The following is a 52,790-nucleotide window of genomic DNA, read 5'->3' as shown; positions in this document are numbered from 1 at the left end:
GCGTCAGCGTGTGCTATGGCCACGGCTGCGGTAATGCTCTTTGCATGCTCGATGAGGCGCTCCTCCTCCTCCCGCAGGAACTCGATGTAGCGCGCAAGGTCGCTGACGCACGTGCGGGCCTCCACCTCCACCTCCCTCCTTCGGGCGGCAGTGGCGGAGCGCGTGATGATCCTGGCGATCGACGGTGGGCTAGAGGCCACGGCGGCCAACGATGGGGTGGCGGCCATGACCACCACCTCCCGCCTTCGGGCCGTAGTGGCGGAGCGGGTGATGGCCCTGGCTTTCGACAGTGGTGTGGCGGCAACGGCGGCCGGCAACAGCTGCCGACGGGCAGCAGCGGCAGAGCGTGTGGTGGGTGTTCTACACACACCCAATAGAGACGCCACGCACACTACACTACATCGGGGACTGCTCCACCGCCGCGGTGTAGCCTCCCAGCTAGAGCTATCCTCTGATGACGGCAGAGTGGCTAAGCGACGATGATAGACCAGTGCCATTGGCGATTGTGGGAGAAGCACACGAGATAAGCTACAGGGAGGGAGGGGAAAATGCGATGCAGGACTCACCGGCCGTGTGGGTTTTTATAGCAGGCCAGTAAGCATTGGGATTTTGGGGGATTTCACCGAGTCGGGCAGGAAGCTTGCGTGGGAACCTACGAGGTTGCATGGGAATGGGCTCACCGATGATTCATTGGCGCCACCGTTTGGCCAAAAGAATGCCCCCGCGCACTACGCAAACTTGCGTTGTAAGCCGTCTACGGCAGCAGGGTGACAAGATGTGCGAGAGGAGGACGAAAGGACACGTACACATACTGTTAATACAAAAAAACGTTTGTGATTTAATTACCTACTATACCCCGTCCTGGTTTATAAGTAGGATTTAACTAATAAAATACGAATGCATGTCGCCAAAGATTATATCATTGGAGTCGTATTTGAATATAGTTTCCAGCTATACAATTTTTGTAACACGCATTAACACTTTTTTGGTTAAATTTAAGGTTATATACCAGCAATTGTTTGCCCGCAACACTCCATCACAAACAGCTCGGATGGGTCAACTGTATGCCATGTATCGTACACGCAACTCTAATCTGATTCGTGCTTGATGTCTCCGACATCGCTCGCACAATTTGTTTTATTTGCCACGTATCACTGTGCGGGCCTCTGCTCGCGTCCCTCGGCAAGCTCTGCTCGCTGTTAGGCTCCGCAGCGCACTGTGCTCGCCGTTAGGCGCCGCGGCGCGCTCTGCTCGCATCCGTTGAGGCGCTCTACTCACGTTCGTCGGTAGGCCCGTCTTGTGGACAAATTTTCCTTGCGCGTTCAACTACTATACACACACACACACATACATACATACATATGGTTGCTCATCATTGAGGCGACCGTGGAGCATTTTGCTCGCGTCCCTCCGCGCGCCTCTGCCAGCAGTTGGGCGTGCGCACGATTACGTTGGGGGCCCCATATGCATAAGGTTGCGCCGGGCGTGTTGCCATGTGATGCAGTTACATGCGGCACGATGGAGTTACGCACTGCAAATTAGAACTGCCATCAGGGTCTGCCAATATTCCTGGTCGTCTGGCTTCCCCTTTTATTCCCGCGGCCATTATAACCTTAGTCTCTTCAACCTTTCGACCGTGCCCCACAATAGAACAAGCACACCCACGACGACACATAGAGAGGGGATGTCCAGTGGCGCTCCAATGGAGTTCGGCGAGCATAGAGTGGAGACCCACGCGAGGGAGACAGATCTCTCGGTGGTGTACACCATCGACCCGGCCGTGGTGGACGACTACATCCATAGCGTTGAGTAGTTGCTTGCTCGAGACAAGTAGAAGGTGGTCGACATCAACCTCTAGTACACCACCGGTCGTCCTGGCATAGATCAGAAGGTTGCCATCGCCCAGTTGTGCATGGGCTATCATGACCTCATCTACCACTACTGCATGGCCACAGAGCCTTGATACGTCTCCATCGTATCTACTTTTCCAAACACTTTTCCCTTGTTTTGGACTCTAACTTGCATGATTTGAATGGAACTAACCCGGGCTGACGTTGTTTTCCGCAGAATTGACATGGTGTTATTTTTGTGCAGAATAAAAGTTCCCGGAATGACCTAAAAATGGATAGAGAATTATTTTGGAATATATAAAAAATACTGGAAGGAAGATCCATGTCAGGGGGGGCTACACCTGTCCACGAAGGTGGGGGCGCTCCCTACCCCCCTGGGCGCGCCCCCTGCCTCATGGGCCCCCTGACGCTCCACCGACCTCAACCCTGACTCCATATATTCACTTTCGGGGATAAAAACCAGGGAGAAGAATTCATCGCGTTTTACGATATGGAGCCGCCGCCAAGCCCTAAACTCTCTCGGGAGGGCTGATCTGGAGTCCGTTCGGGGCTCCGGAGAGGGGAATCCGTTGCCATCGTCATCATCAACCATCCTCCATCACCAATTTCATGATGCTCACCACCGCGCGTGAGTAATTCCATCGTAGGCTTGTTGGACGGTGATGGGTTGGATGAGATTTATCATGTAATCGAGTTAGTTTTGTTAGGGTTTGATCTCTAGTATCCACTATGTTCTGGGATTGATGTTGCTATGAATTTGCTATGCTTAATGCTTGTCACTAGGGCCTGAGTGCCATGATTTTAGATCTGAACCTATTATGTTTTCATCAATATATGAGAGTTCTTGATCCTATCTTGCAAGTCTATAGTCACCTACTATGCGTTATGATCCGGCAACCCCGAAGTGACAATAATCGGGACCACTCCCGGTGATGACCGTAGTTTGAGGAGTTCATGTATTCACTATGTGTTAATGCTTTGGTCCGGTACTCTATTAAAAGGAGGCCTTAATATCCCTTAGTTTCTGCTAGGACCCCGCTACCACGGGAGGGTAGGATAAAAGATGTCATGCAAGTTCTTTCCATAAGCACGTATGAATATATTCGGAATACATGCCTACATTACATTGATGAATTGGAGCTAGTTCTGTGTCACCATAGGTTATGACTGTTACATGATCGATCGCATCCGGCATAATTCTCTATCACCGATCGATTGCCTATGAGCTTTCCATATATTGTTCTCCGCTTATTTACTTTTCCGTTGCTATTGTTATCATCACTACAAAACACCAAAATATTACTTTTGCTACTGTTACCTTTTACTACCGTTGCCACTACGATCATATTACTTTGCTACTAAATACTTTGTTGCAGATATTAAGTTTCCAGGTGTGGTTGAATTGACAACTCAGCTGCTAATACTTGAGAATATTCTTTGGCACCCCTTGTGTCGAATCAATAAATTTGGGTTGAATACTCTACCCTCGAAAACTGTTGCGATCCCCTATACTTGTGGGTTATCAAGACTATTTTCTGGCGCTGTTGCTGGGGAGCATAGCTCTATTCTTTGAGTCACATGGGATTTATATCTGCTTATCATTATGAAGAACTTGAAAGATCCAAGAACCAAGATTTATCCCTGAACTACGAGGGGAGGTAAGGAACTGCCATCTAGCTCTGCACTTGATTCACCTTCTGTTTTGAGTAAGCTTGCGACACCTAAACCTGCTTCTGCTATTAATTCTGATATGTCGCATGTTATTGATGATGCTACTTCTGCTATGCATGATACTTATGATGAAACTACTTCTATGCTTGATACTACTGTGGCACTTGGTGAATTTCTTGATGAACAACTTGCTAGGGTTAGAGAAAATGAAATTATTGAAACTAATAATATTGATGAAAGTGATGATGAAGACTCTCCCCCTAGATATGAATTACGTGTTGTGCCTGAGGGTTATGTTATGGATGAAGAAACTGCTAGAGACTTTCTTGCTTGGAATGATAGAAGTGATCTTAAGAAACTATTAGCTAAGCTGAAACAAAAAACTTTGAATGCTAGAATGAAATATGATCATGCTTATGCTACTTCACCTATCTTTGTTACTGATAAGGATTATGATTTCTCTGTCGACCCTGATATAATTACTTTGGTTGAATCTGATCCTTTCTATGGCTATGAATCTGAAACTGTTTTGGCACATCTTAGTAAATTAAATGATATAGCCACCCTGTTCACTAATGATGAGAAAACTCGCTACTATTATATCCTTAAGATATTTCCATTCTCATTAAAGGGTGATACTAAGATATGGTTTAATTCTCTTGATCCTGGTTGTGTGCGTAGTCCACAGGATATGATTTATTACTTCTCTGCTAAATATTTCCCCGCTCATAAGAAACAAGCTGCTTTAAGGGAAATATATAATTTTGTGCATATTGAAGAAAAGAGTCTCCCACAAGCTTGGGGGAGGCTTCTCCAATTACTTAATGCTTTGCCTGATCATCCTCTTAAGAAAAATGAAATACTTGATATCTTTTATAATGTACTAACCGATGCTTCCAGAGACCACCTGGATAGTTGTGCTAGTTGTGTTTTCAGGGAAAGAACACCAGATGAAGCTGAAATTTTATTGAATAATATGTTGACTAATGAAAATAATTGGACACTTCCTGATCCAATTCCTGAACCAACTCTTAAGCCAACTCCGAACAACTCTGGTAATGAACATGAACCTAGTGATAATATTAATGATGATGTTCATGTTGATGCTCAACCTAGCAATGATAATGATGTAGAGATTGAACCTGATGTTGATCTTGACAACCCACAATCAAAGAATCAACATTATGATAAGAGAGACTTTGTTGCTAGGAAGCATGGTAAAGAAAGAGAACCATGGGTTCAAAAACCCATGCCTTTTCCTCCCAAACCATCCAAGAAAAAGGATGATGAGGATTTTGAGCGCTTTGCTGAAATGATTAGACCTATCTTTTTGCGTATGCGATTAACTGATATGCTCAAAATGAATCTTTATTCTAAGTATATGAAGGATATTGTTACTAATAAGAGAAAGATACCGGAAGCTGAAATTTCCACCATGCTTGCTAATTATACTTTTAAGGGTGGAATTCCAAAGAAACTTGGCGATCCAGGAGTACCAACTATACCATGCTCCATTAAAAGAAACTATGTTAAAACTGCTTTATGTGATCTTGGAGCCGGTGTTAGTGTTATGCCTCTATTTATATCGTAGACTTGATTTGAATAAGTTGACACCTACTAAAATATCTTTGCAAATGGCTGACAAATCAACTGCTATACCTGTCGGTATTTGTGAGGATGTGCCTATTGTGGTTGCAAACGTTACTATTTTAACGGGTTTTGTTATTCTTGATATTCCCGAGGACGATAGTATGTCTATTATTCTTGGAAGACCCTTTTTGAATACTGCAAGGGCTATTATTGATTGCACCAAAGGCAATGTCACTTTTCATGTTAATGGCAATGAGCATACAGTACACTTTCCGAGGAAACAACCTCAAGTTCATAGTATAAACTCTATTGGAAAAATTCCATCGATTATTTTTGGAGGTTTTGAATTTCCTCTTCCTACTGTCAAGAAGAATTATGATATCCTTATTGTTGGGGACATGCATATCCCCGTTGAGGTAACCTAGTGTTATTCGAAAATTCTTCGGTTCCATGTTACTCGGAATGAGTTTGTTAACAAGACCTGATCAACCTTGTTAGTGGATTCCTTTTGATGAGCATGAGATGGATGAATTTAGAAAACACAACTCTCTATACCCTCTTTTTACTTTCTATTATGTATATTAAATAAAGCAAAAATAGTAATTTATGTATGTTTTCTGAATTGTCCATGCAATAAAAAATACCCTGAAAATAAAAGTTCTCCAAATGCCATGATATTTAAATATGATTTTTTCTAGAATATTTGAGATATCTGGCACTGAGAACACAGCAGGGGGAGCAAGCACCTAGCCACGAGGGTGGAGGGCGCGCCCCCTGCCTCGTGGGCCCACGGTGGCTCCCCTCCACTTATTCCAGCTACCACACACTCCTTCTTCCTCCCACAAACATGACTAACCAGCTCAAACCCGAGTCCAAGCTCATTTTGCTGCCATTTTCGATCTCCTTGCTCAAAGCTCCATTCACAAAACTGCTTTGGGGGGTTGTTCTTTGGTATGTGACTCCTCCAATGGTCCAATTAGTTTTTGTTCTAGTGCTTTATTCATTGCATATTTTTGCTGGTTAGGTGACCCTGTTCTTGAGCTTGCATGTCAAATTTATATGGTCAAAAGTAGTTTTGATGCATGATATTGCCTCTAGGCACTTGTAGGAGTAGTTGCTATCAATTTTGTTGAGTTTGGTTCACTTTTATTTTGAAGTTACTAAAATTTCAGAATTTTTTTAGAGGAAGAAATATGTTTAGGAAAATGTACCAAGGTGGTCCTTCAAGGAAGCAAGGACCCAGGCTCGCAATACGCGATGCCGATGATGAACCACCGAGGGAAGCTCAGGTGTGGGCTTGTGAATGGCCATCAAAGGACTTTATGGATCGAGCGGGAATCAAGGAAGAATTTAACGCGTATGTGCGTAATGCCGATCTTGAGAGCTTCGAGGCAGATAAGTGCCGCCAATACCACTATCTCACTGATTCCTTTGTGAGGAGGTTTGAATTTTCATCATCACGCAATTCTCAAACTGTCCTATTTGATCTTTATGAAAATTCTTATACTATGGACTTAGAGGATTTTAATATTGGTTGCAAACTTCCATAATGGGGCAGTACTAGTGAGCCTCGCAAATCTGAGTTTAGAGATTTCCTTGCTAGTATAACTATGGGGGAATCTAGAGATATAACACAAGCTACCATAGGGAGCATTCATTTTCCCGCTATACATTATTTTGCTCTCTTCATAGGTAGATGAATTAATGGTAAAGATGAAGCATGTCACATGTGTGTGCCTAATCTTAGCGTTCTCAGAAGTGTTGTTTTAGGAGATAAACAATACAACTTAGGGGCTATCGTTGCACGTAGGTTGCATAATAATCGTATTCATGGTGATTTCTTTGGTGGAATTTATGCAACCCATCTAGCTAATTTTCTTGATATACCCATACGTGGGTATGATATTGAGTTGCCTCCTATTTATTTAGATTATGAGGCCATGGTTCGTCATCAGTTTGTTGAGAGGAATGATCAGTTCCTCCAGTACCGACTAATCTTTGACAGACGACGCACCTATCACGTCGCTCTCCCTACTCCTGCTTTCTTTGACTCTCAGGCAAAAGGGAGATATATTATAACCAGGGATGAGGCGGACGAGTATATGAGGAGGACAGAGACGGCCCGTCTCCAAGCGGCAGCTCATGAGGCAATAGCTGCTGCATCTCAGTATGACCCCAGCTACAACTTTGGATATCTGCCAGGCCAGCCGTGGCCATAGACCAACTTAGGCCAAAAGCCTAAGCTTGGGGGAGTACGTATTTGTCACCGACATTACATTCATGTTCACACACTCATTGCTAGTTGTCAGTGCTCATACTTTTTCACTTTATCATCCATGCTAGTTTATTTTCCTTTTTATGCTTTCTTCTTGTGTGTTTAATAAACCTTAAGAAAAATAAAAAAATTAGTTGTAACTTTTAATTAGTTTACTTTCCATGCTTGTAGTAGTGACTAAAAAGAAAACCCAAAAAGATTTCTCGTTCTTATTTTGCTTGTTGGGAGCTTTCCCGTGTAAATAGTTTTATTTCTTTTCTTGTTCTCTGGGGGTCGAGAGAAGACCATAATTAAAATGTTAAAGTGGCTCTTATATGCATTATCGTTATTCTGACAAAGAGCCCATATTACCTTGTCTTCTCTCTTGAATTGAATGCTTGCAGATTCCAGCTTAGTCCAATGCACGTGCACTTTTATTATTATCCACACTATTCGGTCGTGCAAGTGAAAGGCAATTATGATGATATATGATGGACTGAATTAGATGGGAGAAGCTGGTATGAACTCGACCTCTCTTGTTTTTGTAAATATGATTAGTTCATCATTCCTGATTCAGCCTATTATGAATAAACATGTTTGCAATGACAATTAGAGATTATAGTTGCTTATGCCATGCTTAATTAGCTAGGAGCTTATAATGGTTTACCTTGCGTGCCAACATGCTATTAAAATGGTTGTGATGTGGTATGATAGGGTGGTATCCTCTTTTGAACAATTCGAGTGGCTTGACTTGGCACATGTTCACACATGTAGTTGAAACAAAATCAACATAGCCTCTATGATATTTATGTTCATGGTGCATTATATCCTACTCATGCTTGCATTCGGTGTTGATTAATTTTAATGCATGTTCATGACTGTTGTCGCTCTCTAGCTAGTCGCTTCCCATTCTTTTGCTAGCCTTCACATGTACTAAGTGGGAATACTGCTTGTGCATCCAATTCCATAAACCCCAAAGTTGTTCCATATGAGTCCACCATATCTACCTATATACGGTATCTACCTGCCGTTCCAAGTAAATTTGTATGTGCCAAACTCTAAACCTTCAAATAAACATTCTGTTTTGTATGCTCGAATAGCTCATGTATCAACTAGGGTTGTCCGTATCTTCCATGTTAGGCGGGTTATTCTCAAGAGGAGTGGATTCCGCTCCTCACTCACAAGAAAATGGATGGTCACCGGGATGCCCAGTCCCATGCTTTATGCAAATCAAAAATCAAAATAATTGCAAACAAAACTCCCCTGGGACTGTTGTTAGTAGGAGGCACTCGTTGTTTCGAGCAAGCCATGGATTGATGCTTGTTGGTGGAGGGGAGTATAAACTTTACCATTCTGTTTGGGAACCGCCTATAATGTGTGTAGCATGGAAGATATCGCCATTTCTTGGTTGTTATGTTGACAATGAAAGTATACCGCTCAAAATATTATTCATATCTATTTCAAAACCGAGCTCTCGCACCTGTACAAATCCCTGCTTCCCTCTGCGAAGGGCCTATCTATTTACTTTTATGTTGAGTCATCATCCTCTTATTAAAAAGCACCAGTTGGAGAGCACCACTGTCATTTGCATCCATTACTGTTAGTTTACATTGAGTATGACTTGACTGGATCTCTTTTACCATGAATTGCAATGTCTAGTTAGTCCTTGATCTTTAAAGGTGCTCTGCATTTATGTTTTGCGGTCTCGGGAAGGGCTAGAGAGATACCATCTTCTTATATCATATCATGATTGTTTTGAGAAAGTGTTGTCATCCAAGATTTATTATTATTGCTCGCTAGTTGATTATGCCATTGATATGGGTAAACATGAGACCTAAATGTTATTGTGAATATGGTTAGTTCATAATCTTTGCTGAAAAGTTGAGCGCTCGCTTTACATATTTACAACAACAAGAGCAAACAGAGTTTGTAAAAGTTTTTCTTTATCACTTTCAGTCTATTAACTGAATTGCTTGAGGACAAGCAAAGGTTTAAGCTTGGGGGAGTTGATACGTCTCCGTCGTATCTACTTTTCCAAACACTTTTGCCCTTGTTTTGGACTCTAACTTGCATGATTTGAATGGAACTAACCCGGACTGACGATGTTTTCAACAGAATTGCCATGGTGTTATTTTTGTGCAGAATAAAAGTTCTCAGAATGACCTAAAAATGAACAGAGAATTATTTTGGAATATATAAAAAATACTGGAAGGAAGATCCACGTCAGGGGGGCTCCACCTGTCCACGAAGGTGGTGGTGCGCCCTACCCCCTGGGCGTGCCCCCTGCCTCGTGGGCCCCCTAACGCTCCACTGACCTCAACCCTGACTCCATACATTCACTTTCGGGGATAAAAAACCAGGGAGAAGAATTCATCGCTTTTTACGATACAGAGCCGCTGCCAAGCCCTAAACTCTCTCGGGAGGGCTGATCTGGAGTCCGTTCGGGGCTCCGGAGAGGGGAATCCGTCGCCATCGTCATCATCAACCATCCTCCATCACCAATTTCATGATGCTCACCACCATGCGTGAGTAATTCCATCGTAGGCTTGCTGGACGGTGATGGGTTGGATGAGATTTATCATGTAATTGAGTTAGTTTTGTTAGGGTTTGATCCCTAGTATCCACTATGTTCTGAGATTGATGTTGCTATGAGTTTTCTATGCTTAATGCTTGTCACTAGGGCCTGAGTGCCATGATTTCAGATCTGAACCTATTATGTTTTCATCAATATATGAGAGTTCTTGATCCTATCTTGCAAGTCTATAGTCACCTACTATGTGTTATGATCCGGCAACCCCGAAGTGACAATAATCGGGACCACTCCCGGTGATGACCGTAGTTTGAGGAGTTCATGTATTCACTATGTGCTAATGCTTTGGTCCGGTACTCTATTAAAAGGAGGCCTTAATATCCCTTAGTTTCTGTTAGGACCCCGCTGCCACGGGAGGGTAGGACAAAAGATGTCATGCAAGTTCTTTCCATAAGCATGTATGACTATATTTGGAATACATGCCTACATTACATTGATGAATTGGAGCTAGTTCTGTGTCACCCTAGGTTATGACTGTTACATGATCGATCGCATCCGACATAATTCTCTATCACCGATCCATTGCCTACGAGATTTTCATATATTGTTCTCCGCTTATTTACTTTTCCGTTGCTATTGTTATCATCACTACAAAACACTAAAAATATTACTTTTGCTACCGTTACCTTTTACTATCGTTACCACTACTATCATATTACTTTGCTACTAAATACTTTGCTGCAGATATTAAGTTTCCAGGTGCGGTTGAATTGACAACTCAGCTGCTAATACTTGAGAATATTCTTTGGCTCCCCTTGTGTAGAATCAATAAATTTGGGTTGAATACTCTACCCTTGAAAACTGTTGCGATCCCCTATACTTGTGGTTTATCAAGCCTTGCGACCATTTCAACAGGTTTGTCAACAGTACCGACTACAAGTTTGCCATGGTGGAAACCACCGATGATGTAAACGCGCTCCGTGTTACGGGCTTGGCCTGCAAGAACCTTGTCGAAATCCGTGACCACTACAGGGTCTGGGCAGCACGAAGGACTCCCTAGTTAAACTCGCCTCGGCCATCATCGACCCCTACTATGAAAAGATGAAGCAGGATGCCCAGAGAACAAGTCCCCTATCCTGGCACAGGGCCTGGATGCGGCAACTGGATGAACCTCACCTCAGGTTCGCGGCCAAGAGCGTGTACAAATGCTACGAGATGCACAGGCGGATCGTTGACATGAGGAAGTGCCTCGTTACCAAAATCGACGAGCCCAGATCGAGCCACAAGCAGAGCAAGCGTCACAAGAAGTAGATGATGATCAGATGATCGTTTATGCTAGTTAATCATGCATGTAATATATAGTTTACTTTATTGGTGTGTGGAAATGTCATGTGTGTAGTAGCCACCTATGTAATTATGCATGCAATAGTTTACTTTGGTGTGTGCATGTGTGTGTGTGTGTGTCTATATATATATATACATCTGGGCTATTCTGTTTCTAGTAACAGAATATTATTCTGTTACTCTACTTGAACTGATGGTTTCAAGCGGTTATACTGATGATTTTCATCTCGTCGAACTAATCGTCTTTTCGTCGGAATGGGGCGTGTAATATATCGTTGGAAAGCTCTTGACATCTACATTACAAATATATACTAATTTTTTTACAAAATCATCACAGTTTAAGAGCTGTTTTGAAAAAACCGTTTTTTAACCAAAAACGCGAATCATATTTTGAAATCAGTTTTCAAACGGTTTGTCGGAATTGAGCAAATAAGATGGCGTTGAAAAGCTGGTAAAAATCCGCATCTTCCATATATGTATTGTTTTTTCAAATTATGTACAATGTAAAAGTAATTTGGAAAACAGTGAAATTCTGGGCGAAACGTATTTTGACATTTTTTTGCAAATGGTTTGTCGGATTGACGCAAATGATACGGCGTTGGAAAGCTATGGAAAATGCGCAACTTTTTTATAGAAATGTTTTTCTAATTCCTTATGGTTTAAAAATGAATTTGAATATGGTCAAATTTGATTTTGAACACGTTTTTTTAGTTTGTCGAAATGGGGCAAATAATATACCGTTGGATAGTTATTGAAAATGCGAAACTTAGTCATGTTGAACGTTTTCTCTACTTCGCAACCGTTTAAGAGTAATTTTCAATACGGCATGATGGATCCTGCTGTTTTTCTCGTCTGAAAAACAGAGTAATCGTACTGATATATGTGTATGTTTTGTACTGAGCTATTTTTTGTAGAGTAATTTTGAATGGTTCCCCAAAAGGGTACTTGTACTGATGTTTGCACGGGTTTGTACTAAGCGTTCTTTCACTAACTAGACTTTGCTCTGTTTTTTGGGTAAAAAAAAATTCGTAAGTTTTCAACGGTTTACTGTATCCTATCCCCGAACTTGCATGGTTTTTATTGTTGAACTGAATGTCATTTTTTTGCCAAAAAAATTTTGCGTGTTTCTTTTTTTTTGAAGTCAATGTGTTTGCAACGAATGTTCTAGATTTCTCTTGTTTTGCAACTTGAACTTTTTACCATTTTGAACGTTTACCAACTTGAATTGTCGTGTGTGGATGAGCACTTGAACTTGTAGAATTTAAAATTTTCTGTTTTAATGCTTATTTGTTTTCTTGTCCGAACTTATGGTATCATCATCACTGAACTTGCATGGTTTCTGTAGCTGAATTAAGATCCATGTTGTCTGTGAAAACCAGGAAAATTGCATCTCCTCAATGGGCCATGATGCAGGCATCGGCGCCGGCAATACTTGGGGCACCAGAGAACCTACACTGCTGGATTTGTCGAGAGAGAACTGAGGGCAGCACATCCCATGCCTTTTCTCTGCAGCGCTACACTTGGTTTACCAACTCACACACACAAAATTGATAACAATTTGGCACACGACCCGATAACAAGAGCACACATGAACTGACAAACCAAAGCACACATGAACTGACAAAGAAGTTCAAAAAGAAACTTTTAATAACAACTATATTCATCTTGCCACCCATTCAGTTTTTGCTTAGGTATATTTCACAATAGTTTTGAATGGTTCCAAAAAAGAGTACTTGAACGGATGTTTGTATGGTTTTGTAGTGAATGTTTTCACACACTAGACTTTATTTTGTATTTTCGGTATAATTTTCCTTGTAACTTATCAATGGTATCATCATGCCCGAACTTGCATAGTTTATACCGTTGAACTGAATGATATTTTTAATCAAACAAAAATGTTTTGTGTTTTCTTTTGAACTCAACATTGTTTTGCGACGATATTCTGGACTTCTCTCATTTTACCACTTGAACTTTTACCAATTAAGAATTTCCATGGTTTTTTTGTTTGAGCTTTTTTCCAAACTTATCTAGGACGTCGTGTTCAACTTTATCTGTACTTATATACTAGTAATAATAGAACATTTCCCATACATTTTTGTCCATTCATGGACATCAACCAAAATAGGCAGGAGAGAGAACTATCAAACTGATCATTATTTTCGACCGAACTATTGTGTTCTTCTTTTCCAAGAATTGATCATGTAATACATACTGAACGACCACACATGTATGATATAATGATCTGTAGGGCTTTAAAAGTGTAATGACAGTACATCTATAAAGCTCCGCAAGATCACATGATGCCCCTATCAAATCAAATTTAAAACTATACAGAGGCTAGCCAACTCGCTTGGAGAATGCTCCCTCGACCAGTTCCTTCGCTAGCCGTTGGATCTGGCCATCTAGAGTGTCTGAGCCGTGGGATATTTACCTGCTGTTAAACCCGATTTCACCTCGCAGTTGTTTTTGCCGTCCAATGACTGGTGGGCTCGCGCCGTGTGTTTATTGGCTGGGTTGATCGATCTTGGGTGGAAAAGGCTTTCGCCCAATCCCTGCGTGCGCTCCGCTCCCAATCCTGGTCGCGGGGTTGCTGCGCCAGAGCCCACACCTGCACCAACCCTAGCCGCCACACCTCTCCTTCCTCCCTCGCTCGATAGCGCCGCACCCCCTCCCTCCTTGATGCTCGTCCGGATAGCCGCCGGCCACCACATCCCTTCTCCCCCTTCCTCCTCCTTCCTCCTTCTCGCTGGCACCAACGAGGGGGCCTCCCGCATGGACGGCCGGGTCTTCGAACCGGGGGTAGAGGAGCAGGGGAGGGCCAAGAAGCCGGCGGTGGGGGTGGAGCAGCCAGGAGGGCCAAGAAGCCCGCGGTGGGTGTGGAGCAGCTAGGAGGGCCAAGAAGCCGGTGGTGGGGGTAGAGGAGCAGGGGAGGGCCAAGAAAGGCGGCCGGGAGCACACCACCGTAGGCGTCAAGGGAGCCGTGGACAAGCCGCCAGGAGGAGAAAGCTCCCAGTTTGAGGAGGAGACTACGGCACAGGTGTGTTTCTTCCTATTTTTCTTTCCCCTTTCCTCATCTTTCCATGACGACCTACAAATTTTTTTCAGGTGGTGTTTTGAAATCTAGATTGATTTGGTATTGTATGTGGTGTGGTGTGCCCTTGCCAGGAATATCTAAAGTGTGTCATGACACAATCAATTGTAGAGGTAAATATTACTCTGTCCTGGTTCAAAGAGCATTTAGATTTCATAAATTGATTGCTTATATCATTGTGAGAAGTTGGGAAGCATGATGCTCCATTAGTGGACTGCCGCTTGAGAAGAAGCTTGTCATATGTCTCTTCGAGCCGCGACGGCTAGGGGCCTTCGAAGAACACATGGTTTGACATAGCCATTGAGGAAGTGTGATGTCTACTACACGACCTTCTTCTTGTAGATGTTGTTGGGCCTCCAAGTGCAGAGGTTTGTAGGACAGTAGCAAATTTCCCTCAAGTGGATGACCTAAGGTTTATCAATCCGTAGGAGGCGTAGGATGAAGATGGTCTCTCTCAAGCAACCCTGCAACCAAATAACAAAGAGTCTCTTGTGTCCCCAACACACCCAATACAATGGTAAATTGTATAGGTGCACTAGTTCGGCGAAGAGATGGTGATACAAGTGGTATATGGATAGTAGATAAAGGTATTTGTAATCTGAAATTATAAAAACAGCAAGGTAACTAATGATAAAAGTGAGCGTAAACGGTATTGCAATGCTAGGAAACAAGGCCTAGGTTTCATACTTTTGCTAGTGCAAGTCCTCTCAACAATAATAACATAATTGGATCACATAACTATCCCTCAACATGCAACAAAGAGTCACTCCAAAGTCACTAATAGCGGAGAACAAACGATGAGATTATGGTAGGGTACGAAACCACCTCAAAGTTATTCTTTCCAATCAATCCGTTGGGCTATTCCTATAAATGTCACAAACAGCCCTAGAGTTCGTACTAGAATAACACCTTAAGACACAAATCAACCAAAACCCTAATGTCACCTAGATACTCCAATGTCACCTCAAGTATCCGTGGGTATGATTATACGATATGCATCACACAATCTCAGATTCATCTATTCAACCAACACAAAGGACCTCAAAGAGTGCCCCAAAGTTTCTACCGAAAAGTCAAGACGAAAACATGTGCCAACCCCTATGCATAAGTTCACAAGGTCACACAACTCGCAAGTTGATCACCAAAACATTACATCAAGTGGATCACGTGATATCCCATTGTCACCACAGATATCCATGCAAGACATACATCAAGTGTTCTCAAATTTAAAGACTCAATCCGATAAGATAACTTCAAAGGGGAAACTCAATTCATTACAAGAGAGTAGAGGGGGAAGAAACATCATAGGATCCAAATATAATAGCAAAGCTCGCGATACATCAAGATCGTATCATCTCAAGAACACGAGAGAGAGAGAGAGAGAGATCAAACACATAGCCCCTACCTTCGTGAGCTCCTCCTTCATCTTCTGACGTAGGGTCCAAGTCTATTTGGTAGGTTTCCTTCCAAAAATAACTTCTCCAGTTGATTTCATTCCGTTTTGACTCCGTTTGATTTCCCTTTCTTTAAAACACTGAAATAGGCATAAAACAGCAAATCTGGGCTGGGCCTCTAGTTAATAGGTTAGTCCCAAAAATAATATAAAAGTGGAAAATAAAGCCCAATATTGCCCAAAACAGTAGATAATATAGCATGGAGCAATCAAATATTATAGATACGTTGCAGACGTATCAAGCATCCCAAGCTTAATTCCTGCTCATCCTCGAGTAGGTAAATGATAAAAAAAATTGATGTGGAATGCTAGCTGGCATAATTTCAATGTAATTCTTCTTACTTGTGATATGAATATTTAGATCTGAAAGATTCAAGACAAAAGTCCATATTGACATAAAAATAATAATACTTCAAGCATACTAACTAAGCAATTATGTCTTCTCAAATAACATTGGCCAAGAGAGTTTCATCCTACAAAATCATATAGTTTAGTCATGCTCCATTTTTGTCACACAAGAATGCCTCTCATTCAATGCACAACCCCGATGACAAGCCAAAGCAATTGTTTCATACTTTAGTAATCTCAAACTCATTTATGCAATATGAGCGCGAGCCATGGATATAGCACTATGGGTGAATAGAATTAATGAGGGGGTTATGTGGAGAAGACAAAAAGCAGAAAAGTCTCACATCAACGAGGCTAATCAAATGGCTATGGAGATGCCATTGATTGATGTTAATGCAAGGAGTAGGGATTCCATGCAACGGATGCACTAGAGCTATAATGTATGAAAGCTCAATCAAAAGAAACTAAGTGTGTGGTGCATCCAACTTGCTTGCTCATTGAAGACCTAGGGGCACTTGAAGGAGGCCATTGTTGGAATATAAAACCAAGTTCTATAATGAAAATTTCCCACTAGTATAAAGTGACAAAACAAGAGACCTCTATCATGAAGATCATGGTGCTACTTTATAGCACAAGTGTGGTAAAGGATAGTAGCATTGTCCCTTCTCTCTTTTCTCTCATTTTTTGGGCATTTTCTTTTTTATGGCCTTTCTCTTTTTTTGGGCCTTCTCTTTTTTATGGCTTTCTTTTTTGTTTTTATGGCCTTTCTCTTTTTTATATATATATATTTTGGGACAATGCTCTATTAATGATGATCATCACATTTCTATTTATTTACAACTCAATGATTACAACTCGATACTAGAACAAAATGACTCTATATGAATGCCTCGGCGGTGTACGGGATATGCAATGAATCAAGAGTGACATGTATGAAAGAATTATGAACGGTGGCTTTGCCACAAATACTATGTCAACTACATGATCATGCTAAGCAATATGACAATAATGAATGTGTCATGATGAACGGAATGATGGAAAGTTGCATGGCAATATATCTCGGAATGGCTATGGAAATGCCGTAATAGGTAGGTATGGTGGCTGTTTTGAGGAAGATATAGGGAGGTTTATGTGTGAAAGAGCGTATCATATCACGGGGTTTGGATGCACCGGCGAAGTTTGCGCCAACTCTCAATGTGAGAAAGGGCAATGCACGGTACCGAAGAGGCTAGCAAGGATGGAAGGGTGAGAGTGCGTATAATCCATGGACTCAACATTAGTCATAAAGAACTCACATACTTATTGCAAAAATCTACAAGTCATCAAAAACCTCGGTACTACACGCATGCTCCTAGGGGGATAGATTGGTAGGAAAAGACCATCGCTCGTCCCCGACCGCCACTCATAAGGAGGACAATAAAATAACACCTCATGTTTCAAATTTGTTACACAACGTTTACCATACGTGCATGCTACGGGACTTGCAAACTTCAACACAAGAATTTCTCAAATTCACAACTACTCAACTAGCACGACTCTAAAATTACCATCCTCATATCTCAAAACAATCATCAAGTATCAAACTTCTCTTAGTATTCAATACTCTATATGAAAGTTTTATTATATTTGGATGCCTAGCATATTAGGATTTTAAGCAAATTACCATGCTATTAAGACTCTCAAAATAATCTAAGTGAAGCATGAGAGTTCATCTATTTCTTCAAAATAAAACTACCACCATGCTCTAAAAGATATAAGTGAAGCACTAGAGCAAATGACAAGCTACTCCGAAAGAAATAAGTGAAGATCAATGAGTAGTTGAGTAATTATGCAACTATGTGAAGACTCTCTAACATTTAAGAATTTCAGATCTTGGTATTTTATTCAAACAGCAAGCAAAGCAAAATAAAATGACATTCTAAGAATGGCAAACATCATGTGAAGAAGCAAAATCTTAGGATCAACCGAAACTAACCGATACTTGTTGAAGAAGAAAGGTGGGATGCCAGCCGGGGCATCCCCAAGCTTAGAAGCTTGAGACTTCTTGAAATATTATCTTGGGGTGCCTTGGGAATCCCCAAGCTTGAGCTTTTTTGTCTCCTTAATTCCTCTCATATCACGGTCTCCCTAAATCTCAAAAGCTTCATCCACACAAAACTCAACAAGGACTCGTGAGATAAGTTAGTATAAACCATTGCAAAAACCTTATCATACTCTACTGTAGAAAATCACTAAAATTATTATTCAACATTGCATAATAAATTCCTCTGCATATTTAATAGTCATATCCTCAAATAGAATCTTTAAAGAAGCAAACATATGCAAACAATGCAAACATAACAGCAATCTGCCTAAACAGGATAGTCTGTAAAGAATGCTGCAACATCCATACTTCCCTAGCTCCAAAAATTATTAAATAAAATTACCACTGTAGTAAATTTATCAGATCTTAATATGCAAAAGGTTTCAACATTTTATCACATTCTGACTTTTCTAGGGAATTATTGCAACAGCGGTAAACTTTCTGTTTTCAAACAGCAACATGAAGACTTGTAACATAGGCATAGTAAAGACTATCAATGCCACTTTTATTGAAATAAAAGATGCAAACCATTGTTCTAAATATAATCAAGCAAATCCTAACAAAATAAATTAATGCTCCAAGCAAAACACATATCATGTGGTGAATAAAAATATAGCTCCAAGTAAAGTTACCGATGAACGAAGACGAAAGAGGGGATGCCTTCCGGGGCATACCCAAGCTTAGGCTCTTGGATATCCTTGAATATTACCTTGGGGTGCCTTGGTAATCCCCAAGCTTAGGCTCTTTCCACTCCTTATTCCATAGTCCATCGAATTCTTACCCAAAACTTGAAAACTTCACAACACAAAACTTAACAGAAACTCGTAAGCTCCCGTAGCGAAAGAAAAAAAAACACCACTTCCAGGTACTGTAAAAACATTATTTATTTATATTGGTGTTAAACACTACTGTATTCCAACTTCTCTATGGTTATAAACTATTTTACCTAGCCATAGATTCATCAAAATAAGCAAACAACACACAGAAAACAGAAATCTGTCAAAAACAAGAACACGTAGTCCTGTAGTAATCTGGATCAAACGTATACTTCTGGATCTAATAAAATTCTCAAATAAATTGCTGGACCTGAGTAATTTATCTATTAATCATATTCAAAAAGAATTAACTAAATATCACTCTCCAAATAAAAATGGCAGCAATTCTCGTGAGCGCTAAAGTTTCTGTTTTGGACAGCATGATCAACAAGACTTTCCCCAAGTCTTCCCAAAGGTTCTACTTGGCACAAACACTAATTAAAAGCATAAAACAACATATAAACAGAGGCTAGATGAATTATTTATTACTAAACAGGAGAAAAAAAATCAAGGAATAAAAATAAAATTGGGTTGCCTCCCAACAAGCGCTATTGTTTAACGCCCCTAGCTAGGCACGATGATTTCAATTATGCTCATATAAAAGATAAGAATCGTAACATAAAGAGAGCATCATGAAGAATATGACTAGAACATTTAAGTCTAACCCACTTCCTATGCATAGGGATTTTCTGAGCAAACAACTTATGGAAACAAGAATCAACTTGCATAGGAAGGTAAAACAAGCATAACTTCAAAACTTTAAGCACATAGAGAGGAAACTTGATATTATTGCAATTCCTACAAGCATATGTTCCTCCCTCATAATAATTTTCAGTAGCATAATGAATGAATTCAACAATATAACCAGCACCTAAAGCATTCTTTTCATGATCTACAAGCATAGAATTTTTACTACTCTCCACATAAGCAAATTTCTTCTCAGTCGAATAGTGGGAGTCACAAGAGACTTGAATACTATAAATTGTTTCCACATTAAAAGAGTAATGTTCAGAGAAAGGGTACTCATAATCATGACAAGTTTTATAAATATAATCATCACTACTCTTTATAGCATAAGTTTCATCACAATAATCATCATAAGTAGCAACTTTGTTCTTATCATAACAACTTTGCATATCAAAACTTGGAAGACTAAAAATATCATCATTAATAAACATAGCATCCCCAAGCTTGGGACAAACATTAATTGCAGCAAATATATTCTCAAAAACATCATCTTCATCAAACATAGCATCCCCAAACTTGGGCCTTTTAATATCATAAGCATAATCACTCTCATCATTAATTGTATGAATAGCACCAATAGTATAGCAATTATCATATTCTTCCAAGCAAGTGCCAAAAAGATTTTCAAGATCATAAGAAGTATCATTATCTTCCACAATTATATTTTCATGAGGCACAATAGTAATAGGAGCAGCATTATTTGGAAGAGATATCTTTTTACCTCTCTTCCTTTTTCTTTTCTTCTTCTTCACCACATCATGTGTGGGTTCAATCCTCTTTTTGGAGCTCCTTATTAATGAGATTGGTTGAATAGGAGGCTCTTCCTCATTACCTGATTCATCATAAGAAATAATAGGATGGTATTGGGAAGTCTCTTCCCTTTCATTAGTATTCTCTTCATCTTCTATGTGTTTTCTTTTCTTTATGTAGTTGGCAATATAAGGATTTTCAATACAATTCACTGCACAATACATATAAATTTCCTCTAGATCAAAAAAGAACTCTATCAAGATTAAATTTTGGAATACCCTCAGTTATACGTTTCATTTCTTCATAACCCAAAAGAAGGCTAAGCTCTTTATGATGCTCAAGGGTAATCAAATTATCACAATATTTGGACACGACTTGTTCATGAAACAAATAGCATTGGAGCTTTAAATGAGCATGTTCATTGCAAAGTTCACAAGGGGCGTGAAAAATATTGAATTTTTCAGCACAATCATCAAGACTTTCTTGCAACAATTTAGTTTCTAAGTACTTATGCCTCTTGCAATATCTATCTTCCCTATTTGGTGTGTACTTACAAACCCAATTCACTCCAAAAAATTGACATGTTTATAGGAGACATTTTCATCATAACTAGTGCAATCATCATTAGTGTCATGGATATTTAAAGAATTTGTACTAACAACATTGCAATCATGCTCATCATTCAAATATTTAGTGCCAAACATTATAGATGATTCTTCTTCTAGCATTTGAGCACAATTTTCCTTTCCATCATACTCACGAAAGATATTAAAAAGGTGAAGCGTATGAGACAAACTCAATTCCATTTTTATAGTTTTCTTTTATAAACTAAACTAGTGATAAAACAAGAAACTAAAAGACTCGATTGCAAGATCTAAAGATATACCTTCAAGCGCTAACCTCCCCGGCAACGGCGCCAGAAAAGAGCTTGATGTCTACTACACAACCTTCTTCTTGTAGACGTTGTTGGGCCTCCAAGTGCAGAGGTTTGTAGGACAGTAGCAAATTTCCCTCAAGTGGATGACCTAAGGTTTATCAATCCGTAGGAGGCGTAGGATGAAGATGGTCTCTCTCAAGCAACCCTGCAACCAAATAACAAAGAGTCTCTTGTGTCCCCAACACACCCAATACAATGGTAAATTGTATAGGTGCACTAGTTCGGCGAAGAGATGGTGATACAAGTGGTATATGGATAGTAGATAAAGGTATTTGTAATCTGAAATTATAAAAACAGCAAGGTAACTAATGGATAAAAGTGAGCGTAAACGGTATTGCAATGTTGGAAACAAGGCCTAGGGTTCATACTTTCGCTAGTGCAAGTCCTCTCAACAATAATAACATAATTGGATCACATAACTATCCCTCAACATGCAACAAAGAGTCACTCCAAAGTCACTAATAGCGGAGAACGAACGAAGAGATTATGGTAGGGTACGAAACCACCTCAAAGTTATTCTTTCCAATCAATCCGTTGGGCTATTCCTATAAGTGTCACAAACAGCCCTAGAGTTCGTACTAGAATAACACCTTAAGACACAAATCAACCAAAACCCTAATGTCACCTAGATACTCCAATGTCACCTCAAGTATCCGTGGGTATGATTATACGATATGCATCACACAATCTCAGATTCATCTATTCAACCAACACAAAGGACCTCAAAGAGTGCCCCAAAGTTCTACCGGAGAATCACGACGAAAACGTGTGCCAACCCCTATGCATAGGTTCATGGGCGGAACCCGCAAGTTGATCACCAAAACATACATCAAGTGAATCACGTGATATCCCATTGTCACCACAGATATCCACGACAAGACATACATCAAGTGTTCTCAAATCTTAAAGACTCAATCCGATAAGATAACTTCAAAGGGGAAACTCAATTCATTACAAGAGAGTAGAGGGGGAAGAAACATCATAGGATCCAAATATAATAGCAAAGCTCGCGATACATCAAGATCGTATCATCTCAAGAACACGAGAGAGAGAGAGATCAAACACATAGCTACTGGTACATACCCTCATCCCCGAGGGAGAACTACTCCCTCCTCGTCATGGAGAGCACTAGGATGATGAAGATGGCCACCGGTGAGGGTCCCTCCGGCAGGGTGCCGACAGGGTCGATTGACTTTTGGTGGCTACGGAGGCTTCTGGCGGCGGAACTCCCGATCTATTCTGTTCTGGAAGTTTTAGGTATGTAGGTATATATGGGTGAAAGGAGTACGTCGGTGGACCGAAGGGGGGGCCACGAGGCAGGGGGCGCGCCCCCTACCCTCGTGAGCTCCTCCTTCATCTTCTGACGTAGGGTCCAAGTCTATCCGGTAGGTTTCTTTCCAAAAATAACTTCTCTAGTTGATTTCGTTCCGTTTCAACTCCGTTTGATATTCCCATTCTTCGAAACACTGAAATAGGCATAAAACAGCAAATCTGGGCTGGGCCTCCGGTTAATAGGTTAGTCCCAAAAATAATATAAAAGTGGAAAATAAAGCCCAATATTGCCCAAAACAGTAGATAATATAGCATGGAGCAATCAAAAATTATAGATACGTTGGAGACGTATCAAAGTGTAGGGTAATACTCTTATATGCAATATGGTAATTCTACGTGTGATGATGTTTCTCTGTGTTTTGGTATGATAAATCTTTGTCGGAGTAAATAGCCATGGGTAGCCTAGCTGGCTTCCCCTGGCAGTTCTGCAAAAACCACGAGCCAACCCGGCTCTCAAGAATCCAAGACATAGGGCCGCCTTCCCCTAGCCGGCTGCCATCTAGGCCGGCTTTCGGAAGGTGGTCCAACTTTAACCCTCATGAGAGGGCCGACTCCAAGACGCCGGCGTGAGAAGGCCGACTCCTTCGAGCCGGCTCCCCGTAAAGCAGTCAAGACCGTACCCACAAAGTTTGCACCCACCTAACGGTGGTACGAGGGCGTGGCTACAGAAGAGCCTGCCACCCTCGAATCCCGGGGCACGCCTGGCACAGTGCGCCGTACGGGGTAGGCATGACCCGTCCGGCGCAGCACTGTTGCCATGTTGACCCTGGCCTCACCCACGACGGGCCGCCAGCGCGACCCACAGGCGGTGGGCCCCTTTGCGCAGAGAGACGGCCGAAGGCGGCCACGCTTCCAACCAGCCGGCCCAAGACGGAGCAGGCTCCCCGCAGCCGGCTCGCCGCCTCCCTCGAAGGAGACGCCCCATTAAGGAGACAAGACGCGGTAAGGCTACAGCGATCGTCCGACAGGCGGCGGCACTGTAACCGCGCTTACCACGATGAAGCTCACGTCAACAAGATGAAGCCACAGTGACCAGCCGCTGACCAGGCCCGGGGCATTGGGGCCCGCTTGCTGACCAAGGAGCTGGCAGCCGGCGGGACCCACCAGTCGGCGGGCCCCAGCAGCGCAGGAGCCGGCGAGCACAGTCACAGACGGCTGGGCCCCGCGCCCAGCCGGATTACCATTGTACCCCCGGGGGGTAGGCCTATATAAACCCCCCGGAGCACCCATGCAAAGGGTGGACCCCCTGCTAGTTCTAGACACATACAAGGAGAAGAAGCAGGCTAGCCGTGCCCTTTCTTCCTCCTCCCCCCAAAAACAGCTCAAGGAGCGTGTGTAGCTACTCGATTCATCTAGTGAGCATGCGGAGACCCCGCAGAGCAGCAGTAGGGGTGTTATCTCCTCGGAGAGCCCCGAAGCTGGGTAAGATCCGCCGGCGTGCATGTCTTCGCCTCATCCCGCTTTCCAGGCACCGGGATGTCTTACTGGTTCCCACAAAGATAAGCCACCCGTTGGCATATGTCGCACCTACCACCCGACATTTGGCGCCCACCGTGGGGCCAGGTGCACCGTCGTCCGGAGACCTGTTCTGGACGGGAACCTTCTTCCTCCCCAGCGAGCGTAGCCAGCCCGGCACGCCCGATGGCGCTTGCCACGACGCGCTGCAAGGCGTCACCAGCATCTGCGCGGCAGAGCAGCCTCGCCGATCTCTCCTCGACGAGCTCGCTCCGATGCGGGCGCTGACCGCCTCGCCAACCTTCTCGGCCAGCTCCATGTCTCCAGCGAGCCCGCTGCGGACCTGGAGTCGGTTGGGCTCCACCGACCCGATGCCTGTCGACTCCGACACGGCCTCCTACGACGCCTTCCCCACCAACGCGATCTACAACGACCCGCTTCCTCGAGCCGACGGCTGCGATGCTGTCACCGCCGAAGTGATGGTTGTCGGCCACGGCGGCCGGCCGACGAGAGCGCCGCGACGCCTCGCGCGCGGCGGCCCACGACTTGTCCGCTCCTCTCCCGGCCGACCGACGACGAAGCACTGGAAGCACGCCGCCTCGCCCTCCTCGCAGAGGGCCGGAGGCTGGCCTCCGTAAGACGCCTCACTGAGGCCTACCAGCGCGAGGCTGACCGCGCCGCCTTCGGCACGCCGGCCCCGGGCGGGCCAAGCCGGGCCGGCCTTGTCAAGCAACGCGGCGCCGTCATCGCCGACACGCTGGGAGTCGACCGCCCGGTCTATGCCACTCCGCTCGAGAACTTGCGTGCCGCCCAGGCGGCCGTAGACGAGCTGGACGGCCTGGAGCCGAAGACCTTCCCCACATGACCCGGCGCATCCAGCAATTGATTGACGCCGCCGCGCAGCGGCACGAAGCCGACGCTCGCGCGGAAAGCCTTCCCCCGCGCCGAGAGCACGGCGCGACGTCCCGGACGCCGACTACGAGCAATACCCGCGCGCGACGCGAGAAGGAGCCGGCTACCAGCCGCAGCCGGACCCGGATCTCCATCGAGCGGGACGCGGACGGTCATCCCCGAGCCATGGAGTGGCGGGGCGACCCGCCTCCGCCTCCGCCCCGTGGAGAGAGATATCCCGCCTCACCGCCAGTGGCGCACCCGACTCTCAGCGGCCGGCTGGGCCGCCGCGAAGGAATCGGCGAGAACGACGCCCGTCATCGGATCGACCGCCTGGCGCGATCCCTGGCATTGGAAGAAGAAGACGATGTCGGCCCGCCTTGCTTTGGCCCCCGCATCCGCGACGAGCCCTTTCCCAAAGGGTTCTCGCTCCCAAGAGACACGCCCAAGTACAACGGCTCCGTGAAGCCGGAAGATTGGTTGATCGACTACTCCACCGCAGTTAGCATAGCCAACGGCAACCGGCGCGTCGCCGTGAAGTACGTGCCCCTCATGCTGCAGGGCACGGCGCGGACTTGGCTCAACAGCCTCAAGCCGCGTAGCATCAACAGCTGGCTAGACTTCACAGAAGCCTTCATCCGCAACTTCACCAGCACCTACAAGCGGGCTCCCAAGCCCAGACAGCTCTCCTTGTGCGTGCAAGGCCCCGCCGAGTCCACTCGCGATTACCTCACGCGTTGGGCCGAGCTCCGCAACTCCTGTGAAGGGGTGCACGAGGTGCAAGCCATAGAGTACTTCACAGCCGGATGCCGAGAAGGCACCCTCCTCAAGCACAAGCTCCTCTGCGACGAGCCGGCTACCCTCGACGAGCTTCTGGACATAGCGGACAAGTACGCCACCGCCGACTCCTCGATGAAGACCGAGCTTCGGGTAGACGCGTCCGGGAAGGTGCTCAACCCGGCGCCCAAGACGCCGGCTGGAGAACCCGGCCGACACCCCAACTCGAACGACAACAAGCGCAAGGGCCCTGCGCCGCCTCCCGCTAGCCGGCAGGTGGCCACGGTCGAAGATGCGCCGCCTGAAGAACGACCGGCGCCCAAGAAGCCCAAGGGCGGCAGGCCGGCTTGGCAGCCCGCCTTCTCCTACGAGCAAACCCTCGACGCCCCTTGCAAGTTCCACAGCGGCGCGAAGCCGTCCAACCACACGACCCGGAAGTGCAACTGGCTCACCCGAATCTCTAAGGGCGAGGGGCTCTTGCCACCTCCGCCTGCCGGCCCGCCGCCTCCGCCTCCGCCGCCTCCGGCCGCTCGGCCCGCAGTCGGAGCCGTGCATGACGAGTTCCCTGATGAGCAAGCAACCTACGTCGTCTTCACCAGCCAGCCCGAAGACCGGCGCAGCAAACGCCGAGAGCACCAGGAAGTCAGCGTGGTCGCTGCCAACCCCGCTGGACACATGCATTGGTCAGAAAAGCCCATCAGCTGGAGCCGGGCCGACCATCCGGAGGTGATGCCGTCTCCCGGCTCTTATGCTTTGGTCCTGGAAGCCACCCTTGCGACGGACAGACGCGCCGCCCGCTTCTCCGTGTGTTGATAGACGGCGGGAGCAGCATCAACATCCTGTATCGTGACACCCTGGAGAAGTTGAACGTCAAGACAAAACAGCTCACGCCCACTCGGACAGTGTTCCACGGCATCGTACCCGGCCTGTCCTGCGCCCCCATTGGCAAAATCAAGATTGATGTACTTTTTGGGGACAAGGAGCATTTCCGCCGGGAAGCGATCTGGTTTGAAGTGGTGGACCTGGAGAGCCCTTACCATGCATTGCTGGGCCGACCTGCCTTGGCCAAATTCATGGCGGTTCCCCACTATGCATACCTCAAGATGAAGATACCAAGCACCAAAGGCGTCATCACCGTAGCCGGTGACTACAAGAAGTCCTCCGAGTGCGCAGCGGCCAGCAGCCGGCTGGCCGAGTCCCTTGTGATGCCGAAGAGAAGAAGATGCTGGACCGAGTCGTGGCCATAGCCGGCAAGCAGTCGGCCGTGTCCCCCGACCCCAAGGAGCATGATGCTCAAGGATCTTTCCAGCCGGCCAAGGAGACGAAGAAATACCCCTTGACCCCGAGCATCCAGAGAGGTTTGCCGTCATCGGGGCAAACCTGAACAGCAAATAGGAAGGCGAGCTCGCCGATTTCCTCCGTGAGAATCGGGACATCTTTGCGTGGTCCCCCAAGGACATGCCGGGTGTTCCGAGGAAATTCGCCGAGCACAAACTACATGTTCGAGAAGACGCAAAGCCAGTCAGACAACCCCTCCGCCGACTGTCGGAGGAGAAACGCAGGATTGTAGGGGAGGAGATAGCCCGGCTCTTGGCGGCCGGCTTTATCATGGAAGTTTTCTTTCCAGAGTGGCTCGCCAACCCGGTCCTTGTGCTAAAGAAGAATAACAAGTGGCGCATGTGTATAGACTACACAAGTCTCAACAAGGCCTGCCCCAAAGATCCTTTTGCCCTGCCAAGGATAGACCAAGTGATAGACTCCACAGCCGGATGCGAGCTGTTGAGTTTTTTGGATGCTTACTCCGGATATCACCAGATAAAGCTAGACCCGGATGACCGCCTGAAGACCGCCTTCATCACGCCGTTCGGAGCCTTCTGCTACCTGACTATGACATTCGGCTTGAGAAATGCCGGTGCCACCTTTCAGCGTTGCATGCAGAAGTGCCTCCTCAAGCAACTCGGCAGAAACGCTCACGTATTACGTGGACGACATCATGGTGAAGACGGAGAAGCGTGGCACCTTGCTGGAAGACCTCAAGGAAACATTCGAGAACCTGCGCCGGTTCCAAATCAAGCTCAACCCCGAGAAATGCGTGTTCGGGGTGCCAGCCGGCCAGCTCCTAGGCTTCCTGGTCTCCGAACGCGGCATCGAATGCAACCCAGCGAAGATCAAGGCCATCGAGAGAATGGCGATCCCCACCAAGCTCGAGACATTCAGAAGTTCACCGGGTGCTTGGCCTCCTTGAACCGCTTCATCAGCCGGCTCGGAGAGAAAGCTCTCCCCCTCTACCGCCTCATGAAGAAGAGCACTCACTTCGAGTGGAACGACCAGGCCGACCAAGCTTTTCACGAGCTGAAGAAGATGCTGGCCACGCCGCCTGTCCTCGGCGCGACCGAGAAAGAGCCCATGCTCCTTTACATCGCTGCAACCAGCCGGGTGGTCAGCACCGTCATCGTAGTCCAGCGCCCGGAAGAAGGCCGAGCCCAGCCGGTCCAGAGGCCGGTGTATTATTTGAGCGAGGTGCTTCCGCCTCAAAGCAGAACTACCCGCACTACCAAAAGATGTGTTACGGCGTGTACTTCACCGCCAAGAAGCTGAAGCCCTACTTTCAAGAGCATCCCGTCACGGTCGTATGCACTGCCCCGCTAGCCGAGATCATAGGCAGCCGGGACGCATCCGGCCGGGTGGCGAAATGGGCCATCGAGCTGGCCCCGTACACGATCTTCTACCAGCCCCGCACTGCCATCAAGTCCCAAGCACTGGCCGACTTCCTTGTCGACTGGGCCGAGACCCAGTACCGGCCGCCAGCTCCCGACTCCACCCATTGGCGCATGCACTTCGACTGGTCCAAGATGCGCACCGGCTTGGGAGCCGGCATCGTCCTTACCTCTCCCAAAGGCGACAAGCTCAGATACACGCTACAGATCCACTTTGCCACCTCCAACAATGTGGCCGAGTACGAGGCGCTCATACATGGGCTCTGGCTTGCCAAAGAACTTGGCATTCGCCGGATCCTATGTTATGGCGACTCGGACCTGGTAGTCCAGCAGTCATCCGGCGACTGGGACGCCAAGGACGCGAATATGGCGAGCTACCGTTTCCTGGTCCAACAACTCAGCGGATACTTTGAAGGATGCGAGTTCCTCCACGTACCACGAGCCGACAACGAGCCAGCCGATGCCCTGGCTCGAATAGGCTCCACTCGGCAAGCAATTCCAACCGGCGTCGCTCTACAACGCCTCCTCAAGCCGTCTATCAAGCCGTCTCCGGAATCCGATTCCATCTTCGTGCCGCCTGACCCCGATGCGGCCAGGTCCGGCTCGAAGAATCAAGTAGCCACCCAAGACCCCCGTAGCCGCCGCGACTTGCGGCAGCCGGCTCGGGGACTGCGGTAGCCGGCGGGGACTTCGGCAGCCGGCTCGGGGACTGCGGTAGCCGGCTCGGGGACTGCGGTAGCCGGCCCGGGGACTGCACCAGCACTACAGCCGGCGGCTGACTCCAGCACCTCACCGGCCCCCACCCTGGTGGCAGTAGCCACTTTGGCAGTAGAAGAAGTACGGCCCGTCATGGGCGCAGTCCATCCTCAACTTCCTAGTAAACCAAGACCTGCCGGCTGACGAAACAGAAGCAAGACAAATCCAGCGTCGAGCCGGAGCGTACACAATCGTCAACAGAGAACTACTCAAGCGCAGCGTCACCGGAGTCCTCCAGCGATGCGTCGAGCAAGAGAAGGGCATCACAATCCTCGCAGACATTCACCAAGGAGAATGCGGCCACCATGCGGCCTCAAGATCACTTGTCGCCAAAGCCTTCCGCCATGGTTTCTTCTGGCCGACTGCTTTGGACGACGCCAAAGAATTAGTCAAGCATTGCAAGGGATGCCAGCTCTTCAGCTCCAAGCAACACATGCCGGCTTCGGCACTCAAGACCATTCCCCTCACTTGGCCCTTTGCCGTTTGGGGACTGGACATGGTGGGCCCATTCAAGACGGCGCGCGGCGGCATGACGCATTTGCTCGTCGCCGTGGACAAATTCACCAAGTGGGTTGAGGCGAAGCCGATCAAGAAGCTGAATGGGCCGACTGCCGTGACGTTCATGCGGACATAACAACTCGGTACGGCGTGCCGCACAGCATCATCACCGACAATGGCACGAATTTCGCCAAAGGAGCCTTGGCACGTTTCTGCGCAGCCCAAGGTATCCGGCTGGACTTAGCGTCCGTCGCCCACCCGCAGTCAAACGGCCAGGTCGAGCGAGCCAACGGCCTCATCCTCTCCGGCATCAAGCCCCGACTGGTTGTACCTCTGGAGCGCTCAGCCGGCTGTTGGCTCGATGAGCTGCCGGCTGTCCTCTGGAGTCTGCGCACTACACCAAACAAGTCAACCGGCTTCACCCCTTTCTTCCTTGTGTATGGTGCCGAGGCGGTCATCCCAACTGACATCGAGTTCGACTCGCCTCGAGTAACCATGTACACGGAAGCGGAGGCCAAGGAAGCACGAGAAGACGGCGTCGACCTGCTGGAAGAAAGCCGGCTGTTAGCTCTCAGCCGGTCTGCGAATTTACCAGCAGGGTTTGCGCCGCTACCACAGCCGGAAGGTCAGGCCAAGATCTTTCCAAGAAGGTCGACCTTGTGCTCCGGCTGATTCACGAACAGCCGGCCAGCACAAGCTCTCAGCCCCTTGGGAAGGCCCTTTCATCATCACCAGAGCTCTAGGCAACGACTCCTACTACCTGATCGATGCACAGAAGCCGAAGGCACGCAAGAGAGACGACTCCGGAAAGGAGTCAGAACGGCCATGGAACGCCAACCTCCTTCGAAGATTTTACAGTTGAAAGGCAGTATGTATCACGCTAACTTTTGTATTAAGTACGAGACAATAGGCTCCCCGAGGAGAGCTCGGGGACTGCCATCCCTTATTTATGAATGAAAAATATCATGCTTGTCGTATCATTTACTTATCCCGTCCGGCACCGAGTCCGAGTAGTCGGCTCGGGGACTGGCCGACTGAAGTTATATTAGAAGTCCTACCCGCAGTCAGACAAGTAGTGTGCCAGCTCTCAAGCCTTCCATTGCCAAAAGTCGCAGTTCGAAGAACCGGCTGTCCGGCTGGCAAGGGTTAAAGGTAGGAACCACCGCCCACACGAAAAACGGCTAGGGACAACGGACTAATATAACAAAGCCGGTTTTTCCCCACCACCGACCGGCTACCAGAGCAGCCGGCCGGCCGGTTTCCATTCACTTTACTTTAAATCCAAGAAAGCTCAGTACTTGCCTCCCCAAAGAGGGAAGGCGGCAAAGGAAAAAGCCTAAGGATAACAAGCATACGCGAATGGAAACCAAACATGCACATGATAATATTTACATAAAAAGACCTCCAGAGGCCAGCATTCAACATAGTTTGGATACACCCCCAGTGGGTGGAACTGCGAAACTTAACAAAAGATTGTTCAAAGACACAAAGCAGGAAAAATAAAGACGGCAGGTCAGGCTGGCGGAGCGGCCGACTGGTTGGCGGAGACGGTCGCGCGGCTGAAGGAGCGGCCGGCTGACGAACTTCGGCTTGGTCGCCGCCTCCCGCAGAGGGCGCGCTCACGCGCCTCGTTGCTGGAGGCACGGTCGGCCTGAGGTCGGCTGGTTGTTCCACCAGCCGGCTCGACGTCTCCGCCGTCGTCGTCTTCGTCTTCTTCGCCCTCGTCGCTGGAGGCGATCTCCTCCGCCGAGTCCTCGCCCACCGCCGGGTTCAGCCCGAACCACTCCTCCGGCTGCGCGACACCGTCATCATCGATTTCGGGTGCGAAAACGCTGATGTCGGTGCACTCGGCGATCGTTGAAGCCCGCTGGGCGATAGCCGGCCTCACCGCCTCCAGCTCCGCGTCGGCCTCCATCCGCCAAGTGCGCAGCTGGTCCAGGCTCAGCCCTGGGTACCAAGCCCGACGAATTCCAACGCCCGCCCGGCTCCGAGGCGGGCCGCTGACGCTTTCCAAGCCTCGAAGCGACCAACTGCGACTTCCAGCCAGTCGGCAGTTCGGCTTGGAGTGCGGGGGATCGTCTCGCCGGGCCAGAGGGCGGCCAGCACTTGCGCCCCGGCACGTTGGAGCCGGCGAAGCATCCGATGAGCCGGCTGCAACCGTGCCTGGACAGCCAGAAGCTGCTCCTCAAGGGTCCGGTTTGCATCCGGCGCAATGTCGGCCCCCACTTGCCGGCGCGCCTCGCGATGGGCCTCAATGCTTTGGGCGGCGAAGGCGGAGTAGCCTGGGAAGTAATCTGCAAGAAACAACAAGCAAGAGCTCAAGATAAGTCAAAAAACCCAAGCGGCAGGGGCAGGAGCCGAGGAAGGCAACTTACCGTCGATCAAGTCCTCGATCCGGCCGAAGCCTTCGTCCAGGCTCGCCGGGTCTCAACCAGCTCGCCGCCTCCATCTCATACTCCGCTAGCAAGGTGGCTTCACTTTCCGCGCCGCCTGCAGGGCCGCTTTGTGGCTTTCCTCTTGGTCGACCAGCTTCTTGGCCAGGCGATCCCGTTCCTGGACCAAGGCAGCGCACTTGGCCTCTTTGGTGTAAAGGGCGGCCTTCGCTTCGCCAAGCTCCTTCCTCAAGTCGGCGTTGGCCCCTGAAGACAAAGAAGAGAAAAATCAATAAGAAAAGAGTCGTCAAGAAAGATCCGACCCGACTGCGCAGCAGTCGGCCCGAATCTCGGGGACTACACCCAGTGGGTGCGCTGACGCGCCCCCACAGGAGACAGACAAAACCAAGTACTTACTTCGGCTGTCGGCCAGGTCGTCGGTCCGCCGGCTCAACTCTCGAGCCTGGGAGTCGAAGGCGGCAGCATGAAGGTTGTGGTATTCCTGAAAGTTTAGAAAGAAAGCGAAGTAAGATAGCCGTCGAGAAAGATCTGAACCGACTGCGCAGCAGTCGGCCCGAATCTCGGGGACTACACCCAGTGGGTGCGCTGACGCGCTGGAAGAAATCAAGAAAGCAAAGCAGCCAAGAGTGAAGGACTCACCCGGATAGTGGTTCGCGTCGACAAAAACTCTTGGTTGAGCTGGTGCACCAGGGCGGCTTGAGCTTGTAGCCGGCTCCGGACCCCTTGAGCCGCCGCATCCATCTCGCCGGTCCCCCCGCTGGGAGTCCACTCGGACACGGCGGTGCTGGCCGCCTCCAGATCTCCAGCCGGCTGGCCTGCGCCCGCGGCTCGGCGCAACTCCGGCGGAGCAGCGCCTCCTCCAGCACGCCGGCCCGTCGCCAGCTGCACCTTGAGGCCGGCCCTGCTCTCTGGCTCACCTCCGGCCGGCTCTCCGGCGCCGCTGACGATTGACCGCCTTGGCCCGCTCCGGTTGGCGCCGCAGGCGGCGCTCTCCCGGCCAAGGCCACGGGCTCCTCCTCCCTCTCCAACAGCGGCGGGTCTTGGATGATCTCCTCCGCCAAGGGCAACGGGGTGTTCGGGGGCCACGGCTCGGAGGGAACGGCGAGCAGCGGAGGCTGGCTGCGCGAGCTTTCCGCCCTCCGTCTCTACGGGAGCCGCCTCCCTCTGGGCCTTGACTACCGCTTCAGCCTGCCCCTTTGCCACCTGGGCGGCCGCCTTCTCCGCCGCCTCGCGCTCTTCCCGTGCTTCGCGGGCGTTCCGCTCTGTGGCCTCCCTAAGATCGGCGCGGGGGTCCACGCGGCGGGAGCTCGAAGACCCTCCAGCCGGCCCCACAACGGAGCCGCCCGGGCCCCGCTCAAGAGAAAGCGGTGCTCTGTCCAGCAAGCGAAGAAAAGTTAAGAAGACATTCGAAGAAAAGAGAACAACGACAAGACTGCGGCAAAGCAATTAAAGACTTACGCCGAGACCGCCTGGGGCTGTTTCACAGCCTTGCGGAAGCGGGCCGCCTTCGCGGCCGCCTCTTCTCGCTTCGTCGCCGCGGCGGAAGGTTTGGACTTCTTCGGCCGACTGCCGAAGAGGCCTAAAGCGGCCCGACGCTTCTGCGCGCCGCCGGCAGCCGGCGCGACGGACGAGCCCACGCCCTGTTGGTCGGCCGCCGGCTGGCGACGCGGGGCGACTTCAGCTTCAAAGTCGTCCGGCCAGTCCTCGAAGCTCGCGGTGAACCTTGAGCCTCCGGGCTCGGCACTGTCCCCCATGACGGCGTCTTCCATGGCAGCCGCCCCCAAGTCCGGGTCGTCAACATCATCCACCGCGCGGTCGGGGGCGTACTGGCGTTCGATCCCTGCCACCCCGGCCGGCGGCGCAAGAAGAGGGTTCTGCACAGAGAACCGGCTGGTCAGAAGCCGGCCGTCACGAAGCCGGCTGACGACGAAAAAGAAGATAAAGAGAGAAACTTACCACGGGTGGAGGATTTGCGCGAGAATACGGCGCCTTGCCGTACTGCCAGTCCCCGCTGAGCTTGCAGTTGGCAATGTAGTTGACCATAAGCGCCACCTCCGCGTGGGGCATCTCCCATGTGCTCAGCCGGCTTGGGTCGAAGCGGCCGCTCATCTGACACATCATATGGGGCCGGCTCTGGAGAGGAAGGATCCGGCGCTCCACGAAGGCGGCCACCAAGTCGGCCCCGCGCAAGCCTTCCGACTGAATCAGCACCCGAAGCCGGGAGATGGCGGCGTTCCCGGCCGGAGACAACGACCGGGATCGGAAGCTCCACGAGGGCTGCCTCCCAGCCGGCGGGCCGGCTACGTAAGCCGGCAAGTTGATGTAGTCTTCTTGCTCGGCGACGTTCTTCACATAGAAATAAGATCTCTGCCAGACCTTTACCGACTGGATCAGGGGGATGGGCGGGAACGGATTGTTCTCGCTCGCCCTCCTCATGGCGATGAAGGCTCCGCAGGGGGCGGGCACGCTGGCGACGACTGTGCCGAGCTTGCTCTGGAAGAACTCTCCCCAGAACTCCAGCGTGGGGAGCAGCCCTGAGAAGCCTTCGCAGAGGGAGACGAAGGCCGACAGCAGCATCACCGCATTGGGCGTGAGGTGATGCGGCTGGAGGTTGTAGAAGTCGAGGAAGGAACGCAGAAACTCGCTCGCCGGGAGGCCGAAGCCGCGCAGGCAGTGCGAGCGGAAGACGACCCGCTCGCCCTCCTCCGGCGCCGGCGAGATCTCCCTCCCGAGCGCCAGGCGGACCTGTACGCGGTCAGCGCCGGGCAGGCGCCGGGTCTGGCGAAGGAACTCCACGTGGTCTTCATGGACGTTGGAGCCGTCCCAGGAGCTTGACAATGCCATGGGAGCGAGGTGGCGTGGAGACGCGGCGGCGCTGAGACGGGAGGCTGCGGCGGCAGTGAGAGGAAGAAGACGAGAGTTAGGAGGGACGGAGTGGGAGGGAGCACGCGAACCTCTGACGCTCCCCCTCCTCCCCCTACTTATAGGCTCACGTGGCGGAGCCGAGGAGGCGTGGCGTGGGGAAGCGTGGGGGTCGATCGTGCCCACTTCCCACGCCCCGCGATTACCGATCCTTAATGGCGAGACGAAAACTGCCTTGAGAAGGCGAGTGGCCCTGTGGGCCACGGGAGATCCGCGCCCGGGACGAGGCTCGCGAGTGGCGGGCCCGGGCCTGCGGCGGCGTCCCATCGCGCGCAATCGCTCGCAGGATCCTGCCGCCACGTGACCGCGAGAGGGCCCGTGGTCAGCATGCAGGCCCCCTCTCCTCCCACCTACGCGGGGTTATCTGAAGTCGGCGTACGCCCGCGAAGCCGGCTCTTCAGGATAGGAAGCTGACCAAGCTTCTCGTCCCCTTGTTCACCTCGGAGCTCGATCAGCTTCGGGGACTTACTGTCGGAGTAATAGCCATGGGTAGCCTAGCCGCTTCCCCTGGCAGTTCTGCAAAAACCACGAGCCAGCCCGGCTCTCAAGAATCCAGACATAGGGCCGCCTTCCCCTAGCCGGCTGCGATCTAGGCCAGCTTTCGGAAGGCGGTCCAACTTTAACCCTCATGAGAGGGCCGACTCCAAGACGCCGGCTGTGAGAAGGCCGACTCCTTCGAGCCGGCTCCCCGCAAAGCAGTCAAGACCGTACCCACAAAGTTTGCACCCACCTAACGGCGATACGACGGGGCGTGGCTACAGAAGAGCCTGCCACCCTCGAATCCCGGGGCACGCCTTGCACAGTGCACCGTACGGGGTAGGCATGACCCGTCCGGCGCTGCACTGTTGCCATGTTGACCCTGGCCTCACCCACGACGGGCCGCCAGCGCGACCCACAGGCGTGGGCCCCTTTGCGCAGAGAGACGGCCGAAGGCGGCCACGCTTCCAACCAGCCGGCCCAAGATGGAGCAGGCTCCTCGCAGCCGGCTTGCCGCCTCCCTCGAAGAAGACGCCCCATTAAGGAGACAAGACGCGGTAAGGCTACATCGATCGTCCGACAGGCGGCGGCACTGTAGCCGCGCTTACCACGATGAAGCTCACGTCAACAGATGAAGCCACAGTGACCAGCCGCTGACCAGGCCCGGGGCATTGGGGCCCGCTTGCTGACCAAGGAGCTGGCAGCCGGCGGGACCCACCAGTCGGCGGGCCCCAGCAGCCGGCGCAGGAGCCGGCGAGCACAGTCACAGACGGCTGGGCCCCGCGCCCGGATTACCATTGTACCCCCGGGGGGTAGGCCTATATAAACCCCCCGGGGCACCCATGCAAAGGGTTCGACCCCCTGCTAGTTCTAGACACCATACAAGGAGAAGAAGCAGGCTAGCCGTGCCCTTTCTTCCTCCTCCCCCCCACAAACAGCTCAAGGAGCGTTGTGTAGCTACTCGATTCATCTAGTGAGCATGCGGAGACCCCGCAGAGCAGCAGTAGGGGTGTTATCTCCTCGGAGAGCCCGAAGCTGGGTAAGGTTCGCCGGCGTACATGTCTTCGCCTCATCCCGCTTCCAGGCACCGGCGATGTCTTACTGGTTCCCACAAAGATAAGCCACCCGTTGCATATGTCGCACCCACCACCCGACAATCTTCAAAAAAAATACTGAAACATGCAGCTACAGCCTGTGGATGATCTATAAGCCAACTAAGGTGGCACTGCTTCAATGGATGTGATGATAAATCAATTTTAAGTGCAGCTCACTAGAAAGTGATTGTAACATCCCAAAATTCTAAATTTTGGAATGTTATAATAAATAGATAGATTTGACTGATTGTTTGATTGATTGACTGAAAGTGAGTGAATTCGAAACTTTTTGAAAGTTAAATGAGAGGGAATAAAAGGACTTTCCCAAACTTTCATATTTTCTTTCTGATCTCCATGAATTCAAATGCTTTTCAAACACAAAACCCTAGAGAGAAGATGACATGACTTCTTCCATTTAAAATGAAAAGGGTGTTTGAAAAATATTTGAATACCATTGGGAAATATTTTCCAATTCAGAAACTTTATGCAACTCAATGATTTTCACGAGAGAAGATAAAATGACTTCTTCAAATTATATGAAATATGAGTTGGGAGTTTCAAAGAATTAAATTCAAAGTTCTTTTGAATTTATTTTCAATTTGGAATGTTATACATTAGATAGTCATGCATATATTATTTTCTTGCATTTTGGTCGATCCTAGAAATTTCACGCAACTCAAGGACCTTCGGAGAGAGTTGGAGATTTCGTTATTTTCATATTTGAGAGTTTTCTCGAATTTGAAAAGAGGATCATTTGATTTATTTATTTTATCTTCAATAAATTTTCCGGTGTCAAAATATATAAGAGAGGGAATAATATGACTTTCCCAAAATATAGGAAAAATGAAGATTTAATAAATAGATCAAATTTCGTCTTCCGGTGTTTGTTTGTTTTTCTTTGGATAGGGAAAAATGCGCGTTTTCGAAAATTGCATTTTAGGTTCGGAGTAAAGTTCATTTTGTTCGGCTCATTTTTAGGAGTCGGGGAAAATTTACTTTAGAATTTTGGAGCTCGTTTAGATTTTCTTTTCTATGTTTTTCTGCGCGCGGAAACTATTTAAAAAAAAGAAAAAAAAACTTACCGCAGGCCAGCCGGGCCAAGGCCCAGCCAGCCGGCCGGCCGCCCCAGCCTCCTGTGCGCTGTGCGCCAGGCGCAGGAGCGCAGGCCGCCGCCTCACCTCTTGCTTCTTAGCCGAGTCCTTTTAGGACTCTAGGCTAGTTCTTTCCTTTGTTTCGTTTTTCTTTTCCTAATCCTAGTCTATTTCTTGTCCCCTACCCCAAGTCTCCTCACCCCTCCCCAATATAAATACCCCAATACCCCCCTCTAAACACATCAAATCAAAGCCGCAGCAAGCAGCAGCGCGCAGCCCCACCCCGCGCCCCTCACCGCGCCGCACCCTAGCCATGCCGCCGCCGCACCTTGCCCATGCCGCCGCCCTACGCCACGCCGCCGGAGCCCCTCGCCGGAGATCTCGTCGGAGGTTGCCCCGTGTCTCTTTTCCTCGGATCGTTTTCTTCTAATCGTTCCGATTCTTTTCTTTTTCTTCCGGTTTTTGTTCCGGTTTTCTTCCGAAACCCTAGATCGGTTTTCCGTTTTCCTTTTTCGGTTTCTTTTCCGAAAACCCTAGATCGGTTTTCGTTCTTCTTCCGGACTGTTCGTCTCAACGGACGTGATCACCGATTATTCCCGGTTAACGACGCCCGTTCGTTTAACCGTTCGTCTCTTTCTTTTCGTCGGATTTATTCCGCGATCGTGATCTCAGATCCGATCTTCGTTCTAGTCTTTCTTCTCGCTCGTTTATCGGAATCAGGTGATTCAAGTGCTTGGAGTTTCGTTTCGAAACCGCCGTTCCATCTAATCAACTTGAACAAGTTTTTTCCCCGGTAAAATTTTACCTAGTTTCCACTTGCTAGAACCGAGTTGTTTTCTTCCGCCGTTTGTTTTCCGTTTTCTTTGTTCGGTTCGTTCTTTCTTTGCAACCGGAGTTCTTAAGTTGAACTGTCTGGTTCGTTCTCTTGTTCGAGTTTTACCTGTGCATTAGATGAGTACTTATTGTGTGGTTACTATTGTTTGATTACGATAGATTGACCGGAGTGTGACGAGTAGATCTATCAAGAGTTTTGAGTGCGAATCATCTTCATCAACATTGCAGGCAAGTTCACACTTTGATCATACCTTTTTCTACAACCCAGTTTTATTGCATTAGATCAATCCTCACACATTGTATGATTAGGATCTAATTAAATTGTGGGATGGGAAGTAGATGAGGTAGTACCTATTACCTGTTTATTATCAAACCTTTGGGAGTTACTTCTACATTTGCTTATTATGCCATGCTATGCTAGTAGACGTGGATTGGGTGAGTGAAATCCATGACAGATGTGAGATTGATAATTAATGGTTTATTTAAGGTGGCAACTTAAACACACATCTGGGTGGATTGAGGCACCTGATGTTTATCAGGACTTGCCTGTTTTATTTCGGACCGCCACCCACGCTCAAAGGGATCATAAGATCATTCATGCTAGAAACTTCCGCGTGCAGCCACATGCTACTATGGGCTCTGGCATAGTTGACTAAGTTGTGCGAACTCTTACGGGGTGGACTAGCAGATGTAGGGGTTGTAGGTGGTACGGTCTACCCCACATGTAAGGTGCTAGCGCTTCTGAAAGACTATGTCTCGATCATCCGTCTTCTCAAACACCATGTAGTGCGAGAAAACAAACGGAGGCGATCGAGTCATGTGGGGAAAAGTGCGCAAACCTCTGCAGAGTGTACAAACTAATCATGATTAGCCGTGTCCCCGGTTATGGACAACTTGAGTATCTAGTACTTGAATATCATGTGAATCTCAACATGTTACTTCTAATTAATGTTGTTGGGTTTTAATCATTTTTAATTGGGATTGAGAATGCTGTCAACCATTCTCGATGTTTCACAACCACCATGATAGTTAAATAAATTTATTCCTTTGCAGTAGGGAAAAATTGGCTTTACACAAAAACCTTATAACCATAGAGCTTTTCCACCAGCCATATATGCATATAGTGATAGCCATTGTTCATCATTTTCTCTATGCTGTGAATTTGCCAGTACATTCAATGTACTGACCTGTTTCGGGCTGCAACGTCTCATGTTGCAGGTTTCTTACGTCGAGTAAGTGATACGTTAGGGTTATGATTTCTACACTCAACTTTGCCGTTGGTGTTGATGGGAAACCACAACCTTGTTGCTTCCGCTATATGGATTGAGGTAATAGTATTTACGTTACTTTATACATGTGATTTACCTCTGTTATAAATCCTTCGAGTACTGTGTGTGTTAGCATACTGATCCAGGGATGACACATAAGCACAGAGACTTGATCCATTCGGGTCGGGTCGCTACAGTGGTTGATCTTACATGTATTTTTTTCTTTTACTGGACGCAAGAAGAAGCAGTGTTAGTAGAGAAGAGGTGGTGTTAGTCAGGTTATTTGTGATCTATGAGAAGCCTCTCTTCTACTACTAAGCTTATTAACTCCACCCAACCAAATGTTCAAGTCATGTTTCATTTTAATTTGAAAACTGCTTATGGGATTGGGACCTGGGAGATGATCATGTTGCAGATCATCTCAAATCTTGATAGTTAGAAATCAATATTAAAACCATGCATGCAATATTTTTTTCAAAGCGTTCTATTGTAAATCTTCACCAAGTTGCAATTTTTTGCAGATACAAACCAGATGTAAACAAAGAGGATATGGATTCAGTACGGCCACGAGTGAAGGAATGTTGTTCCAATTTGGTACTTTAGTTTATCATTTTCATTTAGTCTGTATTAGCTTAAGAAACAACATTTGTGGGACAACTAATGTTTGAACATGGATTTTTTTTCCAGGATCTGGGAGAATGTTTTCTCACTGTGGTTCAGGTTAAACTGTTGTTCTACTATTCCTACTCAGCCTCCTAATGTTCTATGTCTTGATGTGCCTTCTTCCAGCTTCTCTATTGGTTTTCTCTTCACACTGATGTAAGTAAATGTTCCTCCCTTCCTCCAAATCTTCCCCGGCCATGGTCGTTTGCATCTGGTCATAGTTGTTTGCATGTTTCACTTTCGTTGGTGCTTCATGCGTCGGTCTCAGTGCTCTAAGCAGACCAACATTTCTCATTTTGGCGATTGTATTATTGGGGCTTTGCTACATGTGTAGGTTTGAATTGATGGCTAGAAATACAGAGTGCCATTTTTTCTTATGGAGTGATAATTAAGAAGACATACATAGCTGCAAAGGGATTGCTCAAACGAAACAAGTTGATAATTTTGTATCTTTGACACTCATGGAAAAGGTGCATGCCAATCCTAATTATAACCGTATCACATATATGTGGAACTGCATTAGACGAATGGTGTTATCAGGATGATAGATTTCAGTCACAGAACTGAACTATTCCTTTTCTTGGTGTATATGTGTCATATACAGAACTCAGAAGAAAAAAATATGGACACTACAATTCATATATTTACTATTTACAGTCGAGATATCCAATCATGTTAGGATATGATATGGTCTTCTTCCAAGGGCTCTAAGTATTATGAATGTGCATATCCTGATACATGTAATTATAAGGTGGTTACAAGCTAGCTGGATATGTGTGGCAAAATGCTTGCATTTCAGTTTATGTAGGAAGAGGAGCATCAATACCTACTTCCCTGCCATGTATATGTAACATCTTTGTTCCAAGCAATTAGTATATGGTATTAGAGATTCTTATATTCATATATTTGTTTGAAACTTGGTGGATTCCTACCATCTCTATATAATTACAACAAACCAATAGGTCAGAGTGATGTGTCTCTTAGTGCCATCGATTGGGTATAGATGAAGCCTCTCATCCCACAGGCTCATTGTTTCTACCTCAAACCAATCATGCCTCCTTTTAAATTATTGATACATGTGTTGCTTCATTCATTTATTTTGAGATCACATATTAAACTGGTTTGAGGTAATTTGTTTTTCTGTTTTTTTTAGATCACATATTAAATTGATAACACCATCCCTTGGCCTCCTTGGTCGTATCAATAATTGTACCTGAACGGTAACAAATCTCAGGCGACTATTGTACCTGAACAGGTGTGGAACCAAATAGTGGTACCATGTTCTGAGATTTGTTTTTTTGTGTTGATATCCGCAGGAAAATTCCTAGGGATTTGATTGATGGAGGCATCGCTATTTGGCGCTGGATTATCCATTTTTGCAGCACCAGCAATGTTGTTTTTGTTTGGAATGGCCAGTTCTCAATTTCTAAATCAGCTATACTATACTTCTTGTCAGGTTACATTATCTTGCTTCGTTTCAGTCTATATGTAGCACAAAAATACTCGGTGACATGGTTGGTTTGTATGTTACACTAATGAACACCACCATAAGGAAAAGGGAATTGCACTTCTTTGTTTATATTTGGTCTGTTCCTATTCGGTGACATACTGTTCTGGTTGGTTAGCTTCACACTCTAAATCTAGGATTTTAATTCTCTGAGTGTAAGTAATGTATTGTTATACCAGATGAAATATATGCAGGCACTGCTAACATGATTTTGCCTATAGGCGGAAGTATATTTTTGAAATCCATCTGTTCAATTCATAGGACCATTCTTTACTAGAAGTCTAGAACTATGTGATTTGGTAATTGTGTCAAAGCTCGCCTGGTTGTGTCGTATTGCATTGTGAATGCTATGTTGTTGGGGAATCAGCGAGCTTGGTTATATTTCTGTGGCTGTCATGTTAACCGGTGGCCCTAGCGCTTGCTTGCTAGCTACGAGTTCTTCTTGTGTGTTTGCTTAGCGGCTTAGTTATGTGTGTGTGTCCGGGCACCTGTTGTGTTTTTTGCTTGCTTGTTGGTGCGTGCATGATTGTTGTGACTGGGCGCTGGCTGTTCGGTGTTGGGCTGCTGATGGCATGCTACCTGCTTCGAAAAAAGGAGTGAAAGGAAGCATCTCTTCATAGAACAAATATATTGTAAAATTTTCCATGGAAAGCCTGCATATTTAGCAAGGAAAAGGAGTCTAGAGAGCCTTAGGTTCTTATGTGTTGATTTTGCAAAATTTCTGCAGCTATATATTTGCTCAATCCAAAAGACAAATTATACTCAACCTTCAGTATAATGTATTTTCTAATTGTTCATAACTGCTTAATTTTGCATTGTGATTTTGCAAGATATTGAAATTATTGTATTTCAAAATTGTTATACTGATTCCTCGATGCTCTGTTCATGGATTTTTTCTTATTTTATCCTTCTTTGCTTTTTTCCTTTCCTACAAGATGTCGAGTCATGTAATATGTTCAAAGAAGAGAGAATCTGCATTTTATGAATCCTTTCTTCTTTCTTCATTGTTACTTCAAGTTAGTGAATTCATTTAAGTTGTATTGAGCAGCTTCATGTGATGGTTTCTTCATCTACACATCTTATTCAGTCACAAGGCCAATAAGATCTTTTGCCTTTTAGAAAAAGGGAGATGCCATTTAGACCTTACTCTTCAAACTTGATCTTTAACTTGCTACTACTGTTTCTAAGAATTTTCCCAAGCATTTTTTATTTGCTTCAGAGAATGAGCTCACCTTATTCAGTGGATGTGCCAAGTAAAAAAATTAGAAACTGAGCAATTAGTTCCACTCTTAAATTTTGTACAACAGTCCAAATTATCCAATAAATCATTTGTTAGCAGGGTCAAATTATAGAAGTTGAATCAGTTGTTCCAAATTACCCGGTGAGACTTATTCCATTTGTTTACCCTTTTGTCCTTTTAATCAAGAACAATATTTAGAGCTTACATGGTTGTCGAAATTTAGTTCTATAAAAGAGGAATATTGATATCATGCAATGATCCACTACTAGGGAAAACCTTATACACAGAATCTTAGCAGCAGCGCGGCATAAAAACAGGCGCTGCTGCTAAGTAGTAGCAGCGCGGCTATGGAAAGCTCGCTACTGGTGCAAACTTAGCAGTAGCGCGTGACGCTTAAACCGCGCTGCTACAAAAATCCACCGACAGTACACAACGACATAAGTTTACCAGTAGCGCGGCGCCAGGGAGCCTGCTACTGCTAATGCCATAGTACCAGCGCACTTTTTTGTCACCTCGCTGCTGCTAATTTTGAAATTATGCACAGGGTTGGCCCGTTTAGCAGTAGCGCGTGACAGGAAAGCGCGTTGTTGCTACGCTCTTAGCAGCAGCGCACTTTCTCTCCCGTGCTACTGCTAAGACGCAGCACCCACCACCTTTTCCACCTCCCCCTCCCCATCTCCTCTCCTCCCTTTCCCCTACCTCCCACATCCTCCCTCTCTCACTCTTCTTCTTCCTCAATACTTCTCCCCCCATTACTCTCCCTCTTCTACCTACCTTTCTCTCTCTTCATTACTCCTAGCTATAACTACACCACCTCCATTTATTCATCTCCTTTCTCTTTTTCCTCCCCCCTCCACTAGTTGAAGTTGTCTCCTCCCAAATTAGCTAGCTAGGTACATGTAGCATTTAGTTAAGTGACCTATTTGCCCCCTAACTAGATCTTTCTTTGTCAATAAGAGCTTTGTGCACTTTTGACCTCCCTACATCATCATCTCCACCGTGTGCTCGATCTCGAGATAGAGGTGTGATTAATATTTCATGCTTTTGCAAAATGGAAATATGTTTATGCATGTGTGTGATATTTTTATGGAAATTGTGTGTGTGGCATGAGTTGACGCCAAATTGTGCATTTGAGTTGCCTATGTTTTGCCGAAATGTTGATTTATTTCTGTTTCGGCGAATTCCGGGCAAACTCTAGATCTATATATGTCCTATTTTTAAGGAAGGTCATGCCGAATTTTTGTATGACTTTGATGAATGCACGCATTTTTACAATCAATTTGTTTATTATTACCGTGCAGAGTTGACGATGGTCAGTGGAACGATGGTGGACAGGTGGTTGCGGTCGGCGGTGCAGGACATGAAGGAAAATAACCTGACAGAGGTTTTATGTCCGTGTCGAAAATGCAAAGGAATAGTTTGGCTTGACCCCCATGTCGATGGTCGTGTCGAAGCGCACCTGCTCATGACTGGTTTCATGGATGGAATCGGTCAAATGATGTAATATATATATATATGTTCCTATTTTGTATACACACTTAATTAGCCATTATTATGCATGGGTCCAATGATGTAATATATATATGTTCCTATTTTGTATACACACTTAGCCATTATTATGCAAGGGTCTAATGATGTAATATATATGTTCCTATTATGCTAAGGAAAAGAAAAAAAGGGAAACTGGTTATAGCAGTAGCGCTTTAGTGAAAAAGAGCTACAACTAGTCAAGATAGCAGTAGCGGTTTCTGCAGAAAATCGCTATAGCTGCTCGTAATAGTAGTAGCGCGTTTCGTGAAAACGCGCTACTGCTACGTCCACTTAACCCAAAATTCTCCCTCTCCCTGCTTCATCCCGCCTCTTTTCCCCCAAATCCCCACTCTCTCTTCCCCGGCCCCGTCGCACCGCCGCGCCCGCCCCCGACCTCGGACCCGTCGGCCCCGCCTCCCTCCTCTGCTTCCTCCCCTCCCAACCTCAGCCGTCGTCGGGCCTGCCTCCTCGCCTTGCACCCTCTGTAAACCACCCCCCCTCTCTCTCTGCTAGCTAGGGTTAATTTACTTAGGTTTTAGTTATGTTAATTAGGTTATCTATTTAGTTATGAATTTAGATAGGTTTCAAAATTTGCTGAATTTATATGCAAATTTGAACTGGGCATGTGATATGTGGATATGTCGTGTTTTGGACATGTCATGTTTTGGTAAATGATCCGAGTTGCCTATGTTATGCCGAAATGTTGATTCATTTCCGTTCCGGTGAATTTCAGGCGCTCGATATGTCCATTTTTTAGGAAAGGTCATGCCGAAATTGTCCTCGTGCCTTATCATCCAAAGTAAGTCAGTTTCGAACAACCCTTTCATACATTTCAATCATTCCTTCTCTCTCTATGGGGAATAATTTGAGGTGTCTTTTCCCCGCAGCAACGGGCGCGCCGTCCTTATCGTTCTTTATCCGCAAGTCTCCCACGCCGTGTATTTTGACCCTTCCAGAGACTAAGAGAAAAAAGACTACACCCACATAATGAATATTCTAGATGATGCTCTCCAAGGCTTCAGCTTTAGAGGTGGCCACATGCAGATCAGGAAACAAAGGAACAAGAAGATGGGTTTCGCGCATAAAACTAACTTCTCCTGCATCCAAGTCCCAAAACCAAGCAAGAAGGATGGATTCTACATCCTCCATCTCATGATTCAGTTCAACACGGATCACCAAAAGCTTCGCATGAGAAGCAGAAATGATGATCATATCCACAAGTGGCTAGAATCTCATGGAGAAGCGGATTATAAACTTAGAGATGACTTCTTTCGCATCCAAAGCGACATTGCGACGATCATCATGAAAGAAGTCGTCGATGAGAAGGGGATGTTCCACCACGGCCCTATATCGCGAGCTGACGTCCGAACTCGCATAGGCATGCAACGTCTAGACCTCACGCCGTTCAAGAAGCTAGGGTCCATCCTCGATGATATGGAAGGATGGAACTTCTAGTGATTTATGATGCCGATGATGATGATATGTGTCGGTTGAACTTGTATACTATTTGTAGCGATGCAACTTTGTGATGTCCACGATCCCTAGTTGCATCTAGTTGCTAACCCTTTCTTTTTCGGTGTTCTCTAGTATATTTTGTTGCATATATATGATTGTACATCCTCTTCATGAACATGCATCTCTAACAGGTACCTAGTTTCTTGATGGCGAGATGGAACTGCTATGTCGTGTACAAAGGGAAGGTTCCGGGGGTGTACAACGAGTGGCATGAGTGTCAGGCGCAAGTGAATGGGTTCTCGGACGCCAGCCATAAAGGCTTCAAAAGCAGACAAGAAGGAGAAGCTAGTTACTTGAGGTTCACGCTAGCGCAAGAGAGGACTCATAACCGCCATCTCATGTACTGCATAGTTCCGCTCTCACTCATAGTGATAGCTCTTCTCGCGTATACCTTTGTTTAGATGGATGACGTTGTAGTTGCAAGTATTCGAGACTTGCATGTATCGCTATTTTCGAGATGATGACAAGATACCACTTTGTGTTGGATGATGATTATGACGAGACTATTTGTATGTATATGCTATGATTACATTTGTGGTCTCGCGGGCATTTGTATGTGTATCATGATGACATTTGTATGTGCTAAAGATTCTTCTATAAAGCCTGTTCAAATACAAAACAAATATGCCAAAAAAAACAAAAAACTACTAAAATTAGCAGTAGCGAGTAGAGAAAAGTTAGCAGCAGCGCGGTTGTAGCAGTAGCGCACAGGGGAAGCGCGCTATAGCTATTAGCAGCAGCGAGGTTCCTTTAAGCGCGCTGCTGCAACACTTGTGTAGCAGTAGCGGGGTGGACCAGCGCTACTGCTATACGTTAGCTGTAGCGCCTTATTAGTAGCGCCGGCCCCCGCGCTACTAAAAGGCCGAAAACCCGCGCTGCTGCTAGGCTTTTCCCTAGTAGTGATCAGTGCAGATTAGGATAGTTATAGAGTTCTTCCTCAGTTTTCATTGAGCAAAGATTGAATCTGTATGATTTGTTCTAATACCAAGTAAATCTTGGTCTGCAACTCTGCATTGTGTTAGTTTTCCTACTAAGTTTTTTGGCTATTTTCGTTTAAATTGGTAGTTGATGTGAAAAGGTGTGTTGACATGCATGTAACCAAATCATGTATTAATGTGAGGTACTACATATACTTGCCTATCTCTTTCCAGAAGCACAGCCCTCTTGATCCAACTAGGAACATTAAAACCAAATGGGATATCATTGAGTGGACTTCAGATGGCCATGTTGTGAGTACACCATTAGTATCTAAATCTGCTTTGTATAATTAAGACACATTTTCTACATATCGCTGCTATATTGATACTGTGTGATCACTTAACATGAGTGTGACTAGCCTATTTTCTTGCCTAACTGTGTGATTGCATGTAGTAATGCATGGCTTCTCTATTTAAATGAAGAGTTGTGTTTATCATAATAATTATATACCAGAGACTTGTTTCTTTCTGTTTATATAATAATGCAGTTCGTCTTCTACCATATGTTTTCTTCATTACATGTCTTCTAATTTTTCATCTTTTTTTCTCTTTCGACGACAAAATAACTTCGTGTTTCCAAATATTTAGTACGCCATCATGGTCTTTCTTAAGGGTGTTTAGGCCTTTTTTCCTTCTATAAATTAGTGGTCTTCTATTCATGTTGCGAACCCCAATATGGCATCTCGCCATTCCCCACGATCCACATGTTAAGTATGGATTTATTTAATGATAATTTGATATCAACTGCCTTTTCTTCAGGATAAGCTGGCACCTACTAAGGACCAAGAGAACAACAGAGATGCTAAGAGGCAACCTTTTGGGTTTAAGGATATAAACAACATGGCTTACGAGGATTTGAACTACTGTTCTTTTAGTTCCACTCTTAAATGTTTTGGTTCTTAAAGGCCTGCACTTTCCTGGTGGAGTAGGAGCAAAATAATTCAAGGCTTTAAAGCAACTGCACTTTAGTAGTTAGGATCAATTCTTTGTTTTGGTTTGAAATGCTCCTCAATTCCTCCTATTTGATTGTATCCAAAGGACATGAAATATATTCAGAAAGCGTCAGTTTTGTATTCTGTGTGTGCTTTTAGTTAATCCTTCAAAATTTCATGATACATCGGGTTTCTAAAGGGCTATCTCACAAGCACTTGATAGCAAGAGAATTACTCCATGACATTCCATCAATTGCATGTAATGGCTATTCTCCAAAATAAGATTGTTGCTTACTTTGCTTACCACCTTCTCATTCCAGGCCCTCTAGCTATAGTCATGGAAAAGATGGTGTTCGGAGCTATATCTTGGAAAATATTTCTTGTCATTCCATTAAATTTCTGAGGTAACAATTTTCCATCGCTTCTAGACCATAGTGCGGTCCATAAATAACTTGCATATAGTATTATAAATATACACTTTTCCTTTATTTAGATAAGGTATTTTAATGTTTCCTGTTCTCCATATGCAGTTAGTGTATAATAGCTGCTAATTTTTGCCTCCTGTACTTCTTTAGAAAATACTGCTGAAGGTAAGAGTAGGACAATGCTAGATATAACTGATGCTAATATGCTGCTGAAGGTAGGAATATGATGGCATGCCCATAATTTCAGGATGATTAAGAGGCTGGTTAAGGCCGGAAATAAATTGACTGGGTAACTAAATTAAGAAGTACTATCAACCTATCCTCCTTTAGGCTATCCTCTTTCTTCTGTTGGAAATTGTCGTCTCCTTTAGGCTATCCTCTTTCTTCTGTTGGAAATTATTGTCTCCTATTCATTCTGTGAACTTCCGCACAAATGACACTCTGTTTTCAAGTTGTTCTTTCCATTTTCATTAAGGAGCTCCTTCAGTTAGTATGCTTGAATATTAAAAATCTTTAAATTTGCACTTTGTTCATATATGTCCGACATGCCTTAAAGTTCTTGCTAGAAGGTTAGAAATGGAGGAGCTAGACATGGATGGCGAGAAGGTGGCCAGACCCGAGTTTGCCTACCCCTACTGCTATGAGGACCATGAGGTCGCCTCCTTGTGCGCGCATGTAGAAGAGGAGCACCCATTGGAGTGGAGATATAGTTTGCACAATGTTCTGGTCCAGCAAAGTATTTTAGATGTGCAAAAGAGTAGTGTCTTGGGGTAGAAAATTAATATTGATCTTAAAACCTCGAGATAGAAAAAAGATCTTTTCACATTTGTTGCTGTTGAATCCTGACTAGCAATTATATAACCCTGAGGCCTCAGTTGCAATTATGTTACCTTCTTATTTGTTCTCAGGTTACTTGCCTTCTTCTTTCAACCCATCTCTCTAAGAATTATAGTGCAGGTTTTGTAGGGCAGGTTAAAGAACCCAATACAATGCTCTTTGAGTCGAGTTTTTTTATATTCTCTGACATGATTGTTGTGTGCACTTCTTACTGAAGATTATCCCGGTGTTATTTGCTTTCAGAAAAGAAAGAGACGGTTCAATGTGCGCTTCATATCATCACATCGAATGGAATAATCGAATAGGCTTATATATCATCATATCTGCACACATAATCTATTCTATGATTGTTTACCTCTTTAGTATACTGTTGTTAGATGATGAACTTATGCTATTTTATGCCAAGTAGTTAAATTTGTGTGCATCTTCTCATGGATCATACTTAGATTTTGCAATTGTGGCCCATAGGGCCATGCTAATTAGTGTTGGCCATGATCAGGAGTAAATTTATACAGATTTTTATTTGCATGTTATTTTGTCCAGCATGGAAGGCACCAATGGTGCTAATGTTTATGCTTATTTTCTTTGATAAAAAAAAATACGTACAAAATCTGCTTGAAGTTTTAACTGTAACTGTATGTCTGCATTGGATAATTTCTTTTAGTGCATCAGGCGATCATCTGAAGTGAGGGGCTCTCTGGGAGAAATTATTATCGAGAACCTAAAGTTAGTTTTGTTTTTAGCAAAATCATTTAACCCGAATAGAAGAGAGCTCAGAGTCCTAGAGTGTAGACGAGGAGTAAAAGATCCTAATACCACCCAAATGGCGACGTGGGCCCGTAAGACACGCATCCATGTTAGTAAAAGTTTTGTAATGTCTAGACTCGACTTCGGCCAAGGAGTTGGAAAGGGGGATTCCTACAGGCAGTCGGCTCTGATACCAACTTGTGACGCCCCCGATTCAACCGTACACTAATCATACACGCAAACGTGTACGATCAAGATCAGGGACTCACGGGAAGATATCGCAACACAACTCTACAAATAAAAAAAAGTCATACAAGCATCATATTACAAACCAGGGGCCTCGAGGGCTCGAATACAAGAGCTCGATCATAGACGAGTCAGCGGAAGCAATAATATCTGAGTACAGAGATAAGTTAAACAAGTTTGCCTTAAGAAGGCTAGCACAAACTGGGATACAGATCGAAAGAGGAGCAGGCCTCCTGCCTGGGATCTTCCTAACTACTCCTGGTCGTCGTCAGCAGGCTGCACGTAGTAGTAGGCACCTCCCGAGTAGTAGTAGTCGTCGTCGACGGTGGCGTCTGGCTCCTGGGCTCCAACGTCTGGTCGCAGCAATCGGGTATAGAAAGGAGGAAAAGAGGAAGCAAAGCAACCGTGAGTACTCATCCAAAGTACTCGCAAGCAAGGAGCTACACTACATATGTATGCATTGGTATCAAATGGAAAAGGCTATCATATGTGGACTGAACTACAGAATGCCGGAATAAGAGGGGGATAGCTAGTCCTATCGAAGACTACGCTTCTGGTAACCTCTATCTTGCAGCAGAAGAAGAGAGTAGATGGTAAGTTCACCAAGTAGCATCGTGTAGCATAATCCTAACCGATGACCCTCCCCCTTGTCGCCCTGTGAGAGAGCGATCACCGGTTGTATCTAGCACTTGGAAGGGTGTGTTTTATTAAGTATCCGGGTCTAGTTGTCATAAGGTCAAGGTACAACTCCAAGTCGTCCCGTTACCGAAGATCACGGCTATTCAAATAGATTAACTTCCCTGTAGGGGTGCACCACATAACCCAACACGCTCGATCCCATTTGGCCAGACACACTTTTCTGGGTCATGCCCGGCCTCGGAATATCAACACATCGCAGCCCTACCTAGGCACAACAGAGAGGTCAGCACGCCGGTCTAAATCCTATGGCGCATGGGTCTGGGCCCACCGCCCATTGCACACCTGCATGTTGCGAATGCGGCCGGTGAGCAGACCTAGCAACATCCATTACAAAGGAAGTTGCGTTACGCGGTCCAACCCGGCGCGCGCCGCTCGGTCGCTAACGTCACGAAGGCTTCGGCTGATACCACGACATCGAGTGCCCATAACTGTCCCCGCGTAGATGGTTAGTGTGTATAGGCCAGTAGCCAGACTCAGATCAAATACCAAGATCTCGTTAAGCGTGTTATGTATCTGCGAACGCCGACCAGGGTCAAGCCCACCTCTCTCCTAGGTGGTCTCAACCAGCCCTGTCGCTCCGCCTCAAGTAACAGTCGGGGGCCGTCGGGAACCCAGGCCCACCACTACCTGGATGAAGCCACCTGCCCCTTCAGCCCCCATCTCCGAACAGTATCATAAGTAATGTAATAGTATAAGTATATATTATGCCCGTGATCACCTCATCACGGCCCAGTGGTATAGCATGGCAGGCGGACAAGAGTGTAGGGCCACTGATAATAAACTAGCATCCTATACTAAGCATTTAGGATTGCAGGTAAGGTATCAACAGCTGGTGCAACAATGACAGGCTATGCATCAGAATAGGATTAATGAAAAGCAGTAACATGCTACACTACTCTAATGCAAGCAGTAGAGAAGAATAGGCAATATCTGGTGATCAAGGGAGGGCTTGCCTGTTTGCTCTGGCAAGAAGGAGGGGTCGTCAACACCGTAGTCGATCGGGACAGCAGCAGTGGCGTCAGTCTCGTAGTCTACCGGAGAGAAGAGGGGGAAGAAACAATGAATACAATGCAAACAGATGCATATCGATGCATGACATGACAAGTAACGGTGCTAGGAGTGCCCTAACGCAGTAGTAGGTGATATCGGCAAAGGGGGGAAACATCCGGGAAAGTATCCCCGGTGTTTCACGTTTTCGAACAGATGGTCCGGAGGGGGAAAGTTGCGTGTTTGCTATGCTAGGGGTGTGTGACGGACGAACGGACTACGTATTTGGATTCGTCTCGTCGTTCTGAGCAACTTTCATGTACAAAGTTTATTCATCCGAGTCACAGTTTATTTTATATTAATTTACAAAGTTTAAAAATCCCTTTTTCTGAATTTCTGAAATTAGTTAATTAGAATTTAAATGCCTAAATACTTCTGTTACTAGGGTATTGGCTAGTCTATGTCTATGAACAGTGGGGTCCACGGGCTGAGTCAGCATGTACAGTCATCAGTTGAC

The 52,790-nt window shown here is 46.5% G+C and overlaps 1 long non-coding RNA gene across 1 annotated transcript; it reads left to right on the top strand.

Annotated features, from left to right (window-relative positions):
* The first annotated feature begins 13,783 nt into the window (after nt 1-13,783).
* Nucleotides 13,784-42,239, top strand: LOC125530136. Its single transcript, XR_007292840.1, has 5 exons — nt 13,784-14,276; nt 14,345-14,443; nt 40,490-40,562; nt 40,656-40,787; nt 41,948-42,239. It is a non-coding gene; the product is annotated as an uncharacterized LOC125530136 (long non-coding RNA).
* Nucleotides 42,240-52,790: the final 10,551 nt, after the last annotated feature.

The sequence above is a fragment of the Triticum urartu genome, unplaced genomic scaffold, assembly GCF_003073215.2.
Source record: "Triticum urartu cultivar G1812 unplaced genomic scaffold, Tu2.1 TuUngrouped_contig_61, whole genome shotgun sequence".
Lineage (NCBI taxonomy): Eukaryota > Viridiplantae > Streptophyta > Magnoliopsida > Poales > Poaceae > Triticum > Triticum urartu.
Note: the sequence above shows the minus strand (reverse complement) of the source record. Positions and strands in the feature narration are given on the sequence as shown.